The sequence below is a fragment of the Sciurus carolinensis genome, chromosome 4 (assembly GCF_902686445.1).
Source record: "Sciurus carolinensis chromosome 4, mSciCar1.2, whole genome shotgun sequence".
Lineage (NCBI taxonomy): Eukaryota > Metazoa > Chordata > Mammalia > Rodentia > Sciuridae > Sciurus > Sciurus carolinensis.
Genome location: NC_062216.1, coordinates 144525082 through 144597170, shown reverse-complemented (window position 1 = coordinate 144597170; position 72089 = coordinate 144525082). Strand labels below are relative to the sequence as shown.

Below are 72089 nucleotides of genomic sequence, written 5' to 3'. Positions count from 1 at the left end.
TATCTTCCTGGTGTTCTAGCCTATTGGTTATGCTTTCTATGGAGTTTTTAATTTGGTTTATTGTTTCCTTCATTTCAAGAATTTCTCTTTGTTTTTTTTTTCAGAATCTGTATCTCTTTCTTGAAATGATCCTTTGCTTCTTGCATTTGCTCTTTTAACTGTTGATTGATGTGATCATTCAATACCTCCATTTGCTCTCTTATGTCATCATTTGCTTCTCTGATCATTTTAGTTATGCACATTCTGAACTCCCTTTCAGACATTTCTTATGCCATGCTGTCATTGGATTTTATTTAATTTATTTTTTAATTATTTATTTAATTTTTAAATTTTTTATACTGCATTTTGATTCATTGTACACAATTGTGATACATCATTTTGTTCCTATTGTTGTACATGATGTAGATTCATACCATTTGTCTAATCATACATGTACACAGGGTAAGGATGTCTGTCTCATTCCACCATTTTTTCATACTCCCCTCATTTCCTTCTACATAATCTAAAGTTCCCCATTCTTCTTTCACTCCCCACACTCCCACCCCCTTTTATATCATTCTCCACTTATCGGGGAAAACATTCGTCCTTTGATTTTTTGGGCTTGGCTTATTTCACTTAGCATGATATTCTCCATTTCCATCCATTTATTTGCAAATGCCATAATATTAGTCTTCTTTACTGCTAAATAATATTCCATTGTGTATATATACCACTGTTTCTTTATCCATTCATCTGTTGAAGGCCATCTAGGTTGGTTCCACAATCAAGCTACTGTGAACTGAGTTGCTATAAACATTAATGTGGCTGAGCTACTATAGTATGAGGGAGACCAATGGTACAGAATAGAAAACACAGAGACAAAATCACATAAATGCAGTCTTCTCATACTAGACACGGAGCCAAAAACATACAATGGAGAAAAGATAGCCTCTTCAACAAACGGTGCTGGGAATACTGGAAATCCATATGCAGTAAAACGAAATTAAACCTCTATCTCTCACTCTGCACAAAACTCAACTCAAAATGGGTCAAGGACACAGGAATTACACCAGAGACCCTGCACCTAATAGAAGAAAAAGTAGGCCCAAATCTTTATCATGTTGGCTTTGGATCAGACTTCCTCAACAAGACTCCCAAAGCACAAGAAATCAAAGCAAGAATCAATAAATAGGATGAACTTAAACTAAAAGGCTTTTTTTCAGCAAAAGATACAGTCAAAAACGTGAAGAGAGAGCCTACAGAATGGGAGAAAATCTTTTCCACATGCACTTCAGATAGAACACTTATCTCCAGAATTTATAAAGAACTTACAAAACTTTACACCAAAAATACATAGATTCCAATCAATAAATGGGCTAAGGAACTGGACAGACGCTTTACAGAAGAAGATACACAGGTGATTAATAAATGTATGAAAACATGTTCAACATCTCTAGTAATTGGAGAAATGCAAATTAAAACAATTCTAAGATTTCATCTTACTACAATTAGAATGGCTATTATCAAGAACACAAACAATAATAGACGTAGGCGTGGATGTTGGGGAAATGGCACACTTTTACATTGATGGTGGAGTTGCAAATTGGTGCAGCCACTCTGGAAAGCAGTGTGGAGAATCCTCAGAAAACTTGGAATGGACCCACCTTTTGACCCAGTTATCCCACTCCTCGGTTTATACCCAAAGAAGTCTATTGATGTAGCATCTAGGTTTGTTTGTGGTACTTTCTTCCCTTGTTTTCTCATATTGCTCTCGTATCTTCACCCCTATAAGAGTGCAAATCTGAGGTATTGCAGTTTCCTCCCTGTATACTTAGAGTGTCCCTGCAGGTTTCCAATAACTCACCTTGAAGTGAGAGATCAATATTAGCAGCACACCATACGAGAAATATGCATTCTTAACTTAAATAGTCCCTTTTAAATATATTAACCATATTGTATTAATAAACAGAGATTATGAGTTTGATTATTATCTACAGCTTAACCAATAGGTTTGGAATAAGGACCATGATTTCTAAAGGTAGACAAAGAGAATGGGGAGGGATGTAGAATATAGCATTAATGAGATAAGAAGTGTGTCTATAGAGGTACTATGTCATAGGAGTAGTGAAAGTGGAATTAAAAGAAATTGGTTGTTAGCATGTGAAAAGGGAGAGAGAGAGCAAGGAAATAGATAAGAGGAAAATAGGATGAGAAAAATGTTAATAAAAGAAAAGTAGGACTAATAGTAGGTATCCTAGAAATAATTATAGTATTACTACTAATTAAAAAAAAATCTACAATAAAACTATATAGTACTGTTCAAACCTCCCAGTCTTCAGTAGCTTGATGTCTTGGAGGAACGTGATAATGCAGTGACCCAAAAAGGATGCTGCCCCTCCAGTGATGGTGGCCTACAGGTGGAGTATAATCCCTTGCTAGTGGGCAGAGACACCTCCACGTATTGACAGATGGTCCACTGCAGCACGGGCTCTAGACTGCAGGCTGGGGCCCGGCTGGTCTGGGCCTTGTTCTCTCAGCCTGCCTCCCCGGAGCAGAAGTCTCACCCAGCGGCACTGTCTGGGCCTGGCTCCACTATTTCTTATAGTATTGGAGGCTGGAAAGTTCAAGATCAGGATGTTGGTCACTCTTGAGCTGGGGTTATAGTTCAGTTGGTAGAGTGTGTTCCTTGTATGCACAAGGCGATGGATAAAATCTCCAGCACACACACAAAAAATATATAGGTCACACTGATGACTGTTGAGGGTTCTCTTCTTGGTTTGGAGATGGTTAACTTTTCACTATAACCTCACATGGTGGAAAGAGCTCCTGTTTTTCTTTTCCTAAAATTTGGACACTGATTTCATCTTCAAGTCCCCACCCAGGTGATTTCATTCAAACCTAATTGTTTTCCATAGACACCATTTCCAAATATTATCACACTAGAAATTAGGGTTTCAGAAAACAAATTTGCAGAGAATATAAATATTTGTGCATATCAGAAGGACAGAGCATGAATAAAATTCAGTGAGAGAGCATGAATAAAAGTCTTTCAAATTTTCAATAGGGTTTTCTCTTCCATTCAAAGTCACACAGGAAATCTAGTAAAAAAGTGAGTCAAAAATTTCCTCTTTTTTTCTGCAACCCTCATAAAAAGAGAAAATACTTGTTTTTGTGCTCACTAAATATTTGTTGACTGAATGTAGACATGTAAGCATGAATTTGTGAATGGATGATTAAAAAATAGGTTTAAAGTTAAATACAAATAAACTCAGATGCATTTTAAAACATTACATATAGAAAAATTATTTCTAATGTGTCTGGAAAACATTTTAAGCAACACAGTATATATCATGTGTGTGTATGTACACTTACATCTTTGCAAACTTTATAGTTATATAGTTTATTTATCCTCTTAGATAAATTAAGTTTCCTTTGGCCTCAGAACTAAAGCTTACCTTACTGACACCCTCCTAAACTTCAACTTGTCAGATTATTAAAATTTTATCTGTTTCTCCAAGGTGCCAACAATCTTATCCAAATTGATGTTGTCAGTAATTTAATGAATAAGCTTTCTACTTTAGCATCTCCAAATTCAGAATGCATTTCTTACAACAAACCCTGTACATCAGTAGAATGACCTCTAATCAAAATTTTTTAATACCAGTGTAAAATCAAGATCTGTAATCCTTAGAGCTTGGTTATTTTCTCCAGCAGACAAAATAAATAAATGTTGAACCAAGTCAGTATCACTAAGACCTCTAATGGTCTGAGAGTTTTATAACCAGTAGGTTTCAGGTCTACACAGGAAGTGAGCATTTGAGAACACTTTATTCATTTAACTATGCAGATGTACCTATCAGATATTATAGGCAAACAAGCAAAGTCAGCCCTCTGTTTAATCAAATTGATGAATAATAATAGTTTAAAAGAACAAGTGATTTGGATAATGGTCTAAAATAACAAGTGAATTGTCATTATTATGTATTCTGCAGAAGTCCCAAAATGTATTTTTTAGGAACAATGTTACAAAAAACCTTACACTATTTGATCATATAACTACCAAATCCTAGAAATATTCCAGAATCACATTAATGATTAAAAGATATTAATTAGTGTGTACATATTAGGAAGCTTGATATGCCTTATTGAGTGTAGTATGCTAAAACCAGAGAAGGTTTTGTAAAGCTGTTGAAGGGTAAATTTTGATGCAAGATTTATAAAAAGACAACATATATCATTTCTGTAATAAGCTTCCTTTAGAATACCTGCAAACAAGGATAGGATCATAAAAACAAAAATTTTAGAAGGAAAAATTATTAAACTAATGGGAAAGAATTTTCATTTCTGTGAATCTAAAGAATGTAAAAGCTATCATACTAAGAACAAATATGTATGTATAAAGCAATCTTGCAAGATAAATAATCTTGTATCCATGAGAAGATTGCAATAAATAATTTATCATGGTTTTGTAGAGAAGGGATAGTTTAAACAGTTCAAATAATAGCCATATACTTTTTAAAAATTTTGATTCATTGTACGTGAATGGGGTGCAACTTTTATCTCTCTGGTTGTACACAAAGCAGGGTCACACCGTTTTTGTAATCAACATGTACATAGGGTAATAAAGTTTGTCTTATTCTATTATCTTTCCTTTCCCCATCCCCTCCCCGTCCTTCATTTTCCTCTATACAATTAGTCCTTCCTACTTTCTTGCCTCCCCCACAACCCCCATTATGTATCGGCATCCACTTATCAGAGAAATCACTGGGCCTTTAGTTTTTGAGGACTGGATTATGTCACTTAGCATAATATTCTCCAACTCCATCCATCTACCTGCAAATGTCATAATTTTATTCTTTATGGCTGAATAATATTCCATTGTGTATATATATCACAGTTTCTTTATCATTCATTAATTGAAGGGCATCTAGGTTGGTTCCAGAATCTAGCTATTGTGAATTGAGCTGCTACAAACATTGATGTGGCTGCATCACTGATTTTAAGTCCTTTGGGTATAAACCAAGGAGTGGAATAACTGGGTCAAAAGGTGGGTCCATTCCAAGTTTGAAAAGAGAGCCCACAGAATGGGAGAAAATCTTTTCCACATGCACTTCAGATAGAGCACTTGTCTCCAAAATTGATAAAGAACTTACAAAACTTTACACCAAAAATACAAAGATCCCAATCAATAAATGGGCCAAGGAACTGGACAGACACTTTACAGATGAAGACATACAAGCTATTAATAAATGTATGAAAAAGTGTTCAACATCTCTAGTAATTAGAGAAATGCAAATTAAAACAACTCTAAGATTTCATCTTACTCCAATTAGAATGGCTATTATCAAGAACACAAACAATAATGGATGTTGGCATGGATGTGGTGAAAAGGGCACACTCATACATTGCTGGTGGAGTTGCAAATTGGTGCAGCCACTCTGGAAAGCAGTGTGGAGAATCCTCAGAAAACTTGGAATGGACCCACCTTTTGACCCAGTTAGCCCTACACTTTAAATGGTGGACTATTAAAAGACTTTTTTAAAAAATGTTTTTCATCCCCATATTCTACTGATCTTTTGAAAGAGAATCTGAAAAGATACCTACAAAATAATTTAAATTAATTTTTAAAGCACTCCTCTTGTAACTTTAATAAACCTGCTTATATTTTGAAATCCATTCAATCATACCACAAATACTATACCCTGCTTGAACTTGGTCAGATCATAATTGGAAATAAACATAACCAAGTACAGTATGATGATAGAGAATGGAAAATGATAAATGTTGTTAAGCCTGATTCTCATATTTATGAAGCTTAAAATAAGTTATCTGAGGTAAAATTTTAAAGTAACTATGAAATAATTGGGGGCAGAGTTCTAAGACCCTGTTTTATGTAAAGGAAAATATCCTTAGTCACCGAGAGCAGAGATGCAGACGGCCTTGGTCTACCTTCTGGCTAAACCACTTATTGGCTATTTGACCTTGGGCTAAATTACTCAGCTTCTCTGTGCAGCACTATATCTTTTCTTTTCTTTCTTTCTTTTTTTTTTTTTTTTTGCAGTACTGGGGTGCTGGGGGTTGGACCCAGGGTCTTGTGCTTGAGAGGCAAGCACTCTACCAACTGAACCATATCCCCAGCATGCACTATATCTTAAACTGTCAAGTACTCAGGACAGGGAGTCGTCCATGGTCATAATATTAAAGTATTTATTGTCATTATTATTTGACAAAAGATCTTAAATATATTTTCTAATAGTGGTTGAAAATAAATACTGGAATTGGGAATGAGGAGCCTCTGAAAAACCATGTGTACCTGCAGTGAAGTATTTTCTTTAGAATGTGAATAGGACCTGTTGGAAACCCTGAAATTCCACTGTATTTTTTAAATTGCAGCAAGAATGTTAAACGTGACATGTACCCTGTTAACACATTTTTAAATGTATTTTACAGTACAGTGAACTACAGGTACAATGTATTGATTGGTTTTTAAAGTAGTTTAATTCAAAACACTTTCAAAAATGTAGTTATTTTTAAAGAAATAAAATAATCCATTTAATCATCAATTAAAGCAGATTTAAAAGTGAAATTTTGTCTTGATTTTCTGACCCTGGACAGAATGATTATTCTCAGGACATGTACATATCTTTAATAAGTTCCTGAGCCACATCTGTCTCTAGGACTTCATCACTGGTATTATTCCAAAGAATATGTATTTCAATATGGACTTTCTATTATTGTTTATAGAGAAAAATTCTGGCAACTTTGTTTGAAATTTTATTTTATGGTCATTAGATGTGAAATTGCTACCACTTTCCTTGATCCTTCTTGAAAGAAGATAATGTTTTAAAGGACATGCTCTCTACATTTGCTGAGGAAATTCTGCTAAGTGCTAAGTGGGTGAGTTTTTAAATTTTATAAATATTTCGGCATAATTATTTCTGTAATTATCAATTATAAGCAAAATTTTCCAGAATCCTAATTTTTATGAGTAAGTCTGAGATGTTAGAAAACATAGAGGTTGAAAAATCACAGATTTTTCTTCAATTTAGTTTTAGTCAGGTTCAATTTACAAGTTTATACAACTAAAAGCAAGAGTTACCTCTTGTTATAGCTTTAAATATGAAAGGTTAATTATAGAACTTTAATTATAGAAATTAAATCTTGTACACTGTATGAGTTCTCACTAATACCTTTAGCTTCATCCTTGCCTTTAAAAAAATAAGTTTCATTATCTTTTTTGTAAATATTTTTAGTAATTGCAATTCACTAAAGACTTTAAAATCTGAAATTTTTAGACCATCTCAAGGATTACTTTAAGTATTTCCAACAAATTAAAACTCGATGCAGTCAACATTTTGGGAATGCTTTAAATGTTTAGTACCATTGTCATGAAACATAATTTCAAAAGTAGTTTTCCAGAAGATTAAGCATTTCTAAAATCTATTTAAAGATGAAGCGGCAAATAGAAAAAGCACTTCCCATGTTGTTTTATTTATTTTCTAATTTAGAATCAGGTGTATAGCAATCATTTTGTAATTTAATCTCTGACTATACTTAAAATTGTAGATTTTCAAAATTTCAACTTCCATTTAGATTGATAGAAGATCTCCAGTTAGATGTTGTTAGGAGTTATGGTTTATGTGTACACCATAGTCAATTTCAAGTACATTTCTGACCTATTTTTGTCTAAATTAGTCTTAAAAAATGTTCCATGAAAATAAGTGCAACCAAAATGTCTATTTACAATATTAGAGGAGAAACACATAAAATTATATTCAATGTTGACCTTTAAATTGTATTTCAAACATTCATAGAATGTCAAATATTTCTCCATTGAAAGACTGAACTTCAGAATCATTGCTTTTCTCTCCAAATTGGATGAAAAAAATCAAATGTTTATTGAATTTTTACTAATTTCTCTTTGAAGTATCTAATGACACTGATACAAAATTGCTTTCCAAATTCTTCTCCTAATGGAACCTGCCTATGAATAGTTACTGCTTCACTTTTCCTATTTTGTTATTTTAATAATATAAATTAAATTTATTTCTAAATGATATACAAAACATACAAATTGTACATATTAATGAGGTATCATAATTTTCAATACCTTTGTACAATGTATAATATTTACAACAGATCAGATATACCTATCTCTTCAAACATTTGTCATTTCTTTATGGTGAAAACTTTCAAAATCCTTTCTTATAGCTTTTTGCAGTACACAGTACATGATCACTATCTATAATCACCTTACTAGTCTGTCTCACTCAGATCCAACTATAACTTTGTACACATTGAACAACCCTTCCCTGCCCTTCCCTACTCCTTCAGCCTTTGGTAACCACCAGTCTATTAACTTCTATGGGACCAACTTTCCTGGACTCCACATATGAGTGAAATCAAGTGGTACTTGTCTCCCTGTGCCTGGTTACTTTGTCTTAAAAAAATGATCTGTATTTTCTACCATGTTGTTGCAAATGACAAGATTTCATTTGTTTTATGACAGAACAGTACTCCATTGTGATTTGTACCACATTTTCTTTATCCACTCATCAGTTGATCAACACTTAGGATGTTTCCATTTCTTGGCTAGTGAGAATACAGCTGCAATAAACATGGAGTTCAGATGTTTCTTCAACATACTGGTTTCCTTTCCTTGGGATATATAGCCAGTAGCATGATGGCAAAACATGTGGTAGTTTATTTCAGATTATTTTGAGGATCTATTTTCCATAATGTTGTACAAATTCACATTGCCACCAACATGTGTGAGTGTTCCATTTTCTCCATATCCTTGCCAGCACTTGTTATTGTATGGTTTTACATTTTGTGTGTGTAGGAAATTGTAAACAGACATGACTAATTTCTGTGAATTTTCTTCACTTTTACTAAATTCTCAGATACACATATGTAACAAATTTAAATGTTTCCTAATGATTTCTATATCAGTCCTGCAAATTTTAAGATGTCATGAAAGTGAAAACTGTTTATGGATTAAATCCCACTTAAAATGGCATTAACTGTGGTGCCTTTTCTTTTTGAGTGCTGATTTGTGAGAGTTACTTGGAACAGTATACTGGCTACAAGCCTACTTATCTGCTTATGGAAACCTCCCCACTTATAAGTAAATGCCAAAATTATTGATAGAATTTTGTTTTCTTCTCCTTTTATAGAAACTGGAATGCAGAAGCTTCACTCTAAAAGAATCATTTCACACTTTCTTTCAATTTCTTTCAAGCTATATATATATATATATATATATATATATATATATATCTTCATATATGTAATCCTCAACTCACTCTTCCTGGAAGATAGCCATTAAGAAACATTTCCTTATTTCGTTTACAGAATGTCACAGACTGTCATCTAATCACCTTCCTATTTTTCTCTGGAAAAGGAAAGCACATTTACTCTTTGCAGCACCCTGAAACCTATAATCAATTTCAAATGGTAGATGATTCACTTCAAGTTTTATTTCTGAATGGCAGCTCACTTTGTCTTTTTGTTTTTCCTCCTCGTCCCCTTAAGTTGTCAATTAATTCTTTTTCTTCTATGCTAATTTTAAAAGAAGTGTACAATCATCTCTGACATATTTTGTGTTAAAGCTCTATGAAATATTTAATTTTGTCACATCTTTCTATCCTTTCAGGTAGAAATTAGTGTCTCTCTCCTCTACCCTGCCTGGGTCAATGCCTCTTGGCCATTTACTTTGTCTACTCAATTGAGTGTTGTTAAGTGAATTTGACTTTTCCTACAGCTTCTATTTTCTCAGGATTGTTATATTCACCACGTACACACGTACGCTTTTGTTTAGGAGAACTTCAGCTTTCATTGTCCTAATCTATACTTTGTTGATTGTTAGTTTACTTCAGTCTTAGGTGCTATCTAGATTAAAAGGAAGGAAAGAAGAAAGGCAAGAAGGAAGGAAGAGAGAATACAGGATCAAAAAAAGAGAAGAAACCAAAATGTAAAAATTTTATTCTGAAATACTAAAATAGAATCTATAATACATTCAACAAAGCAGTAATGTCCTTAGGCCTAGGTGAGCTTGCTCCCTGTCCCTTATTCAGAGGGTCTTCTTGAAGTATCTCAGTCTGGATTATTTAACCCCAAGTATAATTAAGAAAGGCACCCAAAATTCATAGCTAGTCCTTAATGGGTCCTGGCTGATGAAAATGCCTTCCTAAAAAGTGTATCAATTCCAATCTGCTCTCTGGGAATCCCTGAGGTCAGCTGTGCCATGTGGGTGGGACATTTTAAACCAAGTTGGGACTTGTGTGAAACCTATGCCCATTTCTCCCTACAAGAGCACTTTATGATCTTCTACCATCTCTCTCCCCAACCAGCCCATACACATTTGTTGACCTGATACACCAAGGATCTCACAGGCCCTGAAGCTGAGCCTAGGTTTGGGGAGCAAAGCTAATAAGGATTGTTCTTGTCAACAGGGACGTAGTTTTTCAATGACAGAATTTTTTTCACTGATGACTTGACAACATCTCTAATTCTCATTAACTCAGAATGAATCAGAATGAGTATGACTGTCCATAGTTTGCCATCAATAAGCCAGAACACTTGGACATTTTCTTGCTGGAGGTTTGACTATGAGGCTACCTTAGTTCTACAGCATTCTGGGGCATAATTCTTTTAGCCTGTGTGCCCTCAATCATTGGCACCCAGAGTTTTCACCCCTCCATCCTCTACAGGTTCCACACTGTATACAGGGCAGTGTTCCTGAGATGCAACTCTTTCTGTGACTTGTAAAATATGCCAAAGGACTCTTCCCATAGGTTTTCTCTCTTGACTCTCAGCTGTGTGGTAACAACAGGCTCTTCTTGGTAGGTCTTAAACATGCCAGACAAGGGTGAAACGTTCATTTGCAAAGGGGACTGTTCTTTTGGTTCTACAAATGGGCTCTTACTTATTTTCTCTGCTAGTGGTGAAATATGGAAATAGAACTAAAGTCACTACTGCAGATCACATTCCAAGAATGAAGTGATTATAGCCTAAAATGTTCCAGAGACGATATGATTGGAAAAATTTTTTATACCATGATTATACTACAAAATTCTCATTGATAAAGTTAGCATAATAATAAAATGAATTATCATTCACATTTTCCTGCACCATCTGGGTAAGATTTGCATTTGTAGTTTTCAAAAATGGATCACAGTCAGTTACTATCTTTGAGTAACTGGAATCCATTATTCCTGGCAGCATAATGAATACAGCAGTCATTAAAAAATGATGCAAGCAGTATCAAATAGATGGTATTAAGGAATCACTGAGACATGAAGATCTATACCATTTCAACAGAAACAAAGCCAGAGGGTCACATCACTATTCACAATAGAAGCATAACCACTTTTCTTTATAGCAAAGAAATTAAATTCACTAGAAATGGTACATTTATCAATGAAGTGGGTAAAAAGATGGTTGTTGTTGGATTTTAATTTGAAAAGTTGGTACCCAAACAGTATGAAGAACTTCCATATGTACTTAAGAATGTAAAAAACAAACAGATAATTATCTCTTCTCTACCATTATGATCTTACTACAACAAATTCTCACTGGTAAATTACTTTAGTGCAAAAGGGACCATGATTTTCGTAATATTTTAAAATCAGTATTATATGTGTCAAGATTTTAGAAATGAAATTGTATGCATATAGGAAGCTTTATCTGTTATTTTTTATCATATATATTCACTCTGTCTTTAATCATGCTTTATTTATTTATTTAGGATAAACTGGTAGACTGAAATTCTACCTATCCAGTTGGTTTCATCATGGTCCTAGGCAGTCCAGGTAATTCTGATAGTTGAGAAGAATCATATTAGATCTTACTACAGTAGCCTTGTTAGGAATCCATATCATTTTGAATTATTAATCATACCACTTGAAAGAAGAGAGCTGGAATTTCATTAGGAACTTCTGCCCTCATTCACTTCCACATATGCTGAAACTGTCCCAACAGACCCTAGGAACGCAACAAATGGTCATGGATCATATTGTGAACAAATTAAAAATAAAACTGAACATGAGCAATGAATGGATTCTGTTTTCATTATAATACAATTTTTTATGCTGCCTGGTAATTATTATGACAGTTTTTAATAAAATCATAAAAAATGCATGATTTCAATTCAAGGAAATAGTTATACTACCTAAAATCAGTATTATTCCTGTTCTAATGTACAGAGACTTACCACTGAGGGGGTTTCAAGTACAAGCTCTTTCTACTTGCTTGTTTTTATTACACCACTAATGGAAGACATATTTAAAAACATGTTTGATGTTAGCACTATGAGAGAGAGAGAGAGTCAGACAGACAGACACAGGGGGAAGGAAATTGGGGAGCTGGAATATTAAGATTCAAAATTAAGCTAGTTGTTTGCATGGAATGTAAAGAGAAATAAAGAGAGGGTCTAATGTTTGGTGGTATAAATTATAGTCTTTCAGACTTTCAAGCACATGGGTCCATTCAAAGGAACCATCTGGCCCAATGCTCACTGTTAGTGTTGTGAGGAGTCTGAAACAATTGATTTTGTTGCATTAATCTGACAACCAAAAGTTGCCTCTGTTTTTGTATCTGTAACTCAAGATACAAATACCTGCAGTGTGCACCCAATTTAAAATTTCATCATGTTCCTGTTTGCTGCAATTATCCACAGGAACAGTATACATTATGATCCCCGGAATTTTGCAGCCTTCATTATCAGAAGCAACTGACAAGAGATGACTGAAATTACTCTACGGAGAAGATCACATACTGAACAATCACCCCCAAACGAAAATCTGAGAAATCAAAGAATTGGGGCATGGGGTCAGGGCATGGGTTTTGACCAGACAAAAGTATGGCACATATGACATAGAAGGTGTGGTCCAGTCTTACTAAACACTGGATTTAATTTTAGGAGACTCGAGTTCTACAATCCATTCTGCCACTGACTTTGGAAAATTTCTTTATCTTTCTAAACTTCAGTTTTCTCATCCATAAAATAGAGGAGGGGTGGAAGGGTTGGATGAAGTGCTGTTGAAGGTAAATTCCATTCCTAAATGAATTCTGTTCAATGTTACCTCTTCAGATTTTAGCCTGTCATTTCCCAAACCCATTCTTGTTTATTGTTTAAGTCAACAGAGCTGAGACTATAATATTAAATTTATATAAAACAAAGGCACACCATTCCAACTTTCCTTAATGGTGAGGTCTTGTTTGCACATGCTAATATGAATGAAGAATGGGTCCAAACTATGTTTTACTGTCTTTATAGAAATATTAAAATTTTCATCAAAGGTTATCCATTTCATCTGTTACTTCAAAAAAGAAATCAAGGAATTTTGATTGATAAGAAAAGTTTGAGAGATTGGTAAGCATTGTACTTTTTGATAGCCACTATAGACTATCCACATATTTCTATATTTAGAGTACACTACAGTAGATTGTGTAATGAATGCATATTAAATATTTTTGATGTATAATGAATACTTTTTAGTTCCAGTACAGTGCATAGAATGAAGTAGTAAATCAACAAGTGATCAAAACATTGATTTGATCATGTGTTCTGAAGACATAGCTAAGTGATTTTGAAAATATTTGTAGACTAGATTGATATTCTGTATGTAAATTTCAGAATGATTTTTATAAAACTGCTGCTCTTTAGGCAATCATTAGGCAAAAAGATTCAGCAAATACTTATTTAATAAGAATATTTTAGGCAATGGGGAAATGAAAAAAGTAATGCTCTTTTGCAGGAGAAATAGCATGAACTATGTTCAAGATCTAGTCCCTAGAAATTATTCTGAGATTAAGAAGCACATCAAGGAAATCATTGGCAAACCCTGCAATTTCTTACTGAAAAGTTTGTCATTATGGACAGACCAAGCCAAGAAACATGAGAGCAGATGGTGAAATGCCAAGTATGAATAAATTCATGTCTCTCTCTAGTATCCTAAGCCTAAGGACTTGGAGATGAACCAGCATATACTACTGTGGGCCCAGTGAGGAGCAAAAATTATTCAGCAATCATCACAGTCAGGAATAGAATCCTAGAGAGTAATAACAACACTTCAGCTAGCTCCATTACAAATCCTTCATGGTCTCTAGAAGGCCATTTGCAATGCCGGGGACCTGCCAATGCACTTACTTGAAGTTAACTCCAACTACAGAAGTCTTTGGCAGGGCCACAGCAACTTTCTTTTCTGGTTTTCCTTTTTAAATTTCTTGCTAATCTATCCACATAGATTATCATAAGGATTAGGTTAGGTTGTTAAATAAGATTACATGGAAAGATATGAAATGTTTTTCAGGAATTATTTTTGTACTACATTTATTCTCATAAATTCATCAATTAAGCCCCAGCTTTTTCTTTGAGAAAATATTCCAAAATCTACTAAAAACTATCATAATAAAATTGATTAGAGTACTGATATTTGCATAAATATTATTTGCTTCTTTATCTAAAAGATATAGTTACATACATAACTATTTAAAACATTTTAATATAAAATGAAATATTTCACCAGATAACTGAATTAACTTTAAGTTGATTAAATTTGGCAAAGGAAAACTGTATTATGTGTAATCAGACCCTTGATTTTTTAGATTTTATAAGAGAAATACACAAAAAAAATCACTCAAATTGAAATGAAGCATAGTAAATAACTTTTAAATGATGCTGTAAATAATGATTATATAATCAACTTTCACCTCAGGAAAACTAGGCCCATCAATGCAAATTATATAAATGAAATAATGTTCCAAATTGGACCAATAATTCAATAACTACATTGAGGGCTGTCATATATATGGAAAATAATAACTTATCAAGGAAGTTTTACCTAAAGAGACAGAGAACTTATGCCTAGAGATTTCTCATTAACTAATGGAGTTAGTGACTTTTGATCACTTAATCAACAAATGATGCATTTTTACTATTTGTCAGGTTCTGTGCTAGGGGACATTGGTATGGTAGCATAAAGGATGGTTTCAAATAGCTTTTAAAACATTTGTGCATATATGAACACATACATAAAGAAATACTACTTTTAATATTATAAAGAAACATCAGGAAATTGAATGAAAATAGGAAAATATCTTCCTATAATCTATTATACTTTTTTAAATACATTCTTTACAATCTTAAATTGGAAATTAATCTTAAAGACTTACTTTGGAGTAATTTGGATGATATTAATTTTACCTTACCATATATAAAGCCAAATTTTTGAAAATAATATTTCATATATCTTTGTTAATTACTGTTATGTGGTTGATATTAAGTTGCACTTACATAGTCAACTCATTGAATAATGGCACATTTAAGTAACAGCCCTTCATAAAAATACCTAGCATAGGCATGGGAATTGGTATATACAAAGGTAATATAGTGTCCTTAATGGACTTAGAGTTTTTTGGTAGATAAAGTTTAATAAAGTAACATGAAAATTTAAAAAAAAATAAGGTTGGGAATAATGGGATATATAAGTAGAGCAATTGTTTATTATGGGTGGTTTCTGATTTAATTAATTATTTAAATAATAATGATATCCTTTAAGTTGTTCTTGTTGAGTATTTTGGTCACAGTATTTTAAAAACTGACTATAATTCTGAATTTTAGAGGCAAACCCATGGTTTCTACTCAAAATATTTCAGCACCAGAAAACGTGAAAACTATGAAGCCAATAATTCCAGTCAACAAAATTTTTAAAGAAAATTGAAATAATAAAGACAAAGACATCAATTAAAAAATAGAAAATGATGCAAAAATAGGGGAGAGCAGCACTGGATTCACAGAGCAACACTATGACATGGAGCAAAAACAAAGTTGATTCTTTAAAGAACTTCTGAGAGTAACAATTCTTGAAGTAAGTCAGCGTTATGTATAAGCAAATCACACTCATAAACATAAAAGTAAATATCCTAAGCAAAATACTAGCAAAGTATATTCTAGAATGTTATTAGATATGATTTCAGGTATAGTGATCTACTTCAGGGTTATAGCTATTTCCTGCTCAAATTTAGAAAATAAAAGTTACTAAGCATATTACCAGATCACAATAGAAAATCATAGTTGAAAAAAAATCCCAGATTTGACAAAATTTACAAGTCATTAGCTATGAAAACATTTAGCAAACTAAAAAAGGAATACACCTGAATTCCATAAAGAGGTATATAATAACCTTCGGAAAACTCTGGATTTGCCTCTAAATACTACTTAATATCATCTCACAAATTATAATAGAATTATATACCCAAACTTCATAAAAGGCATCTATAAAGAAATTGTTTTCATATCTTTGAGTTCTAAATAATTAATAACTTCTGATTATTTCTTCTATGATCTTCCCTCCCTCTCCCTTTTCTTTTCTCCTTCTCTCTCTCCCTCCCTTCCTCCTCTCCTCTCCTCTCATCTCCCCTCCCCTCCTCCCCTCCCTTTTCCCTTCTCCCTCCCCCTTCCTCCTCCTCCTCCTCCTCCTCCTCCTCCTCCTCCTCCTCCTCCTCCTCCTCCTCCTCCTCCTCCTCCTCTTCTTCTTCTTCTTCTTCTTCTTCTTCTTCTTCTTCTTCTTCTTCTTCTTCTTCTTCTTTTTCTTCTTCTTCTTTTCTCTCTCTCTCTCTCTCTCTCTCTCTCTCTCTCTCTCTCTCATTTCTCTCTCTCTTTTGGTATACTGGAAATTGAACCCAGGATTGTTCTACCACTGAACTACCCAGTGAACTACATCCCCACATCCCCACCCCTTTGTATTTCTTTATTTTGGGACAGGGTCTACTAATTTGCTCAAGCTGACCTCAAACTTGATATCCTCCTTCCTCACCCTCCCAAGTCTCTTGAATTACAGGTGTGAACCAGTATTTCTTACTTTCCTCCATAAGCTATTTTGATGATTATTTCTATGGATTTTAACTATCAATCTATTGTTTCATCTGTTTTAAGTTGAAGTGTATTATCTCAGATAACAGAATAGATGGTAGCTATATCACACCACAATAGATGATGTTTTTAACTAACATATCATAAAGGCATTCCATGTATTTGAACTTTAATTCAAAAATATACCACAGATAAAGCAAGAAAAATTATTTTTTTTATTAAGGAATCTGGAATTCAGAAAATCAGGGAAGAAGTAAGTAGTGAGGTTGGTACTTCAATTCAGTTATTGTACTTTATATTGAGATTTATTCTTTTTTCTTTCCTGTGTGTAGAACTTGCTCAGGTATACTCTTCACTCATAGAAGGGTAGATATATTTTCAAACATGCAGCATTGCAATGCATATACATATAAACATTCATATTTCTGATCTTATGCTCAATTTTTAGAAATGCTCCCCCTGACTGCCTCATGGCTTTTTAATGTTCCTAGGCAAGAGACCATGAATCTACATTATTAGAATCTCATGCTGTATTGTGCTTATTATGAATTATAGTTATTAAAACTTATTGAAGCATGAGGAGAGTTTTTATTTATAAAACTGTAATTGTTTCCAACTTTATAACTGTTGAGGTATTCTAAACATCCTATAGAGTCTGGACACTTAAAAATGATAGACTTTTAGGTTTGTTAAACAGAATCTTTTAGAGCAAAAACATAAAATCTCGTTTCTGTATTATGTGAAAATATTAATGTCAGCATTTTATTGGTTCTGTAATGTTGTAAAAGTATTAAAGTCAAGTCATCTAAGAAAGAGTAGAATAGTTTCGACTTGGGAAAATTTTGTTCTATGGGATACTGTGGGATTTTAGAGACAAGAATGTGTGTTGCAGTGAAATACACATGATTTCATGATCCAGATATTGGATTTAGCACTTGGTTTTGGGTGACCTTAGGGTTAGCCTCTTCACGTGTTTTTACTTATAGATGATCTAAAGAAAATGAAAATATAGAAAGCAGTGTTCAAATGAGAGAAAACACACTCAGTCAACAGAATTGGTAATGTCTTTTGCTTCACACAGCTGTCATGATCATGTCATTAGTATCTGCCAATCAAAGTATAGATTAGGGGATAGCAGTGAAGAAGTATCACAAGTACCAGCAAATGCCTGATGCCAACCTACACATTCACCAGGGGTCACCCATTATCTGGCAGTCATTAAAGTTTCACTTTCTGCATATACATTTGTTTCAGGGATAAAATACAATGAGTAGAACAGGATAAGTTGTTATAAGGCCTTTAGGCCATTATATGAAGGCAGTAAAGGAAACAATTGTTTATGGGGAGGAAATGAGAAAAATTTGGGGATCTTCATGCACCAAATTGGAGCACTCATGTAGAAAATGTTACTGGTGGCATACTGTTTTTGGTCTTAAGTTATAATAAACTTATTCAGAGAAAAAGGTTGATGCTAATTGTTACAGTTAAAATTGATTCTGTAAGTTGAATATCACTGAAAAATTTCACCTGATTTAAAGTTATTTTCCATGTGTGTATTTTTCTCTTTAAATACTGTCTCACTGCCTTTCACAGGTCTTGATATTAAATGAATGACTTTGATATCTTTCAGTTCTAATGATTTTGTAATTTCTGTGACTACTTTCTGAACTTTTTTCAAGTTTATTTCATTACAGAGAACACTCCAACACACACACACACACACACACACACACACACACACTCCTATATTACAATGATGTGGGAAAGGTTCCTCTCAAAGTCACATTTGTATGCCAAATCTCATGACAGTTATCCTTTGCAATAAGTAAAGAACACTTTATTACACAGCGAGCAGTGAATGGGTGTATTAAGGGTTTGAAGTTGGTTGTCCTGGGGGTAAGTAAGGATAAACAAGAAACCATGAATTATGCAGTCTTTTAAAAAGGAAAAATCTTGCCAGTGGGAGATTTAAAAGAAGTTTCTGCCCGGGTCCAAATTTAAAAGAGATAGTCACAGAACATAAATGTCTGTGTGTCTGCATGTGTGGTTGGCAGGAGGAGGTGCTTTATCCGAGTGTTGGAGAGATAATTGGCAGAGGTGAAGAAAGAGGATTAAAGGTGGCTGGCACTAAATTCAAATGTCTTTGGAGGATCCAGATTTTTTTCTTTCATCTCCGTATGTGTTTTTAATAATAACAATACTTATTGATTCATATTTATAGCAATAGTCATATGGATTTGATAAAAAACCCTAATTGTGTCCTATCAAAATTATGAAGTCAATACCTAAGAAATATTGTAGGTGCCCCTCTTCTTTCACTACCTAGTAATTAATTAGTTATTAATTGTTAATAACAATTCTAAATTTTGTAGTAAAAATTTCTTTAAATGTGAACATTTACAATATATGTATATTTTCAACATATAATACATTTATTGTAAATGCCCTGTTTATTTTCATTTCTACGGATTTTTACATAGCATAATATTGTATGAATTTTTGGGTGACTTACTCCTTTTTCTTAACATTATATTTCCAAGGTTCAACCATGTTGACACATGGCTATAGCTAATTTGTCCTTTGTTACATACTGTGCCATTGAGTGAATATATCACTATTATTTTCCCATTCTAAACTTGAAAACTCTTGTGTGGTTTACATTTCTGAGCTATTTCTCAAAAATTCATTTTTTTATCATCATTGACAGGAAACATGTTGTGTGAAAGAGATTCTCTGTGTTGTAATCCTAGCACTGAAATTGCTTGGCATGGTGTATGCATGTACACATGTACACATCTGGGCCTGAGGTGAGGAAGAACATTATGGTGGAGGAAAGTGGTTCAGAACATGGCAACCAAGGAACAGAGAGAGAGAGAGAGAGAGAGATCTTCTCACCAAGGACAAAATATAAACTCCAAAGGTATGCTCCCCATGTGACCTATTTCCTACAACCATACTCCACCTGCCTATTGTGACAGGTGATATTGTTTACTATTTGGGTAATGAACAGGGCCTTTTAGGGTTATATGTACTGGGTAAGTAGCTTTCCCTGACCTTTCTGCATACCAAGCCATAGAATTTACTTGAGAATCAATCTCCTCAGGTACAGGGTCACAAATACCCATAAGGAGTTTTGGGATTTGTATCCCCAGTAGATAAATACCTCCAGTTTTGCCATCAAGTTTCATTCTAGTAGTGAAATAGGAGAACTGGGGATTATTAGAAATTCATTAGTAAAAATCAGATTATGAGCAAGGCATGGGACAGTTAAAGTATCTTTTTTCTTTCTTTCTCCCTTCAAGTCCTATCACAAAAGTGAACTAGAAGAAGACTTCTCCACATAAGTGGTCAGAGCAGAGCAAATAGCCCCTGTATTAACAAGGAATTGGATTTCCTTACCCATAACATCCAAGGTTACCTGAGGTTCCTCAAGACAGATGCTGATGTCACATGGGGGCTTCTGTGGCCACCTTGGGCACACTCTTTCAGCATTCTCTCCATCCACTAGGGCCTGTACAGCTAAAGTCTTGACTAACCTAAGCCCTCTTCTGGAACTGACAAAAACAACATAGAGGAAGAAATGTTTATTTTGGCTCACAGTTTCAGAAGTTCAGTCCTTAGTTGGCTGACTGCACAGTTCTGGGTGTGAGGTGAGGAAGAACATAATGGTAGAAGGGCATGGTGGAGGAAAGCAACTCAGAACATGGCAATCAGGAGAGAGAGAGAGAGAGAGAGAGAGAGAGAGAGAGAGAGAGAGAGAGAGAGAACTCTCTCCAAGGACAAACTATAAATACCAAAGTTATGTCCCAAGTGACCTACTTCCTGCAGCCATACCCTACCTGCCTACAATGACAGGTGATAGGAATTAATCCATATCAGTAAATTAATCCACTGATTAGGTCACAACTTCCATAATCTAATAATTTCACTTCTGAAAAGTCTTGCATTGCTTCACACATGAACATTTAAGGGGTATTTATATTTATTTCTAAACCATAAGAGACTCTAGTTAGATGAGAAAAAGAAAAGTTCAGGCTTATTGTAAAACATGGTGTCTATAATCATTATGATGCATTCTTGGAAAATTTCTAAGAGAGGTAAGTTTAAATGTTCTCAACATGTACACACACATATAAAGTATTTAAGGTGATGGATATGCTAATTATTTTGATTCAACCACAATGTATAAAAAATAAAAAATTCATGCAAACATTTTTTGGCTCTTACCAAAGGGAGTAATGATGAGGGGAAAATACAAACAATAAAATGAGAAAGGTAAAATCTGCCTTTTTTCCTAGTTTAGTTCTGAATTATTGGAGGGTACTTTTGGTGGTATTGCTAATAATTGCTTGTTTATCAAAAAAGCAAAAGGAAATGTTAAAAATGGGTTATTATTCACAAAAAAGAAGGTAAAATTAATTATTCAGAACTAACTACTAAATTGATTTACAGACGAATGAAGCACACATACCAATCGATTTATAAAAATGGCAAAATTGGATGTTGGTTTAAAAATGTGATTATAAATCAGAAAACTCATGCTGAACCTTATACATGTAAATATCAGATTTAATTGCATGAAATATTGTTAATTAATGTTGAAGATGAAATCGCTGTGTCACAATTTTCTTCTACCACATTCCCAAACTCTTGCTTTCTACTGGCTTTAGTGCTCTGTTCCTTCCATTCTGTAGCCTGTGCCTCCTTTATGCGTGCCAATACAAGGTGCTCTTTCTCCTTCCAGACTTCTCACTTGCTAATACCTTTGCCTAAAGTTCCTCTTTCCTGTGAATAGCTGGCTCTCCTTCCTGTCTCAGAATAGATGTCAATTCCCCAGATAGAACTCTTCCTACCAATAGATCCAAAGGGAATTTGAGCCCCCAATTCAGGTTGTTTTGATGTCCTTTCTTTCACTGTACTTCCCGTAATCAATAATGATCTTTAGTTCTGAGAACATTTGATTTTGATTGGTTATTTCCAATAGAACTTCAAGATGATCAGAGTTTGTTCATTTCTGTTTATTCAGTTGTTGACCAACAGAAAAATCTTCATCTCATATTTCCTGAAAATTATTCACAGGATTTTATTCAAGTTTGCAATATGTATGATTTTGATGGGATAAATCAAGTTGTAGCTTCCTGTAGTGTGATGTTGCCAGAATCCCTTCTGAGAAACTCATACACTGATTCAAAGGAATAGAAATCAGTTTGCTACACATGTACCTTTCAGATTACACTTTCGTCTGATCATACTTGATTAGATGAGGAGATTTAATCAGACTGAGATAGACAATTACTCTTTATAGAGGATTTGCAGTGACATAAATGAAGAGTTAGGACCTGAGTTAAATTAATAATAAAACTACTGTTAAGGATTATGGCTTCCTGTTGTTAATGTAATGGTGGCTGGCTTTATTTGTGAAGTGTTTCTGTTTAAGACATTCTCAAAGTTTTTTTTTTTTTTTTTTTTTTTGAGCTATCTCTAATATCTTCCAATAAAATTTCATTTATTTCTGTAAGTTTTAAGGAAGTATATTTGTATTGCTTTCAAATAAGAAAGTCATACAAAAAACAAAATCATTTGAAAATCTCTAAATAGGAGTTTTACATAAATCTTTACTTGAAGAATATTTCAAGATAAAATACATTCTACAGCTAACCCAAAAAGGAGAAAATACCTTAATATTTATGAATATTTAATACTGTTTTGAATATGTTAAATTTTATGGGAATAAAAGTATCAAAGGAGACAAGCTAAATAAATTTACAAATGTTTCTGAATTCCATTTGGAAGTATTCAAAGCTGAAGTCTTTGAATTTGATGCTAGCCAATTTTTTGAACTTTTTATTAATCATTTAAAATGCTCCAATGCTATTTCATTGGGAATTCTTGCTAAGGAAGTTGGGTATCGAAAATATAGAGAAACTGAAGAAAATTAGATTAACTTGTACAAATACAGGTTAATATGTCTAGGGCATTATAATGTGGAGCAGATTGCATGAAAGGGAATTGTTCAGTAAACAGTAATCCCCAAAGAGTTTCCCTCAAGGATGACATGTAATAGGAACCTTTATAAGTAAACATATTAGAATTTATGTCATTACTTGGAGAAATAGCAATATAAAACATATCACAGAGGACAGGGATATTGGTTGGTTTTATGAAATAAACAGGCATCAGCAAATAAGAACGTCACTTATTTGGTAGGTGCGGTGGCACATACTGTAATCCTAGCAGCTCAGGAGGTTGAGGCAGGAGGATCGCAAGTTCAAAGCCAGCCTTAACAAAAGTGAGACAGTAAGCAACTCAGTGAGACCCTATTTCTAAATAAAATACAAAATAGGGTTTGGGATGTGGTTCAGTGACTGAGTGCCCCTGAGTTCAATCTCCGATACTCACCCTCCCAAAAAAAGAACATCACTTATTTTAATTTATATGGCATAATTTCTCCGAGGTCATAAAAGTAATTCATATTGTCTTTTTATCTTTATTGTAAAAAAACCGTGATCAACTTCTTTAGTAAATATGAAAACTGAGTTTTCACACTTATAAAAACACAAATGTGGTCTCTTGATATGCTACCAAAGTTCTCCTAACTATATTAAATTACTTTCAACAACAACAACATGCCAAACATCTACCAATAACAACTGTGAAATGGAAACATAAACAAGTATTAAGAACGAAGTTGACCAAATTATGCTGTGTTCATGTATGAAGACATCAGAATGCATTACAATTTTATATATAACAATAATGTGCCAATGGAAAAAAGTAAATAGAAGGAAGACGAATAGATTAGAGGAAGGGAAACAGGGAGAGTAAAGGGGAGGAAAAGAGGAAGAACTGGGGATTGAAATGGAGCAAATTGTTACATACATTTATGAATATGTCAAAATGAACCCTACTATTATGTATAACTATAATGCAGTGTAATGAGTATTAGTATAACAACAAAATCACAGTCACTATTATACATTATGTAAGATCAAGAAAACAATTCAAGAATGAAATGTAAAATGTTAATAGGATACTGAGACAAAGTGAAAACTCAGATGTGGGCTCTTGAAAGTTAACTATATTACATTGCTTCCAATGACAACATGGCAAATGCCTCCATATATATCTGTATCTGTAAAAATAATATATAGTGTATTAGTGTATTTAGGGATATATATATATCTTGATATATGATTTTTATATGTCACATAAAGATCAGCATAAATAATGAAAGGGAAACTATTACTAAACGACTAGAGTAGCACTAGGTAGCTTCAGAGGTCTTTACCAGTAGACACCTAAGCTTTAATGTGTAGAGATGAGCATGTCTGAACCATGAACCTGATCCGTAAATGGTGGGTAAAAGGAATCAATATGTTCAATTCAATTAATATATTTATTTAATATATTTATTTCACGAATTTGGGTGTCATCCTCATGCAGTGGCCTGGCTAATCTATCTTTCTAATTTTAGTACACGTGCTACTGAAACAAGCACAGGAATTAATATATTTAAAGAATTGGAAAGATTCTTGTGTTACAGACCTCCCTTAGAGGATACTCCTACCCAGGGATACTGGGACCAAAAAAAGGCACTAGGGTTTGGCAGAGAAGAGCAAAACTTTTATTCATTGATCCAACATGAGGAAAAGCTCATGCTCTAAAGACACCTTCTCCCATAGGTGAGGTGGCAAGGGGGCTTTTTTGATGGGCCATACACGGATCATCCAGGCGCATTGGGGCTGAGGGAGGCATGCCCAGATCCTCTTTTGCACTGGCACCTTCTGCAGTGACTTACCGCCATCTCATATTGGATATATCTGGTCTGTGCTGAGTTTGTGGTTTGGTCTTTTTCTTCTGGTGGAACAAGCATAGCTGCCTCCGCAGGTGAGGCATGTATGAAGATAGTAGAGAGGGTGTTGCAGAGGACTTTCTAGAGGCTCCTAAGGTGACATTTCTGCCTGAAAAGTAACAGTTGGACTGTGGAGCCATAAACATTGGGTTAAATTAATTTAAAAAAAAAATTTTTTGAGGCAGGGCCTCACTAACTTGCTGAGGCTGTCCTGGAACTTATGATCCTCCTGCCTCAGCCTCTCTCTGGTCTTACAGGCACACTTCCTCCTAGCTAAATGACTTTTTAACAATTGAATGCTTGGCAGCTAAAAACCATAGGAAGTGTTTCTGAAATACAGATATAGACAGATATAGATGTTCCCTTCTTTTCTGGATGCCGTGATATCAGGACTATTTCCATTTCTGTTTTCCTTTTGTTTATGCTGAGAACAGAGCTATGTCTTTGTTTCTCTAGCAATTTAAAGGAGTCATCTTGGCTCAGAATAAGGTCCAATAATTGTTCGTTTCCTGAAGGTAATTTTGTGCCTTCTTAGCTAATTTTATGTTACCACGTATATTCATTCTTTAATGTCATTTCTTCAACTGATTTTAAATGGAGAGGTTATTACTCTACAAAAATTGCTAATTTTCTTTTCTCTCTCTCTCTTTTTCTTTTTCTTTTTTCTTTTTTTTTTTTTTTTTTTTTTTGCTACATCGTGTTACTCCATTTGGAATTTACTTCGTTGCATAAAAATCAAAGTGAAGGTGCCGTGTGGCCCTGCCCTGCTGCCCTGCTGTCCATCTCCTAATGCAGCTGCCCACCGTCACCGTGCTGCTTGCCACCGCTGCCTCATCTCTGAACACAGCCACCTCCGTCTTGGGACACCTCCACGGCTGCCACCACCATCTTGAGACAAGACAGCTCCCATCGGGGTACACCTGCCAGGGCCTGGAGGCAGTGATGCCTGATGCGGCACTGTGCTACAGTACCATGTCTTTGAACACAGCCTCCCCCTGATACCACGTTGCCAGTGGCAGCCCCACCTGCCAACATAGCTGCCTCCATCTTGGGACACCAACCAGGGCCTGGAAGTCCAATATCAAGGAACCTGCAGGTTTGGTTGCACTTGAGACCTTCCTGCTAACTGTGCTAAAAGCCACCATCTTGCCACAGAGGCTGGAGAGAGCCAGGCTCTCCCCAGTCCCATGAGTCCTAAAGTGCACAGAGATGGACGGAACTAGCTTCTGCAGGTCAGAAGGTTGGAAGAGGGTGTGAGGGTATCTTGATCGTGGCTCACCCAGCCAATCCGTCTGGCACCCAGTACATTCCTGGGGATCACTCAGGCCACCACTCACTGGGACCTGACATTCTGGTCCTTGACTCCCTTCCCAGTCTGGAATTCACCAATCCACTGGTCCCACCAGGCTCAGCAATCAGCAGGGCCCTGTGGCCTCTCAATCTCTGTTCTCCCAACCCCTCCCTAGCCACAAATCTGGCTCAGCACTCACAGATATATGACCAGCCCACAACTCTCAGCACCTGGTCCTGATCTGCCCAGTGTAGAACAGCTCTCCACAACAGGTGCACGGATGCTGGCACTCAACCCTCAGGACCACTGGGGAGAGAGGTGCCTGACGAGGAAGTCAAAAGGGTGGGGTGGGAGAGATTGAGTTTGGACACTAAATCAGAGACCATGAGTTGTAGAGTCTGCAGGAGACATAGGGGCTAAGATTAGGGTCCTTCATCACATGAGTGGAACCCAAAGGAGATTCCTGGGGTGCAGTGTTCCAACATGGAGCAGCAATTGCTTCATGCCTCCAGGACTAACCCTACCAACCAAGTAACCCCCAACTTCCTGAAGGTGGAGCTACCAGCAAACTGCAGACAGCCTCACCTATCCGCTGGAAAGGAAAGCTGAGAAGCTGTTGAACTCCAGTGAAATCAGTTCAATTTTCCTTCAAGATATTTTTTTTTCTTTTCCTGCTTTCGCATCCCCACCATTTTTGAATACAAGTATTTTTCATGCATCAGGTTATTGAGGAATAGGATGTCTGAATAGTATCTTTCAGTATTGTTGTGTATTCTTTTACTTTATTATTTTTTAATTTTTTATAATATATATATTATAAAAATAGTATATATTTATATATATTATTTGTATATATATATTCCTCTCATGTATACATTTTCCTGGATTCTCTTTCTCTTTTCTCCTGCTAACAAAAACTTCTATTGATTCCTCTTTCACTCTCCCTATGATCTAATAATTCTATCTTCTCTCCTTCTTCTTTCTTTTTTCCTTCTTTTTTTATTGTTTGTTCTATTTAGTTATACATGATAGAAGAATGCATTTGATTCATTTTACACAAATGGAGTACAACTTTTCTTTTCTCTGGTTGTACATGATGTAGAGTCATACCACTTGTGTAATCATACATGTACATAGGGTAATGATGTTCATCTCATTCTGTTATTTTTCCTTCCCCCTCCACCCCTTCTCCACCCCTCATTTCCCTTTACACAATCCAAATTTCCTTCATTATTCCCTTACCCGTCCCCATTATGTATCAGTATTCCCTTATCAGAGAAAACATTTGACCTTTTGTTTTTTGGGATTGGCTTATTTCACTTAGCATGATATTCTCCAACTGCATCCATTTACCTGCAAATGCCATAATTTTATTCTTTATGAGTGAGTAATATTCCTTTGTGTTTATATACCACAATTTCTTTATCCATTAATCTATTGAAAAGCATCTAGGTTGGTTCTACAATCTAGTTATTGTAAATTGAGCTGCTATAAACATTGATGTGGCTGTGGTACTGTAGTATGCTGATTTTAAGTCCTTTGGGTATAGGCCAAGGAGTGGGATAGCTGGGTCAAATTGTGGTTCCTTTCCAATTTTCTAAGGAATCTCCATACTGCTTTCCAGAGCAGTTGCACCAATTTTCAACTACACCAGCAAAGTACGAGTGTACCTTTTTCCCCCGCATCCTCACTCATTACATCCTACCCCACACACCCTGTTCTCTCTTTGTCATTAGAAATTGTAAACCCTTTTGCAAACCTACTGTTTATATTCCAGACAATAATTAAGCACATCTCTTCTGTTTATTGCAATAAAACTATAGATGTCTTAATAGGAGTTATTTGGTTTAAGGCTGTATGTTGTTTCCATTAGGTGATATTAATATTGATCTCCCCATTAAAGTTGAGGTACTGGAAACCTGCAGGAACACTATAAGTCTACAGGGTAGAAACTGTAATACCTCAGATACACACTGTTAGATGGGAAGACACAAGAGCAACATAAAAAACAAAACAAAACAAAAAAAAAAAAAAACAAGGAGAAAAGCACCCCAAACAAACCAAGATGCTCCAATAAAGAATTCATTGACATTGCAGTAGAAGAAATGTCAGAGAAGGAGTTCAGGAGGAACATAGTTAACCTGATCTGTGACATAAAGGTGTTGTAAAAAGGAAAATCAGAGATAAATTTCATCAGGCATAAGATCAATTAAATAAAGGGATAGAGATTATAAAATGATCAAGCAGAATTTCTCAAAATAAAAGAATCAATAAACCAAATTAAAAATACAATGGAATGTACCACCAACTGTTGAGACCACATGGAAGACAGAATCTCAGACAATGAAAACAAAATATATAATCTTGAAATTAAAGATGATTACACAGAGAAGATGGTAAGAAACCACAACCAGAACTTCCAAGAATTATGGGATAACATAAAAAGACCAAATTTAAGATTTATCAGGATAGAGGAAGGCATGGAGATACAAACCAAAGAAATGCACAATGTTTCAATGAAATAATATCAGAAAATTTCCAAAATTCTAAAGAATGAAATGGAAAATCAAATACAAGAAGCTTACAGGACCCCAAATGTACAAAATTACAACAGTACCAACTAAAATACATTATAATGAAAATGCCTAGCACAAAGAATAAGGATAGAATTTTAATGCCTGTGTGAGAAAAATATCAGATTACATACAGGGGAAATCAATTCAGATCTCAACTGATTTCTCAATCCACACCCTCAAAACTAGGAGGTCCTGGAACAACATCCAAGAAAATGGATGAAAACCAAGATTTTTATATTCAACAAATTAAACTTCAGATTTGAAGATGAAATAAAAACCTTGTAGGATAAACAAAAGTTAAAAGAATTCACAGCTAGAAAGCCTGCACTACAGAACATTCTCAGCAAAATATTACAAGAGGAGGAAGTGAAAAAAAAAAAAAAAAGGTGAAAATGAGAAAAAGAAGGGACTACACTAAAGTAAAAGTTAATCCAAGTACAAACTAAGTCAAGTTAAAAACAAGAAATAAGCCAAAATGACTGGGCATACAAATCATATCTCAACAATAACCTTGAATGTTAACAGTCAAAACTCACAAATCAAAAGACTGGTAGATTTGATTAAAGAAAAAGACCCAAAAAATATTGTCTTCAAGAGACTTATCTCCTAGAAAAAGTCATCCACAGACTGAAGGTGAAAGGTTGGGAAAAAACATATCACTTACATGGACTGCATAAACATGTAGGAGTTTCTGTCCTCATATCAGATAAAATGGAATTCAAGCCAAAGTTAATCAGAAGGGACAAAGAAGGACATTTCATACTGCTTAAGGGAAAGATACATCAATAAGACATAACAATCATAAATATGTATGCCCCAAACAATGGAGCACCTACATACATCAAACAAACCCTTCTCAATTTCAAGAATTAAATAGACCACAATACAATAATATTGGGTGACTTTGACACACCTCTCTCAGTAGTGGTTAGATCTTCCAAACAAACACTAGATGAAGAAACTATAGAGCTAAATAATACAATCAATAATTTAAACTTAATGACATATATAGAATATTTTATACATCAATGACAGGATACACTTTCTTCTCAGAAGCACATGGATCCTTCTCCAAAATAGACCATTTGTTATGTCACAAAGCAACTCTTAGCAAATACAAAAAAAGAGATACTACTCTGCATTCTATCAGATCATAATGAAATGAAATTAGAAATCAATGATAAAATAAAAAATAGAAGCTACTCCAACACTTGGAGATTAAATAAAATGCTACTGGATGATGAATTGATAGGAGAAGAAATCAGGGATGAAATTTAAAGATATGCAAATGAGAACACCCATGCAAAATATCAAAATCTCTGGTACACTATGAAGTCAGTACTATGAGTTCATTGCATTGAGTTTATTAATAGGATAGAAAGTCAACAAATATATTACCTAACATCACACCTCAAAGTCCTAGAAAAAAAAATCAAATCAACACCTAATGCAGTGGAAGACATGAAATAATTAAAATCAGAGCTGAAATCAATGAAATTGAAAGAAAAGAAACAATTGAAAAAATTGACAAAATAAGAAGTTAATTCTTTGAAAAAATAAATAAAATTGATAAACCCTTAGCCACACTAATGGAGACAAAAGTCAAATTATTAAATTTGTGATGTAAAAGGAAATAACACAGTGAACCCTACTGAAATACAGAAGATAATTAGAAACTATTCTGAAAATTTATTCTCCAATAAAATAGAAACTCATGAAGATATCAACAAATTTCTAGAGATATATGATCTACCTGAACTGAATCAAGAGGGCATACATAATTCAAACAGTCGATTTCAAAGAATGATATAGAAGATGCCATGAAAAGCATACCAAAAAGAAAAGCCCAGGACCAGGAGGATTCTCAACCAAGTTCTACAAGACCTTCAAAGAAGACTTAAGACCAATACTCTTCAAATTATTCTACGAAATAGAAAAGGAGGAAACCCTTCCAAACTCATTCTATGAGGCTAGTATCAACCTAATACCAAAACCAGACAAAGACACATCAAGGAAAGAAAACTTCCAACCAATATCCCCGATGAATATAGATGCAAAAATTCTCAATAAAATTCTGGCAAATTGCATACAAAAATATATTAAAAAGAGTGCATCATGATCAAGTGGGGTTCATCCCATGGATACAAATTGGTTCAACATCCAGAAATCAATAAATGTAATTTTTCACATCAATAGACTTAAAGTCAAGAATCAAATTATCATCTCAATAGATGCAGAAAAAGCATTTGAAAAATACAGCACCCCTTCATGTTCAAAACACTAGAAAAACTAGGAATGGTATGAACTTACCTCAACATTGTAACAGCTATATTATGCTAAGTCCAAGGCCAACATAATTCTAAATGGAGAAGAATTGAAATCATTCCCTCTAAAAACTGGAACAAGAAGGGATGCACTCTTTCACCACTTCTATTCAACATATTCCTTGAAACTCTAGCCAGAGCAATCACATGGATGAAAGAAATTAAAGGGATACAAATAGAAAAGAAGAATTCAAACTATCACTATTTGCTGAGGACATGATTTTGTATTTAGAAGATCCAAAACGTTCCCCCAGAAAATTTCAAGAATAAATGAATTAAGCAAAATAGCAGGATATAAAATTAACACTCGTAAATCAAATGCATTCCTATACATCAGTGATGAATCTACTGAAAGAGAAATTAGGAAAATTACCCCATTTACAACAGTCTCAAAAAAATATAAAATACTTGGGAATCAATGTAACAAAAGAAGTGCAAGACTTCTACAATGAAAACTACAGAACACTAAAGAAAGAAATTGGAGACCTAAGAAGATGGAAAGATCTCCCATGTTCTTGGATAGGTAGAATTAATATTGTCAAACTGTCCATACTACCAAAAGCATTATACAGATTTAATGCAATTACTGCTAAAATCCCAATGACATTCTTTATAGAACTCGAAAAAAGCAATCATGACATTCATTGAGAAAATGAGACCCAGAATAGCCAACCAATACTTAGCAAGAAGAGTGAAGCAGGAGGCATCACAATACCAGACCTTAAACTATAGTACAGAGCCATAATAACAAAAATGGCATGGTATTGGCACCAAAATTGATATGTAGACAAATGGTACAGAATAGAAGACACAGAGATGGAACCCACATAAATACGGTTATCCCATGTTAGACAGAGACACCAAAAACATTCATTGGAGAAAAAGTCTCTTCAACAAATGATCCTGGGAAAACTTGAAATTATCTGAAATTAAACCTATATCTCTTACTCTGCACAAAATTCACCTCAAAGTGAATCAAAGACTTAGGCACTAGGGTAGACATCCTACCCATAACAGATGAAAAAGGAGGCCCCAATTTTCACCAGGTCAACTTAGGACCTGAATTCCTTAACAAGACTTCTAAAGAGCAAGAAGTAAAATTAAGAATCAATAAATGGGATAGATTCAAACAAAAAAGCTTCTTCTCAGCAAAGGAAACAATCAATAACACGAAGAGAGAGTCTAAAGAATAGGAGAAAATCTTTACCACATGAACCTCAGAGCACTAATCTCCAGGATATATACAGGACTCAAAAAACTTAACACCAAAAATCCCCCACATAACTCAATCGGAAAATGGACTAAGGATCTCAACAGACACTTCACAGAAGATGAAATACAATGGTTCAAAAAAAATATGAAAATATGTTCAACATCTCTAGCAATTAGAGAAATGCAAATTAAAATTCCACTGAGATTTCATATTGCTCCAGTCAGAACGGCAATTGTTAAGTGTACAAGCAGCAATAAAAGGTGGTGAGGATATGGGGAAAATGATACACTCATACATTGCTGATAGGATTGCAAATTTGTGCAGCCACTCTGGAAAGCAATATGGAAATTCCTTAGAAAACTTGGAATGGAACCACCATTTGACCCAGCTATCCCACTCCTTGGTTTATACCCAAAGGACTTAAAATTAGCATACGGCAGTGCCACAGACACATCAATGTTTATAGCAGCTCAATTCACAATAACTAGATTGTAGAACCAACCTAGATGCCCTTCAATAGATGGAATGGATAAAGAAACTGTGGTATATATACAAAATGGAAAATTACTCAGTCTTAAAGGAGAATGAAATGATGGCATTTGCTGGTAAATGGATATAATTGGAGACTATCACAGTAAGTCAAATAAGCAAATCCCCAAAATCTAAGTGCTGGATGTTTTCTGTGATACGTGAATGCTAACTCACAATGGTGGAGGTGGGGCTAGGGAAGAACAGAGATATTTTGGATCAGGCAGAGGGGAGTGAGTGGAGGGAAGGGGTATGGGGGTAGAAAGAACAGTAGAATGAATCAGACATTATTTCTCTTTGTACTTATATGATTACACAACTGATGTGATTCTACGCCAGAAGAATGAGAAGCTATACTCCTTTTATGTATGATGTTCTAAATGCATTCTACTGTCATGTCTAATTAGAACAAATAAAAAAAAAAAACTAAAGTGAAGATTCTCATTTCTTTTTCACAACTGATAGTATGAAGGAATACCATATTTCCAAAATCATTTATTTGATGCATTCTTCATAAGTCTATTGCAGTAAAGTAAAACAAAGATTAAAAAGCTGACCTATAGGGAAAATGCTAAAACTGCAAGTTTACTTAGTTACGTGACAGTCATTATCTCTTTTCTCACTTGCGACTTTCTCTAGAATGCTTTCTTAGATTTGTAGATTGTCACTTCCTGATCACTGACATTTCGGTGTAGCAGTATTGATCTTTAATTAATGGAAAAAAAGCCTTTGAAATTCTGAAGAGGATAAAAATAGGAAAGTCATTTAAAAGAAAGGAATATAATTCTGTTGGTGGAATATTTAATTCAGTATAAAGAGTTATGAGAGTTATGAGCATATATATTAAGTAGTTTGGTTGAAAAACCTGAGCTTTAGAAATGATTTTGGGAAATGTGACTGTGAATCTCATACTATTGAGAGTGAAACATACTGTAATTTTAAACCTGGGCAGTTTGTACTGAGGAAACTGCAATATTTGGTTACTCTTGCTTTAAGGAGTGGCCTTGACCTTGTGAGCTTAGAGGAGTCAGAGATCAATTTCAAAGGCAGTCACTTAAAATAAATCTGAAAGAAATGAGTAGTGTGAGTCAGATAGGTTTGAGGTTGAAACAGCGAAGAGAGGAAAGAAGAATCCAAGGAACCATCATAGTCATTGCTGGTTCTTAATACACAGCACAATGCCTGTTGTGTAGTTAAGTACCTAAACACTGATTTAAAAATGAAAGGGAGTGCAGAGGAGAATAGGAAAGATAGTAGAATCAATGGAACATAACTTTCCTATGTTCATTTATGAATATCCAACCAATGTAATTCCACATGATGTAAGACCACAAGAACGGGATCCTAATTAGAATAAGTTGTACTCCATATATATACATGTTAAAAATAACTCTAATATCATGTATATCTAAAAAGTACACATAAAAATAATAACAAAATAAAATAAATGAATGTTACCATATGATCAGTTCCACTTCTGAGTATATACTCAACAAAGTGAAGTAGGGACTCAAATGAATATTTATAGAACAATGTTCACAACAGCACTATTCACAACAATCAAGAAATAGAATAAACCCAAGTGAATGGACTAAATGTTTGTATTCCCTTACAATTCATATGCTGAACCCCTAATCCTCCATGTGGCTGTTCTTAGAGATGGAACTTTTAAGGAGGTAAGGTTAAATGAGGTCATAAGGGTAGGGCTTTGACCTTGTGAGAAGGCTCAAACTTGTGTTCTTTCTCTCTTTCTCATGTGCTTGCTGAAGACCATATGAGAGCATTGTCAGAAGGCAGCTGTCTACAAACCAGGATGAGATCCCTCACCAGAAACCAAATTGTCCAGAACCATCACCTTGGACTTCTAGCCTCCAGAACCATGAGAAAATAACATTTTGCTTTTTAAAACCACTTAATCTCTATTTTGTTCAGATTGTCCAAGCTGAGTTTGAGTTATAACTGTCCAATCTATCTGTTTCAGTCAGCTTTTTCTTCTACTGCGACTTATGAGCTGACCAGCATGATTATAGAGGAGGAAAGGTTTATTTGAGGGCTCATGGTTTCAGAGGTCTTAGTCCATAGAAGGCCAGCTCCATTCCTCAGGTTTCATGGTGAGGCAAAACATCATGGCGGAAGAGTGTGGCAGAGGGAAGCAGCCTGCATGAGAGAGAGAGGGGAGGCGGAGAGAGAGAGAGAGAGAGAGAGAGAGAGAGAGAGAGAGAGAGAGAGAGAGAGAGAGAGAGAGAGAGAGAGAGAGAGAGAAAGAGAGATACACTCCACTCACCAGATACCAATATATACCTCATAGCCACGCCCCAATTCCCACCTCCTTCAGCTGCACCTTATCACTTCAATTAATTCCATCAGGGATTAATTCACAGATTGGGTTAAGACTCTTACAACCCAATCATTTCTCCTCTGAACTTTCCTGCATTGTCTCACATGTGAACCTCATATGTATTTTCAAAGTGGGGTGCTACTTTGACAACTAAAAATGTGGAGATGGATTTGAACTGGATAGTAAGTAGAAGTTGGAACAGTTTGGCATGCTAGCAAAAACCTAGATTGCCATGAAGGGACTGTTGGTACAAATACGGATATTGAAGGAAATTGTGGCAAGGGTGCAAAAAAGAACATCGAAGAGCTATGGAGAAAGCCTCTTTTGTCTTAAACATGAACAGAATGTTGACAGAAATAGACTTCGAAAAGCACTATGGTGAGGTCCCAGAGAAATAAGGAGTAGGTTATTGGAAAATTGAGGAAAGACAATCCTTTTTTATAAAGTGGCAAAGAATTTATCTGAATTGTGTTCTACTGTTTTGTGACAGAGAGAACCTTCAAATGTTGAGAGTGGCTATTTAGCTGAGGAGATTTCAAGCAAAATGTTGAAGAAATAACTTGGTTTCTCCTTACAACTTACAGCAAAGTGTGACAGGAGGTGGAAAAATTGAAGGGATTATTAAGCAGAAAGGAAACAGAAACTTGATTTGAAATATTTTCAGCCGATCCACATTGCAAAAAGAAAAAAAATATACTTGTTCTGAAGAAAATACAAAACATATGGCTGAGTAACCATTTGATAAGTCATGTATATGACTTTTTTATTTTTTTTATTTTTAACCTCACTTGGGATTGAAGTAGGAAATTGCACAAGCTAGGCGTGAGTTCTACCACCAGATGCAGCCCCAACCTTTTTTCCAAAAACACTTTTATTTTGAGGCAGGGTCTCACTAGGTTACCCAGACTGGCCCTCAATGTGCATTCTCCTTCCTCAGCTTCCTGAATAGTAAGAACTTAAGGTTTGCACTCTTTGGTCCTACTAGTGTCACTCGGTTTTATAATTAGTCATCTCAGTAGAAGTCATAAATACAGACAGTATTAGAGCAGCAGAGACCATCACATTTTGAATTAAAGGGGAAATCAGGGCAAGTGAAGAATAGCTGTTAGACCTCTTGATTCCACTGGAGGGAATAATAGAGCTATTTGCCTGTGAACATGGCTTACTCTTCAAGAAAGAAAAGAGTGCACCAGGAATAAGACCAGAGATCATCAGTTGTGACTTCCATCACAGGCACAGAGGCAAGGCTGTGTTTTCCTAATTTTCATAGATTGGTAGTCTCTTTTTAATTTAAGTTGACCTTATATCTTCTGGAACAGGGCAAACTCACTGAACCAAATGGGTAGAGCTAACTCCAGTGTGGCTGGAGAGTAGAGCATCAAACCAAAGAACATCATTCTTGAGCCATGAGATTAATGGAATTTGCCTTTCTCAGATTTGCACTTGCTTGAGACCCATAACCCCTTCCTTCCTTGATATTTCTCTCTTTTGGAATGGAAATGTCTGTCCTATGCTTGTCTTACCCTTGTATTTTGGAACCACTTGACTGATTTTACAGGTTCACAGAGAGAAATTTTACCATAGAATGAATTGTTTTTGAATCTCAGCAATATCTGTTTAAAATTTATATTAAGCTTTGGAATTTAGACTTGAGTTAATGATATACTTATTTAAAAGTTTGGGGTATTGCAATTAAATGAATGTATTTTTTATGCAAGAAAGAGATGAATTGCAGAGGGGACTGAATTGCTTTCTTCTTTCATTAGTCAGCTTTTTATTACTGTAATGAAAGATCTAAGGCCATAGACTTACACAGCAAAAGAGGTTTATTTAGCTCATGGTTTTAGAGGTTCCTCCTGTCCAAGATCACATGTCCCCATTTGCTTTGGGCCTCTGGTGAGAGCACTGGATGGTATTATAGAGAATGCATGCTGCAATAAAGGCACAGTAAACCACTCACATTAAGATCCAGGAACTGGAGAGAGACTGGGGTCCCACAATCCCCTCCAAGAGCATGCATACCATGACCTAAGGATCTCCTACTACTCCCTACTTCTCCAGAGTTTTTATCATTTCTTAATAGTGCCACCCTGGCGACCCAGTCTACAACACATGGGCCTTTGGGATACACTTATCCAAACCATAGCACCTTCTACTTTCATATATTGAAGCCTCAACTCCCAAAGTTTGAGATGAGGCCTTTATGAGAAAATTGCAATTAGGTGAGATCTTGAAGATAGGTCTATAATCAATCATAGAGGATTGGTCACTTTCTTAGAAGAAGAAGAGAAAGGTATCTAAATTCACAAAGAGAAAGGGTCATATGGCCATACAGTGAAAATAGCATCTTCTGACACGCCAAGTGAGAAGGTCCTAGAAGGAGACCTACCTTGCCAGCATCTTAATCTTGAATTTTCAGCTTCCAAAACTATAATAAAATAAAATTGTTGTTTAAGTCACTTAAAAATACCATAGTCTATGGTATTTTTGTTAAAACAGCCTGAGCAGATGAATATATCATTTAATTCATAGAGATTTATTCTCTAAAACACTTTCTGTTGCAATTTACTTTTTTGTATTTGATTTTAGATAGGTCATCTCTAGAACATAGTAAAGGACAAGGGCTTTACTTATACCACTGAGTATTTGGTCTTTTAGTGCCTCTTTAATCATTCTGCCCTAGGCAAAGTGCAGTGATTTCCTCTGATTTGTAAATTCAGGAAAAACGAACTGGATGCTCAGCTTGGCTTCTACTTTTTTTTTTTTTTTTTAATTTGGATGCAGTTTCCTGGTGTTTGTGGGAGAAGTAACTCTTTTCTCTACTTTGCTGTCAATCATATCTGGACAGGGTCCTGAACTGCATGCAGTAGGGAGGCTTGCACACATCTATTGATGTTCAAATTGGGATTGTCTGCCTGTTTATGGGGTTCAGTGAGCAAGACATTGACTCTAACATAGTCTTTGAGTCTTCAACATAGCCTTTTTCAATGATAAAGGTCGATTGAAGGTGATTAAACTGCCACTCAATATCTGAAATAAAAAAGAGTTGAATTTATAGCTGAGAAGGAAGGAGAGAGAGAGAGAGAGATATTGGTCAGGTACAGCCCCCAGGGGAGAGCAGAATACTGATTTTACCAGCATTTGGGACAACATGAAGCTCTGAGATCAGTGAATATTGAAAGGCTCAAGGACTTGATACTGTGTTTTAGAAAGGTTTATCCATTTAAGACTGATGTGGATTGTTTGTCAGAGTTTTACATTAGATGTGAGCCCTTTCCTAATTGGCTCAATTTCAGAAAGGCCTGTTTAACACTGATTGCAAATCCTAGTTGTTTGAAGTAAATTTTCATTGAAATACTGAAAGGGTATAAAAATATTCTGATGAAACCATTCTGATGACTATTTGTGACCATGGCTAGAGAAGAATCAATTGGTTCCTAATTTATGGGAACTGATTATTTTTTTTAATTAATTAGGTTATATTTTCATCTTTCATTTTTATTTATTTTTTCTTAATGTTTTAATTTGTTCTGAACCTGAACTCTTTGTTGGGTTCCCATTGACCAATAGAAAATTCCCTAATGTATGTGAAATGATTTCCAGGTAGCATCATGATGAATTCAGGACTCTAGCTATAAAAAGAAGAGAGGACTTTGTACCAAGTATTTTTTGAAATCAGTCTTTTGCATGGAAATTAACTGCTAGGCTTTTCCAACTCTTTGTAATTTAGCATAACTTTTTCTTGGAGTTTTGATGATTCTTTTTATCTTCCATCAGTCTGAGCAGAGTTAATTGAGGCAATAGCTTTCTCAGGGTTTTGTAATCTTCTTCTCTTTCATATTCCTTCACTTTGGTTGTGAAAAAATCATTTTCTTTATGAGGAGAGTAGACAAAGACAACAAAAATCTTGTATTCTGTTATGTTGCCCAGAAGCGTCAAGACTTTTCTTTCTTTTAGATTACTCAATTTTGTTAATTCAGAATTCAATTTCTTCACATTTTTTCTTATTTTAAATTTAACAGCCAAAATGTTTGCTTTTATAACACATTTGAAAGTCTTAGTTTCCAGTGATTCCTCATTTCTGAGTTTTTATGATGTGTTTCATATATATAATATGCATATATATATATTCATATTCTCAGGCTCATTCTCATTTTTATATTCCTGATACTCAATGTCAGATCCACACATTTTACATTGTAGATTCTCCCTCCCAGAAATTTTCAGAACACCCACCTTGGACCATTTACTTACAATAGTTCTTCCATCTATTAAATGCCATCTCACATTTCAAAAATCAGTTCAAAATTTGTGGGTGTCTTTGCATCTTTCTTGTACTATATCTTCAAGTAATAAGGTAGAACTTCATACTCGTTAAAATGTACATACTGCCTTTATCTTATGAGAAAAATATGACTCTTGAACTAGTTGTTTTAACATCTCTGTGTCTCAGTTTCTTTACTGTTCCAATGGGAATATATCTTCCTTATAGGGTTGCTATGAAATTACTTTGATAAGTGTACAGTATTTAGAACAGCACACAGTACAGAATGCATACTTGATAAATGTTGATTTTTTTATTTCAAATGCCCCAAAGTAGGCAGTGCATAACTTATTGCAATTTCTACATTTTAGGGTGTTTTTAAATTTATTATTAATATTTTTCAATGTGTATCTCCTTAACTAGTAACCTTCTTGAATGCCAGGTTGTATTTTTACTCATCTGCATCATAAACTATTATTGATACTTTAATTCAGGACACATTTATGAACTTTATGAATACTAAAATCTAAATTTTATCAGTTTCCATCTGTTTTAGTCAGTTTTATGACCCTATCATAAAATACCTGAGAAAAGGTTTATTTTGGCTCCTGGTTTTGAAGATTCCAGTTCATGAATGATTGGCCCCATTTGTTTTTGCCTGTGGAAGGTAGCAAGCACATCATGGAAGGTGTGCAGGATGCAGCTAAACTGCTTATATATTGAGCAAGAAAGAAACAGGGAGAGAGAGGAAGAAACATGATCCCACTAATTCCTTAAAGGGCACACCCCCAGTGACTTAAGGACCTAATAGTCCACAGCATTCCCAACAGTGCCACAGTAGGGACCAAACCTGTGACACATGGGCTTTAATACCACATCTCTTTAACATAAGCCTGTGGGGGACATCTGTTATGGTTTGGATATGAAGTGTCCCTTAAAAGCTCCTGTATTAATGCAGGAATGATTAGAGGTGAGATCATTGGCGTGTGAAAGCTATCACATTAGCAGTCCATCCTAGTATGAATGTACTGCCTTACCACTCACTCTAGGCAGGAGTGGCGCACTGGACTAAGTGGATCACCGAGGGCATGTCCAGGAAGGCTTCCATTTCCCTGTGGCCCCTTCCTCCTTCTCTCTCTTTGTGTTTTCGGCCACCATGAGGTGAGCATCACTTCTCTGACATGCCCTTCTACCATGATGTGCTGGCTTCATCTTGGGCCCAGAGCAATGGACCTGGCCCAACAGAGACCAAAACCATCAAAACTATGAGCCAGAGAAACTTTCCCTCCTCTAAGTTGTTCTTGTCAAGTATTTTGGTCATAGTGTCAACAAGTTGACCAACCTAACATTCAACATTCAAACTCTAGTAGCATCTTATTGTAAATCAAATCAATTAGATTCAAAGGACATTTAAAAAATCTGTTCTTGAAATTCTCTTAGATCCTTGATAAACAATTAAAAATGAACAATTTCTGTACCTTCATTTAGAAAATTTCAAATGTAGTCAGTAAAAGAGGAATATAATCATTAAAAATATAAAGTCAAGTATTCAGTGCCTTAAGTTCAGACATGGAAATATGTAGAGGAAGGAAACTAGTATACAAAAAATAACAAAATTGTGGAGAAATTGACATTTCACTAGGAAACTAGAAGATAAAAATAATTTTTGTAACTGTAGGATTGGTTAGACAGAATTTTCTGGGGTCTAGGGAGCAATTCTAGACCAAAAAATGAAAAAAAAAAATAAATTAAAAACCCAGAAACAAGTACTTATATATTAAATTATGTATCAAGTGTCACCAGTGCCAGAGAAAACTCCACAATGGGTATATCAGTATACTCATAGACACAGACTCCAAATGAAAGCATAATCATAAGTAAAAGCAAATACATAGGGTGAAGATGTACTCTTTTGCCAGCAAACTATTAGAAGTGCTAAGACAACATTAAAAAAGAATTACTTGCAAATTAATTGCAAAAACAGATATCTGGAATCATTGTCTATAGGTCTGGAGACAGTGTCCAGATACTTGCAACACAACAGGAGCTGAGTAACAACTGCTCCATCTAACTGGCCAAAGATAGACCAGGCAGTCAACATAACCCCTGGTTTTCTCTTTGACATTAGGAGAAATTTTAGTAGCTATTTCATCTCGCATGTTTTTTTGATTTTATATCAGGATGGTTTGCTCTTTTACTTAATCTTTTTTATTCTTGGAGGTATTAGAGATTATGACCCTGCTATAGTATAATCAATGGAAGATGAATTTCAAAAGTGTATTTGAGGATCATGAATTACTTTGTTTATCTCTCATGAACCTTTGAAAATATTAGAAATACTGTGCTGCTCCAACACTACATCAGTGTTTTTTGATACATTTATAATTGTTTGCATTAATTCCAAAAGAACAACGTATTTTTATAAACATTTTGAATTAGAAATGTAATGCTACCTTACATTTCATGTGAACCTGTGTAACTTTAAAGATTATTCCAAGTAAAAATTTAATTATGTGACATTCATGATTTCTCATTAAGAAATTTACTTAAACTTTTCCAATGAGTGGTATTCACTATAAGGAATTGTAAGATTGGATGCTGGCCGAAAAGGTATTAGACCAAAAGCAACTAAACAAAGCTCTATTGGGATCAGCTCTCAGGTGAGATTCACTAGTCCACCAAGGTAAAGGACTGGGGAAGTCACACTGCAGGTCAGGTGGGCAACATTTTTGTAGTCCGGGATAGGTGGGGGAAGGCTTGAGGGTTTAGTGTCCCTCTTGGGTTGGCTGGAGATCCTGCAGGGACTCGTGTCCCTCTGGGATTGACAGGCGATTGCAAAATGCCACTAGGTTTTATCTATCAGTGTCTGGTTGGTTGTTCTTTGCTCTGTCCCCATCCAGCCACCTCAGACCACCCTAACAAGAATGATGCTATAAACTCCTTTGCAGAGCTTACACATATTAAAACTGAATAGTGTGCTGACCGTATAGCCCATCCCATAGGGCGCTTGCTTAGCAAGCCAAAAGGCAGGGGTTCAAATACCCAGCACTGTGCAATTGGAAAAAAAAAAACAAGAAAATCTTAATAGTAATGAGGCAGTAGTCAAAACAAAGTAAAATAAAAGATAATATCTTGAAGAAATAATTTATTTTTGTTAACAGAAATTCCAAAGAGAAACAACTAATCAATATTTATGCTGATTATAAGTAGTATAATTATAATAAATATATAAGCATATATATAATACATCAACTTTTTTTTAACAAAGTCCAAACAAAAGGATTTGAGACAAATGATTATAACTTACCTGTTCAAAGTTTATATTTTTCATAAGTTTCACCTCTATTGTCTGACTTAGTAGAATAAACCTACATGTTACTATGCTTTTATTAAAAGGAGACAGTTTATATTTAAAAAGTTAAAATTGTTTGTTCAAGAAAAGAAAGTTAATAGTGATTTAATACTAGCAAAATATTTGTTATTCAAATCATAACTATCCCTGTATTTATTCAATTAATTTATAATTTTTCAAATATTGCCTAAAAATGATCTTCTTACCTTGTGGATTTCTTCCTAAAACCAGAAGGTGACTAGTTAACTACAAGATCCTATAGAACTTTATTTCACATATTTACATATACATTTATGTGATCATAAAAATATTTTTTCTTAATTAAATCACTCTCTTTTAACTATTCTGAAACATGATTTCTGATTATGAGCAACCAGATTCTTATTGTTTTAATTAGGATTTATCTAATTATCCTAAGTTTAAAAATATTTCAGGTTTTTCATTGATATGTGTGTGTGTGCGCATGTGTTTCTTGGATCACATTTACTCATATCATTTACCTATTAATTTTTAAAAATTTTTTAATTTGTTCTAATCAGTTGTACATGGTAGTAGAATACATTTATACATTTTGATAAATCATAAATAAATGGAATATAATTTCTCATTTTTCTGATTGTACATATTCTAGAATCGCATCAGTCATGCAGTCATATATGTACATGAGGGAATAATGTCTGTTTCACTCTACTATCCTTCCTACACCCATACACCCTCCCTCCCTTCACTCCCCTCTACCTAATGTTAAGTAACACTATTCTTCCTTAGTCCCCCACCCATTGTGAATTAGCATATGCATATCAGAGAACGCATTCAGCCTTTGCTTTTTTGGGTTTGGCTTATTTTGCTTAGCATGATATTCTCCAACTTCATCCATTTACCAACAAAAGCCATAAATGAATTAGCATCCGCATATCAAAGACAACATTCATCCTTTGTGTTTTTTAGGTTTGGCTTATTATGCTTAGCATGATATTCTCCAACTTCATCCATTTGTCAGCAAATGTCATAATTTTATTCTTCTTTAAAGCTGAGTAATATTCCATCATATCTATATCTATATCTATATATATGTTTAGATACATATCACATATTCTTTATTCATTCATCTGATGAATGTGTTTTCTTCCAATATGTCTCTTGATTTGATCCTCTTTTATGTAGAGTGTGTGTGTGTATGTTTGTGTATGTGTTTGTATGGAATTTGTATTATCAAATATCAATTTTATGGAGGGTATCTATATGTCTTTAATTTTTTGTTGAAAACTTATTATCCCAGCACCATTCACTTAATTAGTTCAATCTCTTTTCCTACTAATTTATATTGAATTCTGTAGCAATCTGAAACACTGCCTTTGAATGTCTCTGGGGTTTTCATTTGCTCTATTAATTTATTTTTAATTCTATAAAATTGTGCTTTTTTAGTTAATTTAGCATCAAGTAAGTTTAAAACCATTTTACAAATGTTCTCTTTTATTTATTTTTTTTACATTTTGGAATCAACTTGTAAATGCTATAGCAAAATTTAGTTCATAACTTTGGAAAATTTTTACCATTTGTGTCACACCCTTTTTCCATCTTTCTCCAGGTAGGAAATTTGCGATCTCATTAGATGGAAAAATCTGCCTTAATTATCACATATTTAAAGAATATTTCTATAACCTCTCTCCCCAATCTTGTTATTAGGCAATGGAAGTCACATAACTATGCCTAATTCAGTAGGACAAAGAAAGGCAAGCTGCTATGTGCCTGGAGAGTGGAAAGATATTGACATGGGAAGGATACAATGTCTACCACAATGTTTGGGAGAAAGAGGAGGTAAAGTTAAAAGGGAATGTATCATAGATACATAGATCTATCAATTTATCATATTTAAATTAATAATAGTCGTGTTTTCAGATATAAAGAAATACATTTTCTTGAAGTTTATATACTTGGAAAGGTCAAAAAGCAGGTGATTATTTATTATTCGCTGTCAGATAACTCCTTTCACTTGGCTCGTTATCCACTGTTCCCACTTCACTCTAAATATATTTTCTTTATAGTCAAAATAGTAGCCTCTAAACCAGATTCATTAGCAACACTTTTTATATCCTGTGCTCTATGGTCACAGTGTTCTTTTCAAAATACCCATGTTACTCACAAGTTCATGGTCATTCAGCTTTCTAGTATTTTAGGACTGAGAGTAGTCTCCTGTAGTTTGGATAATTCTCTGACTACTTATTCAGCTTCAGGCCGTGTACCTGATGTCTCTTTTCCCTGGGTGTCATCTCTTTGTTTTTTAAAGTATGTCATACATGCTTATGAAACAGAGTACACACGTGTGGTGTAGATGCTCAGGCCTCCCTACCCCCTCGCTTTTCTTAATCAACTCTTCTTCCTCCTTCAAATTTCATGTTTAGTGTTCCTCAGGTGTCTCATTTGAACCTCACCCTCTACTAGGTCAGATTCCATCATGTGTCTCCCTGGATTTTGAGTTTGTTTTGGTTTTCCTTTCTTTTTTTTTACGTTTACATAGGGTAATGATGTTTATTTTATTTTTCCCCTCCCCCCACCCCTCCCACCCCTCTTTTCCCTCTACACAGTCCTTCTTTCCTTCATTCTTACCGCTCTCCTTAGCCTAACTCTAAACCTAACCCTAAACCTAATGCTAGCCCCTCCCACCCCCCATTATATGTTCTCATCCGCTTATCAGCGAGATCATTCGTCCTTTAGTTTTTTGAGATTGGCTTATCTCACTTAGCATGCTATTCTCCAATTTCGACCATTTGCCTACAAATGCCATAATTTTATCATTCTTCATTGCGGAGTAATATTCCATTGGTTTTCCTTTCTTCATGCCATTGTTGAGTAAGTCCCTCTGTCACAACTAGGCAATACCGTATGCGATGGTGCACCTGATGTTGCTTAAGGTACAGCAGGCATTCGAGTAAGCCAGAAAGAGAAAGCACTTTAAAAGCTTATTATTATACTCAGTCTGGTATAGAACCCTACCAAAGAATGATTAAAATAAAGGTAAATAGTAAGCTAATGAAATATGGTACCAATTCAATATTAAATTTTGGAATAAACATATCGTACTTTCATTCTTTCAATCTTATCATTTTGATCTATTTCCATAGATCATTGTGACAAATTCATATAAACAAGATCCCTTTTAAGCTACATGAAATGATAGTGCGATTTCCAGGGGTATATGAGTATAGATTTCTGGGACAACAGAATCTTTTTATTACCTAAAATACTTTGCCTATGAACTGATTGATTGGTTTATATTTGTGCTGCACCTAAAAGGAATTAGAATTGAAATGACCTTCTTTTCTCTGCGGAGTCACAGTGCTCTCTTGACATGCAGCCTTAGGAGGTTCATAAATGTTTTTTGGTGCTCGAAGCAAGCCTCAGTGAGATACAAAAGGAGGGTGAGAGTGTTTTTTAATCTCATCATTATGAATTACTTTGCATATAGCTCTTTTCTATTTCCATTGCTTCATTATTAAAGCATGATGAATGTTTAGGGTTTTTTTTTTTTTTTTTTCGATATTAGGGAAACTCAGCAGGAAAAAGGATAATAATATTGTTTGAAAAAAAAAAAAAAAAACTAATATGTTCTTAAAGGCCAGAACATGACAACACCATTCACTTGTTTTGTATCAAAACAAGGATTGTTTTTGTATAAACTGGATTGTGTGAAAAATAAATAGAGTGACTAAGGGTAAGATTAGAGCTGTGTAGTTTTTAAATCTGGCAATAAAATATGCTACCTATTTGAAAACTGTGTCATTTTTATAATGAGTTTGCATCAGTACAAGGTGTCAGATGAGTAGCTCTAGGGTGTGAAGCTCTGTTTGTCCACCTACTTTGCATCCTATTTTTGATCTTTAAAAACAGACCGAGGTGATACGTGTGTGTTATGATTCTATGGTTCCATTCTCTCTCACACATTTTCTTATAGGCTTTTCAACAACAGAAGGATGACAGAAACAAAAACTTCTTTTCATCATCAACAGCATCAGTACCACGACAAATGCAGTGGGTGAAAAAAATATGGACTTCTCATACAAAGCTCTTATTTCCCAGACATTTACATTTTCTTCCGCTTTGCCTAGAGATAACAGATGGCTGGGTGGTGATTTGGTATGCTAATTAGACTGCTGTGTTTTTCAGCTAACCTTAGGTAGACACAGTCCTTTGAGGGCTGATTACCACCATGCCATTTTAAAATGCTAGCAGATAACCATTAAACACCCTTTAGTAATGAACTTTTTATAAACAATAAAACCATGATTAACTCTAGTGTAATAATAAAAAAAAACTCTTTATCAGCAAGACAGTAATTAAATGCACTGTAGCATTTTGGAAGAATGATTTTCAAGTTTTAACTGGTGTAGGAACTAGTAAGCATGTAACAAATAAAACTAGTAGTGTTTTTATGTGATTGCTTAACTCTGTAATACTGTGACAGGAAGGGAAAGTCTATGAAAGACATTCTCCAGGGGAAGAGGGAGGAGAAGGGAAAACTCAGTCTAACTAATCATATTGGATAAAACGTGGGTGGGGAGAAAAAGTGCCTGTTTTATATGGTAGGGTATGCAGGAAAGAACTATGATTGGATTTATGAACAGGTCATGATAATTCTATAAAAAGGAACATTTTTATCCATTTTATGCATGTTCACAAAGAATTATAAATGCTATTACATGCAGATTTATTAAATAACATCTTATTAACTGGTAAAGAATAATTCATGTCACATAGGGAAAACACACTTCGATTTCCAAAAGCATCACTATATTTTGAAATGTAGTACATGCTCCAAGTTCAAAACAATATTTGTAATAAACATGAATAAATTATTTCAGGAAATGTAATTTTAAAAAATTGTTTGATCTCAGATCTGAGCTAACATTCAGATATGCACATTGTTACAAATTGGACACTGAATGTGTAAGTGTAATGTCTGACTAACTACTGAATATTGTGGTAGGATGAAAGTGTTCAAGTCTGCCACAAAACGTACCTATCTGTTCTGGGTCAGGACCAGAACGAAGTACTCAAAAACAAAGTTCTGGAGTTAAAATTCTCTGTTTTTTTTCTGTTTCTACCATTTATTATCCTTGAGATAAGTCCCTCAGCCCTCTCATGTTCAGTTTCCTCAAAGTACTTGATTCAACAGAGCTTCTGCATAAACCAAGTAGGAAGAGTCACATTAAATATTGAGCAGATAGCTTAGACCATGGTACCTACTCTACATGAAAGAAAACGAAAGAGAACACAAAAGAAAAAGAAGCAGAGATAGACCTCAATGGATCAGCAATGAGGGGTACATTTTCAAAAGGAAAATGGAACTGACCGAAAGAGGGTCTGAGTTTTACAGGGTTAGCAGGATCACATCATCGGAGGAGTTTGTTACTTTTTGGAGGGCTTACTGAGGCAGGGGCATTTTGGCTGATAGGGGAATTGTGTTAGAGTCAGCAGTTAACACAGATTAGAACGTTTCCTAAGGATCTCATGAAAATCATACCTTATTGATATAGTTCTGTTTGATACAGTTCTGTTTTCTGTATTGATTGCTGATATTCCATGAGAATTCAGAATAATTTGAAATTTTTGAATATTCATCAGTTATATTTGGGGTAGTAAGGAGCTTTCTGGTCTCCAAATCACCATGAAAACAGAGTTACACTGGACATATTGAGCTGCACTGCCAATATGAGGAAGACTTCAGTGATTAAAAGAATGTTTTAATTCATTTCTCCCATTTATATTACTATACTTTCGCTTTTAAAATTTGAGTCTCTTTATGAAACATAATTTGAGCAATATTCACTGAAGCACAAGACTATGGAATCAGAGTCAATATGTAACTTACCTTTTTAGATAGATTTGGAATAAATTCATTGAAATCATAAAACATTCTACACATTTGGCACCAACATTTTGTTTGCAGAGTCTATAAGAGAATTTGAATTTGCCTTCCAGGGTGTTATCTTTTATTTATAAATATATAATGTGTTTCCTATTTTAAATTAGTTTATGTTAGCACAGAATTTCATGATTTCAATTACATTTTTTTCTCTTTATTTTTAATGATATAAGTTGATTTTTTGTTTGTTTGAAAAGTAGTACCCATTCTTCATTGACAAATTTATGTGGTGCATTTTAATTTTTATTTCATTCATTTGAATTTCAGTTATACATGATGATTTTAATAGAAATATCAAAGTAAAATGATCTCTCATCTCTGTAACCACTTCTCTGATCTAACATTGATAACAACCATCATATATCCTTCTATAGTTTTTCCTCATTCACACAGACACATGGACTTGAACATTTCCTCTCTTTGTTTTACAAATGTGCCCCCTTTATATATCATCATCCACTTATCGGGAAAACATTCAACCTTTGTTTTTTGGGGATTGGTTTCTTTCACTTAGCATGATACTCTCCAATTCCATCCATTTATCTGCAACTGCCATAATATTCTTCTTCTTTATGGCTGAATAATATTCCATTGTGTATATATACCACAGATTCTTTATCCATTCATCTGTTGAAGGGCATCTAGGTTGGTTCCACAATCTAGCTATTGTGAATTGAGCTGCTATAAACATTGATGTGGCTGTATTACTGAAGTATGAAAAAATTGTGAAATCAGACAGACATTGATACCCTATGTACATGTATGATTACACAAATGGTATGAATCTGCATCGTGTACAGCCATAGAAATGAAATAATGTACCCCATTAGTGTACAATGAATCAATTAAACTTTTACAATCATTATTCATTTTATTTTCTAGATGGTTATCCTTATTTCAAGATATGATTCATTTGGGAAATTCTATCCCCATTTTGTAGATTTTGTTTCTCTAAGAAGTACATATTTTCCTAACTTTTAGGATAATTAAAGCTCAGAGAAGTTAAATTACTATGGAAAGAAACAGCAAATTAGGAGGAGACCCATAACTGTAATCCACATATTTTTATTTCATTGCAATGTACTCTCCACTAGAGGTACATTGCATGTGTGTATTTGTGTGTCTGTTTGTGTGGCCCTGTGGGAAAGCATTTATTGACCTTTAGCTGTGTATTAATTTGTCGTACTTTTGCTGTACTTTAGAATTTGAGAAAGTTGCTCACCTCTTTATATGACTTGCTTGTTCTATGCTCATCTACTCTCCAAGATATTTTTCTGTTATTCTGAAGTTTTGATCAAAAGAATCATAAGAAATCTACTAATTTACTTCTCTACAAAAGGACAAAATAAAAAGAACATGGAAGGAAAAACAAGAACAAAGTAAAGAATAGGGTTAGTCTTAGGGTTCATCCACTCCAGGATTCTGAATTTGACAATAATACCAAGAAGCAATGAATTGAAGTGTGGCATTTTCTATGAGTTCCATCTTCATCACTCTTTAACCTCACTTATTCTATTAACTTAGCACAATATGAATGTTGTTTTTCTGTCCTTTGTATTGGTCTTGTGTATTTAATAAGAATATATAAAATGTCCCTACATAAATGACTGCTTGCTTCATGTAGCTTCGGGTCAAATGATTATCATTTTAACAAATCAATCTGCCAGTTAGGACCTAACTTTGGGTGTGCATGGCAATTAATAAGTCTCAGTCTCTAACTTTAGGCACTTAAACATAGCGCAAGTGTTGGGACACAGAAATATTCCTGTGATGCAATTACTTAGGAAAATTAATGGAGAGTGTAGTGGATTTGGCAGTAGGAATACCAATTAAGAGACTGCTGTGGCAATCCAGATAAAAAGTCAAGATTCGAAGGAAAAAAGTGACAGTGTGATAGACAAAGAAGGATCATATTAGGGATCACTTTAGATTTTTTTTTTCTGTGTATGTGTGTGTGTGTGTGTGTGTGTGTGTATGTGTGTGTGTGCGCGCGCGCTCGTGCGTGCGTGCGTGCGCTCGCGTGCACATGTGTGCTGGAGAATGAACCCAGAGCTTTGTGCATGTCAGGCAAACACTCTACCACTGAATACAACCCTGGTCCCTCATTTTAGATAAATTCTTATCTGTCTCATTTGTTTTTAATTAATGCCTACTGGTTCTTTATCTGTCTGTTCCCTAAGGGGACATCTATATTTTTTCTCCTCATACATCAACAAAAAATAACTTCAGTTCTTCTCTCACTCCCCACCCCTCCAACCCCATTATTTATCATCATCCACTTATCAGGGAAAACATTCTGCCTCTGGTTTTTTGACTGTACATTGTGTACAACCATAGAAATAAAATGATGTACCCCATTTGTGTACAATGAATTGAAACGCAGTCTGTAAAAAATAAAAAATAAACAAATAAGTAAAAAAATAACCTCAAGACATGAAAGATAAAAATATCAGCTAACTTCGAATTGCTTTGCTTCATTTATTTTTAACTTAATTTGGCAATTTTAGATTTACATTAAAATTGTAGGAGTGGTATAGAGGATTCATACTTCTCAGATATTTCCATCTTATCACATTTACATTAACACTTGCACACAAGCTAACACATATGCATCACACATACACTCACACATGTTGTGTTTTTTTTTTTTTTCTGAACTCTGAGAGTAAGTTGTAGATATGTGTCCCTTTAACACCTGAATCTTTCTAGGTATAGTCACTTATTAGTAGAAATTATTCTGCAAATTACCAGAATCCCTGATTCATTTCAGTACCTCCATCTACTCTTTAGCCACTCAACTATTCTCAGTATAAACTTTGCTTTTCCTCGTTTTTAACATTTATTTATTTTATTTATTTATTTCATGTTTGGATTTTTATCAATAATCCTCTAGCTAATTTTCAACTGTGCCTGGCTCTTATGGTTCAGATGCGATCTAAATTTTTCCCTGAGAGTTCATGTGTTGGGAACTTGGTCCTCCAGAGTAGCAATGTAAAGTGAGGTCTAGCGAAAGGTCCTTGAGCCATATGGATTAGGTAGTTTTTATGGGACTGAGTTAGTTCTTGTGGTCGTGAATTTTTATAAGAATGAGCCTGACTCTGAGTCACTCTCTCTGGCTTTCTCTTTGTGAGTGTAATTTCTCCTTCTTGCCATTGTGATGCCATCGACCATAACACCTTTCCCAGAATTGAGCAGATATAGCATCATGACCTTGAACTTCCAGAACTGTGAGCTAAATAAGTCTCTTTTCTTTATAAAATTCTTTATCATGCCTTAGGCATTTTGTTATAGTAACAAAAAATGGACTAATACGCTGACCTTAAATAATTGTATGGCTACTCCTAACACTTTCCACAGAAAAATTTACACTGAAAGGAGAGACCCCTGAGTTCTCCATTCAAGTCTGTGAAATTAAATCAAATAGTCATCTAGCCAGAAATGATACTACAAGTCTACATGGACTGTTCCAGTGTTAGGGAGGAACTCACTTCCTACAACAGTGTTCATGAGATTAAACTATGCTGTAGTCCATGCCCTGGGATTAAAAAGGGGAAGAAAGAAAGGTAATTTACTCAATGAAAGTCCAACTTCTCCAATAGGAAAAAGTTTAATGTGGAAGAATTACAGATGAACTCTGCTTTCGTTCTTTCCTTCTGTCATAATAAAGTCAAAAGATATTGTGAATTTAAGTAGAAATAGTGTTTTTAAAAAATTTTATTAAATATGCAAGCACACATCATAACTATGTATTTATACAACACACAGACACATGAATAATTATGCTTTAAACATATATTTATATAAATGTATTCCTCAATATTAATATCTTTCTGTATTTAAACATGATATAATTATTCACTTATTTACATAGAATATATTCTAAATACTGTGTAACTTAAATATTGGTACTTTATGTACTTTACATAAATGTTTTGTTCTGGCAAACCATATCTTTCTCATATAAAATAAATGTAAGGAGGCTAGAGTTGTTGCTCAGTGGTAAAGCTCTTGCCTAGCATGTGTGAGGCCCTGTGTCTGATACTCAGCACCACATATAAATAAATAAAATAAAATACCCATTGACCACTAAAAAAAAATTTTTAAAAATGTAATACTGTTTCTCAGAAAACTATCATGAATTCTTTCTTGATTTTGTTTGGTTTTCAGGGACAGGAAGAGAGAACCCGTAAAAATGATAATAATCAGATATAAGTTCATGCAAAATGTCTGTTGTGCTAAGTATCTGAACCTATTAACTTGATTCTAATATCTAATGTCTTAGAAACTGGTCTTCTCACTTCTAATTTGTATGCAAATAGGTGTTGGTTACATTTCATTGCCTGAAATAAAATAAAGATGTCAAGTGTGGTGTTTCTTCAGATGTTCCTAATGTTTAAGTTCAGAAAATTTTAATTTAGTTTATGACTGGATGGTTTTATAATGCCAGTAGAGAAACTAGGTTTTTTTTTTTTAATTGTTTTCTTAGGCAGAAAAAAAAGTTCATATAATTTCATTTTATGTGTGTGGTGTTGAAATTGTTCAGCAACTCAACTGTGCTGATAGATAACATGAATCCACACAGGTGACACACGTATATAGAAACTAAACAACATGCACATAAAGACACACATACAAATGAGTAAAATTAAAATTGATGAAATCTGAACAAGAGCAGAATATTGTGCCACTGTCAATATGTTGGTCATGATATTACACTATGATATTGCAAAATGCAACCATTGGGAGCAAAGTATAAAAGGAATGTTTCTGTATCATGTTTTAAAATTCATGTGAGTCTACACTTATCTAACAATTTTTCCAGTAAGATAGTTCATGCTCCTTAAAAAAAAAAAAAAAAAAAAAAAAAAAAAAAACTTGTCCCAGTTGAATGTAATTAAGAAAGAAATTTGACTTCACATGCATATTCATCCTGCATCATTTTGAAGTTCATCTCAAGGAATTTTATTAAACTAAGTCAGTTTGTTGTGAGACTCTAGGCAAATGAATATCATAAAATATTTATATGCAATGTCTGATTATTTAAAATAAGGCATGACTGTTATTTATTATGTTTTTAAAAAGAATGAAAATGCTCATTTGCCTTTGGCAACCAAGGAATTCATTATATGGCTAATTGGGCTTGATTCTGTGGAGACATAGCTGAATAGTAAAAAACAGAGCAGTATGAAAACTGACAACCTGTTTAAAAAATGGGACAAAGACCTTGAAAAAAAACCTCACCAAAAAAGTCCCATGGATAGCAAATAAACATGAACAAAGATGTGCCCTAGAATATATCTTCAGGGAAATGTAAATTAAAATAACAATGAAATACCACTACATACTTATTAAAATAGTCAAAATCTGGAACACTGATCACACCAAATGCTGGTGAGAATGCAGAACCACAGGAACTTTAATTTGTTACTGGTGGGAATGTAAAATGCTACAGCCATATTGGATTACAGTTTGGTTGTTTCTTTTAAAACTAAACATGCTCTTAGCACATGATCCAGCATTACATTCCATGGTATTTACCCAAAGTATTTGAAAACTTACTTTCACACAAAATCCTGCACACAGATATTTATAGTGGCTCTATTTATAACTGTCCAAACTTAGAAGCTAGCAAAATGCCTTTCAGTAGGTGAATGGGTAAATATACTGTGGTTCATTCAGCACAGAATAATTTTCTGTGCTTCAAAGAAAAAAGAGAGCTACAAAGCTATAAAAACATAAAAATTCATGGAAGAATCACTGTGAATGCCTATCACTAATTGAAAGAAATCAATCTGAAAAGACTGTATATTGCTTGATTCCAAATATATGCCATTCTAGAAAAGGCAAAACTATGAAGTTAGTAAAAGACCAATAGCTGGAGGAGGGATGAATAGGTGAGAATACAATTTTTAGAGCAGTGAAATTCTGTATGACACTTTAATAATAATAGTTACAATCAAAACTATCTTAAAATTCCATCTCACCCCAATTAGAATGGCAACTATCAAGAACACTAGCAACAATAGGTGTTGGCAAGGATGTGGGGATAAAGGTACACTCATACATTGCTGGTGGGGTTGCAAATTAGTCCAGTCACTCTAGGAAGCAGTGTGGAGATTCCTTAGAACACTTGGAATGGAACCACCATTTGACCCAGCTATCCCACTCCTTGGCCTATACCCAAAGGACTTAAAATCAGCATACTACAGAGATGCAGCCACATCAATGTTCATTGCTGCTCAATTCACAATTGCCAGATTGTGGAACCAACCTAGATGCCCTTCAACAGATGAATGGATAAAGAAACTGTGGTATATACATATACAATGGAATATTATTCAGCCGTAAAGAAAGATAAAATTATGGCATTTGCAGGCAAATGGATGAAATTGGAGAATATCATACTAAGTGAGATAAGCCAATTCCCAAAAAACCAAAGGACGGATGATCTCACTGATAAACAGATGATGATACACAATGTGGGGTGGGAGGCAGGCAACAATGGAAGAAGGAGGGACTGAATAGAGGGAAAAGAGAGGTGGGAGGGGTGGGGGGAAGTAAAAATAACAGAATGAATCAAACTTCATTACCCTATGTAAATGTATGATTACACAAATTGTATGCCTCTATTTCATGTACAACCAGAGAAACAAGTTGTACCCCATTTGTTTACAATAAAAAAAAAAAAACAGTTACATGCCATTATTTTTCTGAACCCATGGATTGCACAACACCAAGAATGTACTCTACTATAAATGATGGACTTTTGTTGATTGTGATGTGTCAATAGAGGGATATCAACAAGTCTATCAATATAGGCTAATCAGCAAATGTACCACTCTGGTTAGGGATTTTGATAATGAGGGAGGTTAGGTATGTGAATTTTTGATAAAGATTTTGATAATGAGGGAGGCTTAGGTAGGTGGATGCCTCTCATAGGGTGGAGGCAGGAGTATGTGAAAATTTCTGTACCTTCCTCCAATTTTGCTGTGAACTTAAAAATTGCTATAAATATTTAAAGGCTTAATAATTAAAAAATATAGACATAGCTGTTAGGTTGTTTTGATCTTATATTTTTCTTTCTTTCTCTTTTTTTGTTTACTTCCTGGCTTCCACACTTTATTTCCAATTCATTCTTGATGGCAGTTATAACAATCCTTTTTTAAATTAATTAATTATTTATTTATTTTTGCAGACTGCATTTTGATTCATTGTACACAAAAGGGGTACATCATTTCATTTCTATGGTTGTGCATGATGTAGATTCATACCATTCGTGTAACCATACATGTACATGGGGTACTGATGTCTGTCTCATTCCACCATTTTCCATATCTCCCCTCCCTCTCATTTCCTTCTACATAATCTAAAGCAGACCAAATCCATCCCCTCTCACTCCATGACAACTTGCTTGGTACTTCTTGTGGTGAGAAACAGACTGATCATGAAGAATAAGAAGTTCAAGCTTAAAGGTTCCTCACATGTACAGACCCCTCCTAAGACCTTATGCTTATTGTTGTGCTTATAATTTTCTCTTCTTTTCTTTAAGAGGGAAAAACATGATTCAAACTTCAAGCCCTATAAAGCTTGTGTTCAATGCTGCCTGTCATTTTAATTCTCTAGCTACTTCTGTCTTTTTATTTCACTCTGTTGCTAGGAGTACTGTCCAAGTTCCTCATTCTGGATTACTTTCATAGACTTCTCAGGCCAAATAGACAAAATCTCCCTTACATTTCTAGTTCTATATCTATAACCTTATTTGTACTCAAAGCACTACTCCCCTTTCCTTAAAAAATGAGATCTTCCCTATCTGTAAATAATGGCCTAGATTTTCACTTCTTTGGTCAGTTGCCTTTGTTCTCACCTGTGCTCAGTTTGTTTGTAAATATGTAAATATGTATGTACTTAGTGGTGTTAGATGTTGAACCCAAGGCCTTGCATATGAGGTGTTCTACTTCTGAGCTACAGCCCTGACCCCCACCTTTTTTATTTTGAGAAACAGTCTTGCTAAGTTGCCCAGTCTGGCTTCAAACTTGTGATCCTCCAGCCTCAGTCTCCTGAGTAGCTGGTGTACAGACATGTGCCACCTCCCCGGCATTTTTTATTTTTATGTAAATATTTAAACATATTCCAGGTTTGTCTTTTCTCAAATACTCCAGAAGTATGGCACTACTACAACAGAGGAAAAAAAAAAAAATCCTTGGAATACCTATTCTATCCAGCTATTGCTCTTCCTACATTTCTGAGCTATTCATCTTGAAAGTGCTGAACAATTTTTTTTCTGATTTCTTACCTCCCACAATTGTGCCCTTAAATTTATTCCCAAGAACATTAAAAAAAAAAAAAAAAAGTTCTTTCTGCTAATCCAATAACTTTTTATCAATCCCAGAACACTTTTCTCTGTGTCCTGTGTCAGGATCACTTTTTCTTTAGAAAACTCTGCTTATGGTTTCTGTAGTTTAGCAGAAAACTGGTTTCCTTCTCCTGGACTTAGTACACATTTGGGTTCCAATTTCATTGTTCATTCTGGGGGCGTTCCCATCCAACTCAATTACCATTATAATATCAAATAACGGCATGTTCTCATTCACTTACTTAGCCATTGTCTGCTGAACACCCACCTTTTGAGAGGCATTTATGTGTTTACTACTGGGGTAAAATTGGAGTAAAAATGATGCTCATTATCCTCCAATCAAATAATCATGTAAGTAAATTGCCGAATGTAGTTTGTGGTCAAATTATTTATGAAAAATATACCATGTTCATCAATGTACAAAAGTTAGACTGATATGGGAAGGGTGTTCTTGAGAGCATGTTTTATAAGCTGATATTAGATACTGAAACTGAGTTCAATTAAATTATTCATTCATTAAAATCATTGTAATTTGTGGTAGCAGTAGAATAAAATTTTAATGTAGTATGTAAGGTCTTTTAAATTTTGGGTTATCGATCATGAATTTTATTCTTTTGTAATGGTGCCTCAGTTTACTTTTGTAGGATTTTGTTTCCTCTGATGGAACATGGTAGAGGTGTTGTTGATCAGAATTCCTTTTCTTCTATATCAAGCAATGTATATATGTGTTGCCCAAGTTAGACCATGTCATAGTATAGATTTGAGATGTCCCTCAAAAGCTCATGTGTGAGACAACACAAGAACAATGAAGTGTTTAGTTTATGAGAGTTAAAATTTAGTGAGTGAATTAATCCACTCACAGAGATTAACTGGGTGGCAACTGAGGGCAGGTGGGGTGTGGCTGGAGGAGGTAGGTCACTGGGGCACATCCTTGTTTTTTTTTTTTTTTTTTTGTCCCTTGTGAGGAGAGCTCTTTCTCTCTGCTTCCTGAGCTTGTCCTGAACTGTTCCTCTTCCACACCCTTCTGCCATGATGTTCTGCCTTACCTTGGGTCTAGAGAAATGGAGCAATCTGTGGACTGAGACCTCTGAAGCCATGAGCCAAATAAACTTGTCCTCTGCTAAAATTGTTCTGGTCAGGTCTTTTGGTCAAAGCAGCAAGAAAGCTGACTAAAACAGGCTAGTCACATGCTTTCTCCTTGAACATGAATTTTGAACAGAGTTTTAAAAATGGAAAATTGGACCTCATTCATTGCTGTATGGTTACTGACATGAATCTGTTGAACTGATTCTGCTGTCCTAAAATCCAAAGAAAACTTATATTTCTTTTTCCTATGCATGTTTCTCTCTTCCTCCTGTCATTTTTATAAACTTTTGTATATAATTTGTGATAATTTCCCTTTCAGTCCAATTCATTTTAAATTTCTCACATTGAAAGATCCAAATTATTTATATATATAAAGGAGTATGGAGTTTTTAATGAAAAATTGGTCCTTGTGAGTGAAAGGAGGAAAGAGAGTAGTGAAATGAGATAAAATTAGGTCATGAGGAGGGATATTTTTGTGCTAATTTGCTGTCTAGTTTAAGGATTTGATCTTTATCCTAAGATCACAGAAGAAAAATTATTAGAGTTTAAGCAAAAGATTTATGTGATCATATTCATATTTTAAATACACGGTTCCAGGTTCATTCAGAAAAATACAATACAAGCAGAAGGAGTAAATGTGGGAACATTTAAGAAGCAATTACATTGATGAAGTGAACCTTGAGATGGAGAAAGCAGATGGATTTCAGAAGGACTTACACAGCAAAATTGACAGATTGGTCTCTGATAGCAGCCTACAAGAGAGGAGCTTCTCTAATTTGACCCTTGGGTTTCTTGAAAGCCCTAAATGTGGAAGATGGATTTTAGGAAAGAGTTGGTTAAGCTTCTGGTTTATAAAATTGGATGTGTAGAAATGCCATTTAGTAATGAAACCAGAAAAATGGATGATAGATTTTGATAAGACATATTTTAGATTAGGCATTGGATATATTGAATTATTAATTCTTTTGTGACATCAAAAAATACATACAATAAGCATTGGTTATTTGTGTCTGAGGCCTGGAAAATAGCTTTTCAAATTATACCAGAAACAGACTTTTCTGAACTCCAGTTGCAGATAGCCAAGTTCCTATTCAGTTGAGAATTTCAAGGCACCTCAAACTCTCTACGTTAAAAACTTGAACTCTACTTGTACTCCTCCTCCTTTTCCTTTATTGCTGATGTCAGTGAACTTCATCCCTATCCACGTAACTGTCATGGAGAGTAACCTATGAATCATAATTATATGTTGTGTCTTCCCCCTACTTTCCATTTCAAAAACAACCATAGGATCTTCCTTTTCATTTGAATATTGCTCTCAAGTTGTTTGATTTTATTATATCCTCATGTCATTCCATGGTCCTCTTTCATTTATTATGCAATTGTGAATATCAGAGTTTGAATTTCATCTGGAAGTTGAATATATGCCAAAGAGTGATGTGTGCTCCTTTAATGTCAGTCGTTATTCTCTGTGGTTTTACTATTGTTATTAGGTTGCTATATTTAAATTTAATGAGGCATTTATTCTCAATCAAGAAGACCATTGAGATGATACAATTCTATAAGTCTGTGGTGTAAAATTAGAGTAATAAACTTTATTTGGTGTGAGAAGAGAAATGACTGACTTGACTATGCTTTCTATTTATTAATATGCTTTTATTCCTCCTTTATGATATTTATAAGTGAAGCAAATAATGAAAGGTATTTGATTTTTTCCTAGTCTTTTCTGTGGGTGTTAGTGATAGTGTTAGACAAAACTTCCTGGACAAGCACAATCACTTTCCTTTTTTTCTTTTTAAGAATTTATTTCTGAGATTTTGTGGTCAAGTTAGTCTTCTTTATAAGTCAACCTTTCCTCAATGTGTAAATTTCTTTATCAAATAGGGTAACTGGAAAGCAATTATACAAATTAACATATGTTGCTTATTAATACCTAGTGTTTGTTATAATTAGTTTGCCAATATAGGGAATTCAGATATATTTACCCACAAAAAGTGAATTAGTGTATGACTTTGTAAAATTATGTACAAAACCTAGGTGACGTTTTTTTCTATTCTTTCTGAATTATCTAGAAAATAAAAGCAAAAAAGCAAAAATAGCTCATTTTCTATACAACTACTTTTCAGTTTTCTCCAAGCAAACAAAAGCTACCCATAAAATTAACTAATTTTACTAAAATTTACTAAACTAAATTTTTGGTTTGCACCTTTCTACAGTGTCTCTCATATGTTGAATCTGTTTTATGTTTGACTGAAGACCACTGTAGTTACTACAAACAGAAAAATAAAGTAAGGTTTCTTCCATCTGGCCCAAACATACTATAGCAGAAACTATGATGTGGATCTAAGAGTGACTTAAAACAGCACTGTTAATGATACTTATACTGTTTAAATTTTAGAACTAGTGCTGGGAAGACTATAGCTAGTGTTGTAACTTTGGTTGTTCATAGAATAATAGAGTAAGCAACAAGTGAACAAAAGACATAGCAAGCTTACTGTGCTAAGTAAAACTGATAATGTTGAAAGTATCACGTTTGGACTTCACTGGTCCTCCAAGAGAATACAATTTTCAGAGTGAATATATTCTTTCCAAAGACAGGGAGAAAACCTGCCAAAAAGAAATATTGCCAACCTTTGCCTTTCCAACATACATATCCTAACAACTTTCATAGCTGTTAAGTGTTTCAAAATTAATTTCGAAAACTGTTTAAAAAATTCTAAGTAAATTTCAGTCATTTAAATTCTTTTGTGTTTTTAAATATGAAGTGCATTTAAATAGATAAATTCGGATAGATAAATTTAGCTTTTGTCCTACATTGGTGCATTGATGTTGAACAACCAAATGTTTTATTTAAAAGGTTAGGTTTTATATAAATTCATTTTTAATGACATTATATGTAGGTTATCCTTGGATATATATTTTATGTCATTAGGAAATCCAGATTGAGAAATACACACTTAAGAAAATAATCTAGACAACTTACTTTTCGAATTCTGAGGAAAGAAATATATAATTACCTTCTGGAAAAAGTATTGAAGTATTTTGTGATCTGCCCCACCCCTATTGCTCCACTTCCCTTCTTAGCAATTAAACAATTTCAAGAAAATTATAAAGTCTTTACTTATGTGTACATATCTAGGACTCTTTCTAGAGTGAAGTTCAGCAAACCATGACCAAAGGGCCAATTTAGCTTGCTGTTTTTATAAAGAAAATTTTATTGGAAAGCAATCATTTATTTATAATAACAACCATTTATTTATATATTGTCTTCATCTGGTTTCATGCTATAAAATCAGAATTAAATAGTTGTCATAGAGACAATATGACCTATAAACCCTAAAATATTTGTTATCTAGACTCTTATGGAAAGAAATATGGAGTACACTAGCGTATTAGACAATTGGAGTGCATTGACTTTTGTTTCTTCCTGTTATGGCGAATTTATGTTTAGTAATAACTGTGAAATGAACTGAAAGTAGTACTCAGGAAAGACATGTAGTCAGTGAAAATTTTCTTTTGTTCGATCTTATTTTTACATCCACAGAGTAGAAAAATTGGTCAATGAAAAAGTACAAAAAATAAAACAAGAACACCCTTTAACTTTTTAAAAAAATCATTATCTTTTTAAATGAGAAAATAGGTACTTTTGATTAATCCATTAGTCAGCAATAATAATTTTACAATAAAGTAAAAGTTAATTTAATAAACCTGAAATATCTATGAGACATATAATTTAGGTAGATAGCATTGATACTGTTTTCTTAGTTTTAACAAATACAGAGAAAAAGAGGAAAATTTTTCAATGTTAAAGACATTAAAGATATTACTAAAGTATCTTTAGCAAATAAAAATATTGCCCACATAGTTTCCACTTACTGCTTTAGGTTTTAAACACAAGCATATGCTAATTCCTGGTTTCTATCCTTAGCGCTGGGATTTTTTTTTTTTTTTTTTTTTTTTGGTGGAAAAAAAAAGTGCAAGCGGCAAGTGGTCTCAGAATAAAAATGAAGTAACATAATCTTTTTCTTGTCGTTACAATCACTGTGTGATATCTCATCCATTATTTAAACAGAGGAATATGAAGTACCACAGGAGCTGGAGACAGAAACTGTGCCTGAAGCAAGCCTGAATGATTGAACTGCTGTGAATTGTGAATTTAATCTTGAACGAGTCAGTGTATTCTTCCAGGTAGAATACAAAGTTTATTAAAGTATAAGTAATAAAAATGTGCTAGTTTGAAGGTTATGTTATTTTGAAACTCAGCAGTAACTGCAGCAATTATGTAGCAATTATTTTAGCAATTATTTATTTTTATGCGTTTTTCACATTGCTGCTTTGTATTGCCTACACTGCAGTAGGCATCTGTTGCCCTGTACTTGTTCTGCAGTGTGCATTCTCTATTTAATCTTTGCAGTTGTATTTACTTATTTGCAATTTACCTTTTTGGCTTCGAAATATGTGTTCTTTTCTTCACCTACAAAGTAAGTTAACCTGCCATATAAGCCTAAATGATCTTGCTTTTCATTCAACTTGTAAAAAAGTTCCTTCTAAAGTTTCAATCCCCAATATGTGTCACTACATTTATTAGTCATTTTTTTTTCTTTCTTTCTTTCTTTTTTTTTTTTTTTTTTTTTTTTTTTTTTTACTGTGTATTAGTCTTTTTAAATCCTTACAGGCAGAACTAGCAGTTTTTTTTTTCCTAAACCCTGCAACACTTGATTCATACTCCCAAGGTAACAGGTTACAATGTTAAAATCAGTACTCCGTGACCCTCCACTGGCACTCTGAGGCCAGACAATGTGCTGAGATAGGATGTGGATCACCATATTTGTAATTTGCAATATTGAATCTAATTTTTAATAGTAAAACTTGCTATATGGTTGAAAGAATAGGGCTGGGGAGATAGCCCAATCAGTAGAGTGCTTGCCTTGTAAGCACAAGGCCCTGGGTTCCATCCCCACCACACACACACACACACACAAAAAAAAAATAATAATAATAATAATAATGTGCCTCTTGAATTTTTTTCTGGAGTAAAACAAGCAAAAATTTCCTAGTTTGTTTTACTCACTCAGTACCCTATAATTTCCTCCTTCCTTTCCTCTCTCCCTTCCTTTCTTTATTCCTTTTTGTTTCTTTCTTCTCCACCTGAGAAACTTCTATAAAAGTTTCTGTCATGTCATTGCTATTAGGCTGTTGATTGATAGGTTTTATATCATTTTTATTAATCATGTTACTGTTATTTTTATTCTGTGTACATGTGGCTACAGTTAATTTTTAAAAAATTAATTGTATCCAGGAAACTTTAGCTGATACCTACGTAGGCATGTGACTAATCATCTTCCTATCTCTGTTTTTTCGATAGTTTAAAAATCATTTTGGAATTCTTCTCCATCAAATACATAATCATGCATTTTATACACTTCTAATTTTACCTTATTCTGCCACTCACTATGCAACTGAAGTTTTTCTAATGCATATATTTTAAAAAATTCTTATTAATATTCTTTCAAGCACTTTTAATTCTATTTGCAATTATGAAGAATACAATTAAATGAAGAGATATATAACATACAACCTAAGAGCTTGTATAAATTTCAGACATTGGCAGAAAGTTTTGAAGTTCTCATAATTGTGGCAGAATTGAATTATTTTAAAACTTTTGTTTTGAAAACCTTGATAAAAATCTGTAGGAAGTTAGAATTCATGCTAAATAATTAATACATCTTTCTGAGTGCACTTTTATTTTATTCCTAAGATGTTGGTATGTATAACTTAGGAAATGTAATTTAGATATAATATACAAGAGTTGAAAGACAGTAAGTAGCCCTTATTTAGTGAGTATGGTTTTGGGCTAGGCTATGTTAAAGTGCTTTCCCTGGAGTTTTGTGTTACAGTGATCTTTCTTTTTCTGTGGAAATTATGTTCATAGACTGCAGATGCCTAAAACCATGGATAACACTGAAATATGTATGTACCTATACATATACATCCATGATGAAGATTAATTTATAATTTAAGCATAGTAAGAAATTAACAACAATAGCTAAGAATAAAGTAAAAGCAAATATAATAACATACTGTATTAAAGTTTTCACCATCATTGTTCTTGGGCTTTGGGGCCATTATTAAATAAAATAAGTATTACTTGAAAGCAAGCATTGCGATGACCTGACACTTGATCTGATAACTAAGACAGGACAAAGGGATGATGAGACAAAGCCAGACCATAAAATCTCATCATGCAACATGAGCCTACAATTAAAATCTTATGAATTGCTGTTTCTAGAATTTTCCACTTAATATTTTCTGACCATGGTTAACATGGGTAACTGAAACTTTGGAAAGTGAAACCACAAATAATGCTGAACTGCCAGAATAGAAATATTAAAGATACAAATTATGAGTTCACATATTTAAAGTTAAGTTGCATAACTTCTTATATATGTTTGCAGTATTTCAATATGAAAATCATAACTTTAGATTCACTAATAAGGGAGTAATCTTATAGAAAAAATTGCATGTAGTTTTTTATTTCTTTTTTCTGAAAGTGTCAGGCTTGTTCCAGATCATTTCATTTAAAGTAGACTGTTTAACATGAAAACCTTGATATCTAGTTCAACAATGTATTTGTCATACTATGTTCTTATTAAAAACATTTTAGTAAGACAAATATATCACTTATATGATAAATAGCAAAATCAATCTTTGCTTTCAAACGTAATCTACTTCTCTGTAAAGTAGCATGTGAGTAACTGGAAAATGATACCATGGGGGAAAAAGCAAAAAGCAACATAAACAAACACTTTCTAGAATATTTGCTTTTGAACTTTTTGAATAAATGCTGTTAAATGCTGCATCAATTTGGCTAAATGCTGTTTAAAAACCTTTAAAAATAGTATATGCTTTGAAAAGTCATTATAGTAACTTTAAATGAAATTGAGGCATTATTTCACTGTTAAATTCAATATTACATATTTAAATCAGATGCATGCTGTCAATAAAAAAACCCTTGAGATCCACAAAGGTTAGTAGTCATGGGACAAGGAAATTCTTAAAAGTATCTGCACTTGCCTTCTTCATAAACTAAAGTTTTAATATTTGGTATAGTATGTTCTGCACATTTCATGGAGAAATATATGCCTATAGAAATATATGCCTATAGAAATTATTTTTCAAACTCTAAACGTCTATGGTTTATCAGTGTTCAAAGTGAATGTTTCTTTGTCTCCTTGTTTCATACAAATAAAACCTGTTGAACACAAAATTAAAATTTAAGTGCCATAATATTTTAAAATCAGAAATGTTTATCTTGTTCTGAGTCATGTTATGGCTTCCAGTCATGCAACATAAATCAAAAACACTGGCTCAAAATATGTTGCAAAGAGAAAAATGAGAAACAAAAACATGAAAGTAGATAAAAATGGCCAATAACATCTATCCCACTAGTAGCAATTACCAAAATAAATTAGGATGATGCAATTTATCTCCTTTACAACCTATTCTTAAGCAACTGGCCAGCTCATGTGCTTTGCAGGTGGATCAATATTGACTCACTTACAGAAAAGATGTCTACAGTGGGACACAGGTCTATTCCCTTTACGTGCAGCATTCAACTACTTTGAGAAATAATATTTTAGAATGAAATTCTAAACCTCCCCAAGTTCTCATTATCTGTAGTTTGAAATTATCAATTGTTTTGATAAATAAGTTACAAAGAACTCTTCTTTAAAATGATAATTTTACAAGTTTAAAGGGCAAATGTTATGTCAAAATAAGTATGTTGGTTAGTGGATCGCTTCAGAAAAAAAATAGGTAATTTTAAAAACAAAATAGCTTCTAGTCTGTGTATGAGAGAGCGAGAGACAGAGAGAGAGACAAAGAGAGAGAGAGAGAGAGAGAGAGAGAGAGAGAGAAAATAATTATACGTATGAAGACACGTGTATTTATTCATATTGTTTTTTTATCCTTGTGCAGGTAATAATTTTCTAGTCCTAAAATCTTTTTCCACAACAGCATTTTCAAATGAGCACACCTCCCTTTTGTGCCTGAAAAGTAGATGCACATCTTCTAGCTTCATGTCTTTTTCATTCCTCATTCTAATGACAACCAAATTCTTCACTTGGTTCCATGATTGGCTTGAGAACAATTTGGATTGAAATCAGATGAGCAACACAGATGGTATCTAATATTGCATCTCAATTTTTGGCTTGACTCAGTATGCTGCTTATTCAGTGGCAGAGAAAAAGGAAAGAACTGCTGATAGATGACACTGTTAGGACCATCATAGCCAAGACAGACTGGCACCATTAGGATGTTCAACAATCTGTTTTATATCTTCATGTTTCTAAGTTCATATTATTTAACAAAGGTGTCCTTTGAACATGTAACATAGTACCTGAAATAAAGGCTGTATATAAAACACACCTTTTAGTCTTTAAATGGCTTATTAAGCAGAGGATTTAATGGATTTCTTTATTGAATGAGAGGCTTTATATAATAGAAAGTTAACGCTATGTAGTAGTAATATATTAACTTCTATGAACTCATTTAAATCTATACTATACAATCAATTTACACTTTTAAAGGGAAAAAACCTGTGTTTTATTGTTATCTCAGGAAAGTTAAGGTAAAATATAAAATATTAATTCAGGAATAGACTTGATTTTTTAGTAGTTAAACATTTTGATTCACCATTGATGATAATTCTGGGAAAATGATATGCATTTCTAAAGGTTAAGTATTCCTTTAAAGTAAATTATGAGTAGAATGCATTTTTCTGTAGATAAGATGGATTTATATCCATTCATATTTGTAAAACAGTATCAAAAGTATAAAGAAGAAAGTACAAGTCAAATATATTAATCTTACATAGAGATGATTGTTAACATACTGGTACATTTCTTTTCTCCTTTCTCTCTGCCCACATGTCTTAGTGTCCTTTCTGTAACTATAACAGAATGTAGCAGTTTGGAAAAATTTTAAGAAATACAAGTTTATGTGCATCTTGGTTCTGGAAGCTGGCTCAAAGATCAAGGGGCCACTTCTGATATGAGCCTTCTTATTACAAAATAACATGGCAGATGGTATCATGTGATAAGAGAGCTTGTGGAGAGAGTAAAAAAGAGGAACCAAATTACTACAATAGTTAGTCAACTCCTGTGATAAAAGCATTAATCCATTCATGGAAACAGAGCTCTTATAATTTAATTTTCTCTTAACATCCTACCTCTTTATACTGATAAAATGGCAAATACATTTCAACATAAATTTGGAGCAGACATGTGCTCTATAATATTTGGAGTGGAAATGTATCCATAGCATTATGTCTCAGTATTTGTGGCACATTGTATATGTTATTTGTTCAGAAAAAATACCTTTATATCCATTAGCAAAATGTGTTGGAAGATGACATAAATGGGTCATTAAAAATATATAAATTTATATATAATATAATAACTTTAACCAGTATTGAAAATAAAGCCTAAGCTATCAACATTTGTTTTATCATTCAGTAATCACTGTATTGATTTCATCTAACTTGATTTGTAATACAGTATTATTGAGATAAGGATCTTATTTTTGATCTTTCATTCACAACACTTTTCTGAGAAGATGGAGAATTTAACCAAGTCCTTGTAGCTTGTGAATAATGGAGTTAGAATATGATATTGGTTCTTATAAATCCAAATGCTACATTTTATCTCTACGTGTTTTGTCATGAAGAAACATGTAAAGCCATGTGTATTCTGAAGAACACAATAAAATTAGCTAATAGGTTAAATATGTTAGGGAGAGAATTAAAGAAAAAAATGAAATGCTTCTAAGTTTGAGTCTGAAATGTGTAAAGTTGGTTAAAGTAATGAAGACAATAAGCTTCTTTCATTTCTGTAGACAGAACCATAGAAATTAATTTGTATTCCACAGAAGATACTCTACTAATTTTCCTGCAGTGTAATTATTATAATTATTTATAGTATTTTTCTGTAATAGTAGATGAGCTATCAGGGAAAGTTTTTAAAATTTATTTGTATTATTTCATTTTAGTTATACATAATATTAGGGATTATTTTGACATAATTATACAAGCAAGGAATAAAATTTGCTCTGATTCAGTCCACAGTACTATCCATTTTCCTGTCTCTGTTCCCTTTCCTCTATTCTACTGATCTTCTACAATTTATAGTCATTTACATTAGTGCATTATGGATATACATAAAGGCGAATTTGCTCTGGTATATTCATGCATGTACATAGAAAGTTTTGGTCAGATTTATGCCAACATTACTCCCTTTTCTCATCCTTCCTCTTGCCCCGTCAATACCCTTTCTCTACTTCACTGATCTATCTGCTATTTTCATGGAATCCTCCTTACACCTTCTTATTTTTCTTATTTGGTGTAGCTTACACATATTAGAGAAAACATTCAATCCTTGACTTTCTGGGTCTGTTTTTTTTTTCACTTAACAAGCTTTTCTTCAGTTTCATCCCTTTACCACCAAATGTCATAATTTTTCTTCTCCCTTGTGTGTATATGTACACCACATTTTCTTTATTCATTCTTCTGTTAATGGCACCTAGACCGGTTCCACAGAGTTGTGGAGTAAAAAGTACACTTACACATTGCTTGTGGGACTGCAGATTAGTTCAACCACTCCGGAAGGCAGTATGGATATTCCTCAAAAAAATAGAAATGGAACCACCATATGACACAGTTATCTCACTCCTTGGTATAGTTCCAAAAGAACTTATGTCAGCATGCTGCAGAGATACAGCCACATCAATATTTATAGCCATCACTTTCACAGTAGCCAAACTATGGAACCATCCCTGGGAAAGTTGTTTTAATTAGCTTTTTTCAACACGGAAATGGTGAAAAGATAGATTGACCAGTTTGTCATGGAAAATGTATTCTTTTTAAATACTGAAGTTAAATGTTTTCATTGGATGTAAGAAATTTTATGAAAGTTTAATAATGCTTGATGCCTCGATTTCTATATATTTTTATGCTTAAAGTTTCCTTTTCCTCTTTATGAACATTTTAATATTATTTTAAAGAATAATTTTAAAGTAATTTTCAGTGTCAAATTACATAAAAACTACTCATATGGAAGCTAATTCTTTTTCAGAAATATTGGTCTATCTTAAGAATGTTTTCCATTTTCTTTTTTATTCAAAATGTTGTTATATAATTACAAAGCAAATATCTGGAGCAATTATGTATATAAGAGATAAAATTTCCTTTTAACAATTTATATTGTTTTGTTTTAAAATATATTTTTAAAAAGTTGAATTAAAGGAGTATCTTTTCAAAATTATAAACTGTGAAAATGAATATATTATCAAGTTTTTTCAGGATTTCGTTTTCATGAATCCAAAGGAGAATATGCGACATATTTTTAAACTAAAAAAAAGAAGACTCTCCCAGAAAATTATTTTGTGGATATTAGCAAATTGATTCTAAAGTTTAAAGAGATAGGAAAATAACTTATAATAAAAACAACATTGAAGAAGAAAAAACTCAGAGGACTGACATTGGCCACCTTGAGACTTACTGTATGTAAATCTACAGTAATCAAAAAAGGAGTCAAGGCTATTATTGGTAAGAGACTAGACAGGTTGATAAAAGATAGACAAAAAATATCAATGGAGAGTCAAGAAATGAATCAACACAAATACAGTCAACTGATTTTTCACAAAGGAACACAAGGAACACAACCAGGAAAAGATATTCTTTTAGACAAATGGTCCTGGACCAACTGAATGTCCACATACAGCGACATGACTGTAGACACAGACGTCACACAATTTGTGTGAGATAATTGAAAATGGATCAGAAATCAAAACCGATGCAAAACTCTAAAACTACTAGGAGAGCATACAGGAGAAATTTTGCTCAATTTTTCTGTAAAATATAACTTTTAAAAACTCTCTAACCTAAAATATCTAGGAGAAACAGTAATTTACTTTAGAGTTTAGTAATAAATTGAGGGACTTACAAGTCTCATAAAATCTTTTGATTCCTTATATTCTGTTTCATATACCACTCAAAACTCCTGTTTTTCTTTTCTTTTTTTTTAAATAATTAATTTATTTTGATTCATTGTAAACAAATAGGGTTCAACTTGTTTCTCTGGTTATACATGAAGTAGAGTCATACCATTTGTGTAATCATAATGTACCTGTTTTCTTTAAAAACAAAATTCCTGGAAAGAATTATCAGTATTTGCTCTCTCTTCTCTTTCTCTAACCCATTCTATTCAGAACACTCAGCCAAAACTGTTCTTACCAAGATGATTTTTAATAACCTATATGTTGCAAAATTGTTTGACTGATTTTCAGACTTCTGAAAAATATGACATCACTCCCAATTATCTGAAATGTTTTCTTTACTTGTTGTTAGTCAGCTTTCCATTGGTGTGACAAAGTGCCCAGGACAACTTCAAAGAGTCAAGATTTGTGTTGGCCCATGGTTTCAGAGATTTCAGTCCATGGTGAACTGGTTACATTGTTTTTAAGCCTTGGGGACCAAGACTTTAATGCACAGGTATATGGGAGACATTTTAGATCCAAACTATAACGCTTTCCTGATTTGTCACCTTATTTGGATGTTCTAAGTTCCATTTTCTGGTATTTCCTAATTTCTTTGACCTTTCAATGTTAAAAGTGCAATGAATATCCACTTTTCTACCTCTTCCCTTCTTTTCACTAACACACACATTCATACTATGAGTTTTACAGTTTGCCTAAAAGCTGATGAATCACAAATTATATCCCCAACCTGGATCTCGATTCTATAATACAAGATTATTCAACCTAATTTTACTCGGCATTTTCATCCTAACTAAGTTCTTTCCATCCCAAGTATCTCCCTCTTCAAGTCTACTTAATCTCAGTTATTTGTGTTCCTTCAGTTGTTTGTACCCAAACCATAGATTCATTCTGACTCTACCTTCAAAATGTATCCAAATCTCACAACTTCTCATCACCTCTAACTGTTGCTTTTGTTCTGTTCCAACTCTCTTATCACCTTTGCTGCTCAGTGTAATGAAACATGATCCAAACTGGTCTTCCTGTTCTACAAATGCCTCATTACAAAGTATTTTAATGATAGCTTAACTCACTCAGAATAAAAGCCAGAGCCCTGACATTGGGCTCTAAAGCTCTAACTGGAGTGATCCAATAGAAATATGATGCTATCTAGATATTAAAATTTTCATGTTCTAGTAGCTAAACTTTTAAAAAAGTAGAAAAAGGTAAAAATAATTGTGAAATATTTTGCTTAACTCAAACAAAATATCAGTTTAGCTTGAAATCACTATAAAAATCATTTAAATATTTAATATTCTTTTTTTCCTACTTAGTCTTCAAAGTTTGGTATGTATTTTTCTGTTCATGAGAATTCATACTAACTGCATTTTGAGTGCTCAGTGGTGACTAATGCAGAACTAACTTGCTGGGTCACTCACATATTGCTTCTCTGATTTCAGCATCTACTACATATCTTATTCACTGTGACCTTCTTTGTCTTTTTTTTCAAACAGTTCACACCCCTTCCCACTGCACTCACTATTCCTTCTCCTTGGTTTTGTCTTCTCCTAGATATGGTGAAAATCTACTACTTTTATCTCCTTCAAGTTTTTGCTCAAATAATATTTCTCCTTCCTTCCTATTTTCCCCACAGTCCTTCAATTGTAACTACCTCCACCTGGAATAATAATACTTCTCCCTATATTGAATTATTAACATTTAGTATTATTTCCTTCAAAAATATTTTGCATGGTTGATATTTGGTGTGTGTGTGTGTGTGTGTGTGTGTATGTGTATTCTTCTTCTATATCCTGGAATATAAGCTTTATTAAGGCAGATTATTGTTTACTTCTACATTGCAAGTACATGAAGTAGTGATGGCTTATGTTAGATACTAAACACTTGAATATATGTCTAAAAACAATTATAAAATTTGGAGGGTATAGAAATTATTATATATTAGAAACAAAAATATAATCTGATACTATATGTGATGAAAGCAAACAACACTGGAAATGTTTGACTAGATGTAAATGTTTACCTATTCTGGTGACAATTCACCTCAAAATGTATTGGTTTAAAATGGAGTTCAGTAAAATTTTTCTGA

General features: G+C 33.9%; 1 pseudogene; it reads right to left on the bottom strand.

The window, feature by feature from the left end:
• Positions 1–24253: 24253 nt before the first annotated feature.
• Positions 24254–24353, bottom strand: LOC124984092 (uncharacterized; annotated as a pseudogene).
• Positions 24354–72089: the final 47736 nt, after the last annotated feature.